Source organism: Schistocerca cancellata, chromosome 1 (assembly GCF_023864275.1).
Source record: "Schistocerca cancellata isolate TAMUIC-IGC-003103 chromosome 1, iqSchCanc2.1, whole genome shotgun sequence".
Taxonomy (NCBI): domain Eukaryota; kingdom Metazoa; phylum Arthropoda; class Insecta; order Orthoptera; family Acrididae; genus Schistocerca; species Schistocerca cancellata.
In genome coordinates this window covers 375801813-375873901 of record NC_064626.1, presented here as the reverse complement: position 1 = coordinate 375873901, position 72089 = coordinate 375801813, and the positions used below count along the sequence as shown (strand labels likewise).

At 44.3% G+C, this 72089-nt stretch overlaps 1 pseudogene; it reads right to left on the bottom strand.

Moving 5' to 3' along the window:
• Positions 1-44210: 44210 nt before the first annotated feature.
• LOC126095408 (5S ribosomal RNA) lies at positions 44211-44328 on the bottom strand (annotated as a pseudogene).
• Positions 44329-72089: the final 27761 nt, after the last annotated feature.

Here is a 72089-nt window from a genome sequence, read left to right as displayed (position 1 = left end):
TTAACCGTTTCTTCATGATAATATTTATTTTTTCATTTTCCCGTTTCTCTGAACCACCTTACGCGCACACCCTTTGACACTATCCCTCTGATATGTTATAAACAAAATATCTAGAGCTCTGGACTTGTAAGAAATTATTCTTGGTGTACTTTTTGGTATTGTTTAATTCCACACTTATTTTACATGACGCGGAGTTTTTCTTTGTATCAGATAGTAGAAATCGTGTGTAATAACGAGTGCTCATAATGAAGGAAATAAATAATCTGGAATTAGATGAATAGAATCCGAAATGTCGTCGAGCATCGTTGACAACAATATTGTTTGTGACCGGACACAAAAATTATGCTCATCTTTCATGGAATTACTCAAGTTTTTCGGTCAGTGTTAGATACCGATTTTATTTCCGACAATTCATTATTTCCTCAGTCATTTAACCACACATGAAGTTTCATTTCTCCATATCGTAAGTTTTGCGTTTGACATAATGTGACGAAATTTCTTGTGTAATTAATTTTATGAACCATGTCGTGCAACTAACTTCTTCTGATAACGGTTTAGTTCACAAATGCTAAACCACAATTATTTTAGTGAAGATCTCACCCAAAAAATCTGATGAAGGTTGTCAGAATACTGCCCGCGTGCACAGTCACGTTGAGCAGTTGCCATTTTGCTTAGCGTATCATCTTAAAAATTACCTTCCTAGTACCTTTACATCAGTTCAGATAATGTAAGTCAGAAAATGATCTTATTTTAAGGCCATTCGCATTAGCTTACGCTTTCACATTTAGCTCTGCACTCGCGCAAGGACCCTGGCCGCTTACGCCGACCGGCCGCACGACTTGGACCGAACGTCATATCTTCCACCTGTTGTGTTTGGCGCAGCCTCTGCGCATGCGCGGCGAAGCAACAGGTAATCTCGGCTGGTTTCAGTCTGTAGCTGTACGGCGGTATGCATGGTGCTAGTGAGTGCGAAAGTGAAACAAAAGTTGTCTGTGTTGTTTGAAGTTTCGCCGGTTATTAACACAAACCGCGTCTCGTCACCGACAATCGGAGCGTTCAGGTCATTAAATCTATGATCGGAATTTCTTCGAGTTCTCTTGCCTTCGAGGTGAGTAGGACCTTGGATTACCTGCTTAGCAGGCGGAGAGCAACTTATTCCCGCTAAAAAGAAACACGTTGTTCTGAAAGTACAAACCTGTTTGTAGTTACTATATTTTTTGAGGACATTGTACGGTTTAAGATACCAATAAAATTTTGTATTTAATTTATTCTGCTGTTATTTTCGGCATCTGACGAAAAATACCACCAAGGATCGTTGTCTTCGAGGCAAATCTCGGGAACGTTGTGCATTCTCTCTTTCTTTAGCGCACTGTATATTTCTTGTAAATCAAATTCTTGCGTTCTAAATGTGTAGTTGAGGCATACCGAAAGTTTCTGTAACACTCGTTTCGTGTGCGAAACCTTAGGCTTTGTTCTCACAACTTTGGTGCTGTTTTTCTTACCACTCGTTGAAGTCTCCACGTGAAGTTCCAGTATCAAACTTTTATATCACTGGGTAGTGACAGTGTTCTTCACTGTTGTTATAGGTGCGTCAAGTAGATGATTTGTCGCTGTAATCCCATACCGCCGAAAGATTCCCTCCCGTGCAGCAACGAAATATCACGAAGTTGAGTGTAGACGTAAGGAATGCCGTTCCGCTACAACTACCGAAGTGCATAAGGGCGCGTTACGCGCCGCTGGGCAAAAGGCAATTAAACTTTTTGTCGTGCTCCGTTTAATGACGAGTGGACATCAGCATCTGGAAGAGGATACATATACGACCCTGGGATATGACAACAGTAGCGTTCAGGAAATCTTCTGAGGAATGCCAAAGGTACAGATACAAGGAAAATCCGTCTGCATGTTGGTTATGTCAGTGTTTGTGTGGTATAACAACGGGGAAGGTATACTACTGTAGATTTCTCGGTGCAAGAGAAGAATTTGCATGAGGGTACACGTGGAACTGTAACACACTATGCAATGAAACTGCATGCTAAAATCATTTAATAGGGGGAGTTGTAATGTAATTGTTTTTGTGTGCATTGTTTGTAATTAGTACTGATCGTCTTATCTCTCAGTGTGATAAGAGTTTGACAGTCGAATTCACTGATAAATCATCTCTGTTTTGTTATGAATACGTTGCATGCGATTTAGCATCTGCTGAGAGTTAATTTAACACTCACCATAACACCGTTGTTTGTGATGTTTAGGTTATCAATTACAGCTGTCGTAGATTCACATGAGAGTTTCTACATTATAAATGCAATGGCGCATGAAGCATTCAGTAGTCAGTATTACATCCATCACTTTCAGAAGATATCTCCTGGAAATTAATCTTCGGAAATGCATGCTGAAGTTGTTGTTTGTTTGTGTTTTTTTTTCGCTTGTTAACCAGATGAAGAGTCGGTTACTTCCGTATTGGGATAATCCTCTGTGGCTTGTGCTCAACGTAAAGCGTGCGGTCGCATCTTAAGACCCTCTGACACGACAACCCGTGGAGATTGCTTCCCTCGGAGGCATAACGGTACTCATGGGTCAGCAAGTGCGTTGCATCGCGGAAGTAATCGCATCACTTGCGAGCTGCGAGATGATTGACTACGCGTCTGTCGATGTGTGTGACGTTTAACCATCTAGTGGTTGGATATTATGAGATCATTGATGGTATATTCAAGTGAACGAATCATTTAATTTCACAATCACAGTTCTATTATTAATTTTTTGATTGCCACATTGCCACGAATTTTTTCGAAGATACGCCATCAAGAGTCATTGCGTTGAGTTACGATGGCATGCTGATTCTTACATGCTGTTTTATGATGTTTCTCTTACCGTGTTTTGCATCCGGTCGGGTAATGTCGTTCTCAGTGCGAAACCGACCAGAAAAAAATAGCGAGAGAAATCTCTACAGTCGTAACTGTTACGACTGCAGAGGTTTCTCTCGCTATTTCTTTCTGGTCAGTTAAATCGTTATAAGCGCGACACCGACGACATCTGCTACATATAAACTGTGAAATCAAAACTATTCATCAACATGTTAAGAGATCAAATCTCTTTGCTTAAAAAAACGGTGATCGTACAGCGATACAAAAGGTACTCCATAAACTGTGCAAATACTTGTAGAAATTGTGACATCTTAAATCATTTCAACTTACCAGTAGAATGAAAAACCACTCCAGTTGCAAATTTTTATTTTTTATTCATTCTATGACTAGTTTAGTGCCGAGATCGATTTTCAAATTATGATATAGTCGAAAATAGCATTTCCGAAATGTCAAAAATGTGCAATACAGATGTGCCTTCAGTTTGTGATGTCAGCTATTAGAATATATTTTTACTCATGCAGTTTCAGTTCCTATCTTTTATTCATTTTATGAAGTGTCTTAGCATCCATGTTCGTCATGCCAAGACTACGGCCAGATTTGAAGAAAAGTACGACGATAACAAATGCGTCAGCTAAACCCAAAAGCATTTAGTTGTTCGTTACATCGTGTTACGATTAAATCGTCATCGTAAGTTGAGTAATCTAAATCTGCTATACTTGAATGTGTGATACAGCTCTTGTTTGTTTGTTTTATTGTTTGTGTGCCAGTGTGTGGAGGGGGGGGGGGGGAGGTGCTCTACAATTACAACCAGAAATTTTAATGGTTTTCGGTGCTGTGTACTTCAGAGTACTATAGCAGTGCCAATTAAAAAGAAGTTGCAATTGCAAATATTATTTTTATGGAGGATGCGCTTTGAGGTTTTTATCCACCAATTTCAGGAGGAAAGTCGTATGCGTCATAGAAGTGATAAGGGGGGGCGGATACCTTTGAAATGCCTTCATTTTTTGTCAATATTCGGTTTGCATTTTACAATGGTATAGGTATCTTAACCATATTACAATAATATCCTCCTCACAATACGGACATTGCTTACACTCTCTACGATTCAATTTTTGGTAAAAACTGCAGCAAAGTTTGACGCATGTGCCCAGTTAATAATATTCATTATGTGAAATCATACATTTTGTCCGTTAATATCATGTAATGCTGTTACAAGAGAGTAATAGGTTCAACGGAAGTAGTGATATTTTACCATAGGGACGCAAAATGTGGCAGAAAATCATTAATTTCCATAGCCCTACTCCACTTTAGTCAAGTAGAGGTAATACTTTCCCCACATTTAAAAAGAGAATAATATTGTAGTAAAGCGTACTGAGTAAAACAAGATTTATTTGTGACTTTTAAGATTTATTTATAACTGTTGAGATGTGAAAATGGAAATTGAAGAAGCACCTAGCGTTCAGAGCAGAATAGTAAATCTGGAGTTAGGCAGCATCATGCGGCCTTATACGTTCTAATAAAATGAGACACTTCTGGGAGAATAGTAGATTTACCACAAATACCTGCGTTCTTAGTCTTCTGATACCGATCCAACGCACTTCAAGCTCTATACTACAGTACAGAACCGCATCTTCAATATAAATAAGTCAAAGCATTGCAGTTTGCTTTACCTACAACTGAAACTGCACGATCGTTACAAGTAATATCACAATATACTCCTACTCTCACGTATTTTTATGACATAAATGATTCCGACTCCTATTCATTGATCATTTAGTTAAAAACTACGGCATCTTTTACATTTCATCCAGTTTGAATGAAAGATAAAGTAGAACTCAACCGAAAAAATTTATGGGATTGTTCAGGGATATGTTCTGAATACTTTGGCTTAAGGGATCCTTGGTCACAGGTGGTTCGTTATAGAGTGATAATGTAATGACAGTTTATTCGGTCTGTAGCACTGCTTACCTTTGTTTCTGTGGAAATACCTTCAAAAAAGTGAAGAAGCGTTTAACATGCAACTCTGCAGTCACCAAAACGCAGAACACAAAATACCGAGTGATGCAAGAACTCTTTAAGTACTGCGATGTGGTTGCCGTCGCTTCAGGGACAGCTCAGCATAGTGTCGTGCTCGTTCTACCATTGCATTCAGTCCACCCACAGACAATGTCCATTCCGATAAACTCTCCATCAGCAAGCCGTGTCCATACTGCTGTGTACCACTTCTAACGTACAGCTGACAATGCCCGAGAAAGAAACTAGACACAGGAACGAGCGGTAGTAAACGTAAACTTGACAGCGAAGAGTGAACTGTGCTTTACAATTGTCAACAGCGCCTACCGTGACAAGTTTGTTTCCAAACAAGACTCACAGCACATACTAAGTCAACCAGGACTTAACTACACCTGGGAGTGACGGCGCTTCGGCCGGTTTATCGCGAGGGTGTTTTTCTTTCTTTTTGTACAAGGACACTGTCAAACACTTAATAGTACACTGTTGTTGTTGTTGTTGTTGTGATCTTCAGTCCTGAGACTGGTTTGATGCAGCTCTCCATGCTACTCTATCCTGTGCAAGATTCTTCATCTCCCAGTACCTACTGCAACCTACATCCTTCTGAATCTGCTTAGTGTATTCATCTCTTTGTCTCCCCCTACGATTTTTACCCTCCACGCTGCCCTCCAATACTAAATTGGTGATCCCTTGATGCCTCAGAACATGTCCTACCAACCGATCCCTTCTTCTGGTCAAGTTGTGCCACAAACTTCTCTTCTCCCCAATCCTATTCAATACTTCCTCATTAGTTACGTGATCTACCCATCTAATCTTCAGCATTCTTCTGTAGCACCACATTTCGAAAGCTTCTATTTTCTTCTTGTCCAAACTATTTACCGTCCATGTTTCGCTTCCATACATGGCTACACTCCATACAAATACTTTCAGAAATGACTTCCTGACACTTAAATCTATACTCGATGTTAACAAATTTCTCTTCTTCAGAAACGCTTTCCTTGCCATTGCCAGTCTACATTTTACATCCTCTCTACTTCGACCATCATCAGTTATTTTGCTACCCAAATAGCAAAACTCCTTTACTACTTCAAGTGTCTCATTTCCTAATCTAATTCCCTCAGCATCACCCGACTTAATTCGACTAGATTCCATTATCCTCGTTTTGCTTTTGTTGATGTTCATCTTATATCATCCTTTCAAGACACTGTCAATTCCATTCAACTGCTCTTCCAAGTCCTTTGCTGTCTCTGACAGAATTACAATGTCATCGGCGAACCTCAAAGTTTTTATTTCTTCTCCATGGATTTTAATTCCTACTCCGAATTTTTCTTTTTATTTCCTTTACTGCTTGCTCAATGTACAGATTGAATAACATCGGGGAGAGCCTACAACCCTGTCTCACTCCCTTCCCAACCACTGCTTCCCTCTCATGTCCCTCGACTCTTATAACTGCCATCTGGTTTCTGTACAAATTGTAAATAGCCTTTCGCTCCCTGTATTTTACCCCTGCCACCTTCAGAATTTGAAAGAGAGTATTCCAGTCAACATTGTCAAAAGCTTTCTCTAAGTCTACAAATGCTAGAAACGTAGGTTTGCCTTTCCTTAATCTTTCTTCTAAGATAAGTCGTAAGGTCAGTATTGCCTCACGTGTTCCAGTATTTCTACGGAATCCAAACTGATCTTGCCCGAGGTCGGCTTCTACTAGTTTCTCTATTCGTCTGTAAAGAATTCGTGTTAGTATTTTGCAGCTGTGGCTTGTTAAACTGATAATTCGGTAATTTTCACATCTGTCAACACCTACTTTCTTTGGGATTGGAATTATTATATTCTTCTTGTACACTAATAGTACACTAACGTGACAAAAAATATGGGATAGCTCCTAGTATAATGTCGGAGCTGCTTTGGTCCGACGTGGCATGGACTCAACAAGTCGTTGGAAGCCCCAGCAGAAACAAGGGGCGGTGGTGCCTCTACAGCCTTCCACAATTGCCGGTGCAGGATTTAGTGCACGAACTAATATCTCGTTTATGTCCCATAACTCTTCGATGAGATTCATGTCGAGCTATCTGGGTGGTCAAATCTTCCGCTCGAACTGTCCGGAATGTTCTTCAAATCAATTGCGAACATGAAACTTCCTGGCAGATTAAAACTGTGTACCGGACCGAGACTCGAACTCGGGACCTTTGCCTTTCGCGTGAAAGTGCTCTCCTATCTCCTGCAGAGTGAAAATTCATTCTGAAGACAATCTCCCAGGCTGTGGCTAAACCGTATTTCCGCAATATCCTTTCGTCCAGAAGTGCTAGTCTTGCTAGGGTCGCAGGAGTTACTATGATGCAATGAAGTTTGGAAGGTAGAAGATGAGCTACTGGCGGACGTAAAGCTGTTGCTTGGGTTGCTCAGGTGGTAGACCACTTGCCCGCGAAAGGGAAAGGTTCCGAGTTCGACTCTCGTCCGGCACGCAGTTCTAATCTGCCAGGAAGTTTCATTGAAGTAGGCTTACTGGAAACAGTTGAACCGAAAGGGTAGCTCAGATGGTAGAGCGCTTGCCCTCGAAAGGCAAAGGTCCCGAGTTCGAGTCTCGGTCCGGCACACATTTTTAATCTGCCAGGAAGTTTCATATCAGCGCACACTCCGATGCAGAGTGAAAATCTCATTCTGCCAATCGCGAACAGTTGTGGACCGTTGTCATGGTGCATTATCATACATAAAAATTCCATCGTTGTTTGGGAACATGAAGTCGATGAATGGCTGCAGATGGTCTCAAAGTAGTTGAACATAACAATTACCAGTCAATGATCGATTTAGTTGTACGAGAGGACCCAGTCCGTTCCAAGCAAACACTAGAACCATTGTAGAGCCACCACCAGCTTGCCGCGCGGGATTAGCCGAGCGGTCTAAAGGCGCTGCAAAATGGTTCCAGTGGCTCTGAGCACTACGGGACTTAACTACTGTGGTCATCAGTCCCCTAGAACTTGGAACTACCTAAACCTAACTAACACACAAATGTGTGTGAAATCTTATTGGACTTAACTGCTAAGGTCATCAGTCCCTAAGCTTACACACTACTTAACCTAAATTATCCTATGCACAAACACACACACACACACACACACACACACACCCATGCCCGAGGCAGGATTCGAACCTGCGACCGTAGCTGTCGCGCGGCTCCAGACTGTAGCGCCTAGAACCGCTTTGTCACCCTGGCCGGCAAGGCGCTGCAGCCATGGACTGTGTGGCTGGTCCCGGCGTAGGTTCGAGTCCTCCCTCGGGCATCGGTGTGTGTGTGTGTGTGTTTGTCCATAGGATAATTTAGGTTAAGTAGTGTGTAAGCTTAGGGACTGATGACCTCAGCAGTTAAGTCCCATAAGATTTCACACACATTTGAACCACCAGCTTGTACAGTGTCCATTGCATAATGCGTTGCTTGTCATTTGATCTTCTACATCTCCTCTATAAATCATATCTGGTAAGAGTCCCACGCTGGCGACTAACACAGAAGCGGGATTTTATCAACTAACTCCTTCGTTGATGAATTATAAGATTCGTCCAATGAATCCCAGTCTGGTATTTGCATTGCTAACTGTTAGCTGAATGTGGTTGTTATACTTGAAACCGATCCGGACGTCTACTCAGGATGTGACTGTTTCCTGTTGCTGATCTACAGTTCTGCAATTCAACGACAATGGGTCTTTTCGTGCATTTGTGCCGAATACATTGTTTTTTTTTCTTTTTATGTTGCGGAATACATTGTTTCTTCTTTTTATAAATTTCCATTAATTTACGCCTATGGTCACAAACTTTTTGTTGGCAGATTACCAGTTTCGGTCTATAATGACCATCTTCTGATCTGTGTTTCATAAAAGCAGTGCCCTAATGTATTGCAACCATAGTGGCATCGTCAAATGTTAAATGCAAAATCATAACCAGCATCGTCGCATACATATAAAGAACAGCATATGCACGAGTAATGTTGCCAGTAGCACTACTGTGCTATGCTGTTATTTATATATATTTGGCGATGCTGGTGCTGACTTTGCATTTAACATTTGACGATGCCACTATGGCTGCAGTACAGTACAAACACAGACCTGAAGATCGTCATTATAGGCCGAAACCGGTAATCTGTGAACAAAAAGTTTGTGACCATAGACGTAAATTACAGCAAATTTGTTCTGTATACGGATCACTGTTTTATTCGCGACAATGTCGCAGCTTGATTTCTTTTTATGTTGCTTGTCAGATTTTAATTTCCGCACAAAGCTTCGATCCTCTGTGGCGGTCATACATTGTGTATTGAACCGGGGACATAGAAACGACGGAGAGGCTTCGTCTCGCCGTAGCCCTCAGTGGTTCACAACAACAGCCCACAGCAGTCCACCCACCCTATCGCCGCCCCACATAGAACCCAGGGCTATTGTACGGTTCGGCCCCCAGTGGAGACACCCCCCCCCCACCCCCCCTGGGAAAGTCTCATACGAGTGTAATCACCGGCCCGCATTAGCCGAGGCAGATGGAAAACCGCCTTAAAAACCATCCACAGGTTAGCCGGCACACCGGACCTCAATATTGTGTTCATACATAGTAAAACTTGTTGCATTCTCCCTGTCTGGATGGTCTGAATGCAGTTGCAAATACGGCCAGACCGTCTGCCGTTCACACCGTAGCGCACCGTTAGACAATGTGGTGTCACTGCGAGGAGCTTCCGCCTCGGGCGGTGAGTCGTGTTCACTGGAATAGCTTTCAGTCACGCGCGTTCCAGAGATCGTGATTCGGCAGCGTCCACTCAGTGGAGACCATTCATCAGATCGTGAGGTCTCTGTCCCCTTCGCTCTCCGCAAACTACGGTTCGGTGATTGGGCAAAGGTTTACGCCAGTCAGCAGAAGGCGAATCTATCTGTGAGAAGCTCAGATGCTGCAGTGATGAGATTGTTTTTAGGAACGCTGGAATATCTGCGTGGTTCTGGCATGGAGTTTGATTGGAAGCCCACATTAGTTTACTAGGTACGGTTACACTGCAGGTGGTATGCCCTCAGCTTCCTCTATTCTGACACTCTGCTTACACAAACGGATACGGGGGACCTGCTATTTAACGCAGAGACCAAGCCACGATGAAAACTATCAGTTTGCGCGAATAGTAAGTTTTTCCAAATATAAAAATCACGATAATGGACGGGAAAACTGTGGGGCAGAGCGCATATCGATTCGGGTTGTAGCCTGCCTCGTGCGCATTGTAATTATCAATTTTCTCAATGTTGTTCTTTGCATTCTTTTATCGCCTCTTCCGATGCGTCTTCGTTGGCAGATTTACGTGTCTCATTTTTGTACGCACTACTTACAAAAAACAGTGTTCCTGCGCTATTAAGGTTAAAGTTTACCAGAAATAGTATTTTTCGTTGCCTGAAGTTAAAGTGAAAAGATTTTCTGGTATTTTGTGTCTTCCTATTTCTTGTTTCTTTGTGAGATACTACGAGGATCACTCCAAAAGAAATGCACACTATTTTTGTAAAATTAGTTTTCATTCTGCATGCGTGAAAGTTTTACAATGTGTAGATACATCCTTCCCGCTTGTTTTCAAACTTAGTTCAATCTGTTCCCGTGAGTGGCGCCGTCAGAGAATGTCTTCAGGATGGTTGCTACACTTGACGTTCGTCAGAAGCAACGTGTTGTCATAGAATTCCTGTGCTGTGAAAACGAGACAGCAGGAAACATACACAAGAGGTTGAAAATGGTGTATGGAGATGCCGCTGTCGATCGCAGTACAGTTAGTAGGTAGGCAAGCAGGTTACGTGACGAAAGCGGGCACGGCAGTATTGAGGATTGTCCTCGCAGCTGCAGGCGTCGTACTGCACACACTCCAGACAATATGCAGAGAGTTTACGAATTGGTGACTGCTGACAGACGCATCACAGTGAACGAATTGTCACGCTACGTTGGGATAGGAGAAGGAAGTGTTTGCAGAATACTGAAAGTGTTGGCGTTAAAAAAGGTTTGTGCCAGGTGGGTTTCCAGGATGTTGACAGTGGCTCACAAAGAAACAAGAAAAACGGTATGCAGCGAACTTTTCTCAGTACGAGAATGGTGGAGATGATTTTCTTGGAAGAATTGTGACAGGTGATGAAACATGGCTTCATCATTTTTCAGCAGAGACAAAGAGGCAATCAATGGAGTGGCATCATGTAAATTCACCCAACAAAAAAAAATTCAAAACCACACCTTCTGCTGAAAAAGTTATGGCTACGGTGTTTTTCGATTTCGAAGGGCTCTTGCTTGTGGACATCATGCCAAGTGGAACCACCATAAATTCTGATGCATATGTGACGACACTGAAGAAACTTCAAGCTCGACTGTCTCGTGTTCGACCACATCGGCAAAAGCAGGATGTTTTACTGTTGCACGACAATGCACGGCCACGTGTCAGTCAAAAAACAATGGAATCTACCACAAAACTCGGATGGACAACACTGAAACACACGCTTTACAGTCCTGACCTGGCTCCATTTGACTATCATCTCTTTGGGAAACTGAAAGACTCTTCGTGGAACAAGGTTTGAAGAAGACGACTCCCTTGTGCACGCTGCCAAACAGTGGCTCCAACAAGTTGGTCCAGAATTTTATCGTGAATGTATACAGGCGCTGGTTCCAAGATGGCGTAAGGCAGTTGAGAGGGATGGAAATTATGTGGAGAAATGAAAATATTGTTCGTAAACGATGTAACTATACACTGTAAAACTTTCAAACATGTATAATAAAAGATGGATTTAAAAAAAGTAGTGTGCATTTCTTTTGGAGTGACCCTCGATAAATAATAAAAAAAACAACCGAAACGTGAAATGAAAGAAAGAGCTTCTATCATGATAATACGACAGTAGTTGATAAATGTTCTGGAATAAGATGATAACAACATTGTAAAGTTCTAAGACTATTTTCGTAAGATCATTGTCTCAATAATGTTTTTACCAATTTTCGTTTTTAGCACTTCTACAGTTCATACATCACCTGTATCAACATTCGCGAAAACGTTTCATATAATATAGCTGCTGTGAATATTTTAATGCCGATACATCTGCTAAAAATAAAAGAAACGATGTTAGACGTAAATTTGAAACAAATTTTATTGTCGCCCGTTTACAGATTTGTGAAAAGCTATGTACGTCGCGATGCCCTCGAAACTGAATTTAAAAGAAATAGCCTTTTGTGATAATGTTCTTATAAACAGTGATATCTGTGAGCTGCTACTGCTCTTAAAATGGGCGTCAAGTTTTTGATTCGAAGCTCGAATTCTGAAATCGTAAGTGACAGGGCGAATTTAAGAGAAGGAATTATTTACCTATGCGATAAGGCCGTAAACATAAGCGATATTTCAGTTTTACAACGCTAATATCGAGCGAGGTCTTGCAGTGGCCAATGAATTTTATTCGGTCGTTACGGAAGAGCCGATCAAAATAGGAATAAAGTCATCTAGATTTGATTTACGATTCTTCATCGTGAGTATCAAGGCTGTGAGGTCCGTGACGTACATTCAGCTGAATGAAAGTGCTTTACCGTATCAGTCACTATTTCAGTTTACTTTCCATGACAACTTTAGACATTTCTACAACGTGCATTCTTCTTTCTTTTCCTTTATATGGATCCATGTTTGTATGACGGCAGGTTCTTTAAAAGTACAATTTTGAGAAGAAGAACAATTTTTTTCAGTCCGAAGACTGGTTTTATGCAGTTCTTCAAACTGGTCCATCCTGTGCGAGTCACTTGTCAATGTGGACAGCACTCTAGGTGTCTCGACATCTTCTGGGAAGAGTAAAAAGAATGAAACTATAGGAGTTGGTAAAACTACTCAGTTTGTTCTTATTCATGGACCTACTTTATTTTGTGGTGCGAGGTTAAACTTTTCTTTAATGAAAGTTTTGCTTGCTTGCTGAATCCATCCTTTGGTCCCCTCCGCGATTTTTATCGACCGCATTTTCCTCCATTATCAAATGTTCGATTCCCTGATACTTCACAATGTTTCCTATCAACCGATTCCTTCTTTTAACCCAAGTTGGCCAAACTTCCTTTTTTCTCAAATTTGTTTTGGCACCTGTTCCTTAGTCACCCGACCCACCGAACCAATGTCACGCATTCTCACATAGCAACACATTTCAAAAGCTTCTACTATTTTTTGTATGAACTGCTTATTTCACATTTATAAAAGACTACACCCCAGATAATTTTCACAAAAGACTTCTCAGTAATTTAAATTATTTTTTGATGTTAACACATTTCGTTTTTTGAGAATGCTTCCCTTGTTAATGCGAGTCTGCATTTTATATCTTCTCTAATTCAGCCTTTATCAGGTATTTTCCTTCTCAAACAGTAAATTCATCTACTGCTTATAGTTTGCCATTTGCTAATTTAATTCCCTCAGCATCGTTTGGTTTAATTCGAGTACATTCCATTACACTTGTTTCACTTTTGTTAATGTTCGTTAGTAACATGTTTCGTAGATCGGTTGAACGATTATTTTTTGAAAATGACGTGGAACCAGTCAGTTTACAGGATATGAGAACTACGTGATTAGTTTTAATGTTAAAGAACGCACGCAACTACACGAAAACTAGCATTTTAAGGCTACCAGTTTTTGAATAAAACTCTTCCATGGAATAAGAGTTGCCCAGAAGAAATGATTTTGGTTAAACTTGAAACTTTCTTTGCTATCTGCCAGGCACTTTATGATATTACGCAAATGATCGCAAATTCATGTTGTTGCATATTCACCTACTTTCTGAGAAAATGACAGCTTTTATAACGGGTAATAACTGCGATAACTTCTTTAATAGCCACTGACAAGATGTTTCCGAGTGAAAACCACATATTATTCGTACTACTCACTTTTGTGCAATCAATTCATTGTTTCTGTGTGATGGGTTACTCCAGAACAGGCATCATTGAGTGGAAATATGCGAAATATGTTAGTAGTTCGATTTGTTTGTTTCCAAGACTAGCAATTAAAAGAACAACAAAAGTAGCCGAATGCAGTCGTTTGGGTAGCTCAGTAATACGATTATTCCATTTCAGATTTTCATCAGTATGTACACTCAAAATTTTGGTGCATTCTCTCTTACCTGGGCGAGAGTATTTACTGCTTTCTGTCTTTCATGGAAGAACAGAGGGAGCTAGGTTTCACAAGGTCGTTGTTTTCCGAACCCATGTTGACGCCAATCGACAAGATTTTCCATCTCCAGAAATGGCATAATACGCTTGCAGAAAACATTTTTTAGTCTTCAAAATATCCACGGGTATGCTGCCGGTCTATAGTGTCCAACGGGCACAATATTTCGGCGATCAAACATGTCGCCATCATCAGGTGAACTGACGGACTGAGCTCCTGTGAACGTGCCGGCACGGAGATCCGTACGCTATGGCTGCTCAGAGGGAACTGGGTTTGGTCGCGGCGGTGGCCGATTTAAATACCCTCCGCCCGCGGCGCGCTCCCTCCGCCGTCCGCGCCCAGCGCCACGGTCGCGCGGTGGAACAGATTGCGACGGCGTCTGAGATGACGTCGGTGTGATGGCTCTGTCCGCCGTGGTCGTCACAACTATACGTCTGCTCGATTTACTCTTGATTAACCCGATCGCTGGTTCCCAAGCCTTGCTAAGATTATAGCCACAGTCCCGGTTTATGAGGTCGTCATTGGTGCGAATTTCGATGGCCTCTCTAACAACGCTGTCCCAGTATCTCGACGTCTGTACCAGAATCCTCGTGCGGTCATACTCCATGGCGTGATTTTCCGACAAACAATGTTCAGCGACCGCCGACTTGCTCGGATACATCAGTCGAGTGTGCCTCTGGTGTTCACGGCATCGATCCTCGACGGTACGCATCGTCTGACCAATATACGACTTGCCACATTGACACGGAATCTGGTACACGCCGGCCTTCCTCAAACCGAGGTCATCTTTGGCGCTCCCCACCAGTGCACGAGTTTTATTTGGAGAACAAAACACAGTTCCGACCCGGTGTTTCTTCAGAATGCGGGCGATTTTCCCCGAGAGTGCGCCTGTGTATGGAATAAATGCAATGCCTACCTCCTCCCTCGTGACTTCATCCATCTCAACAGGTTGTGCTGCAGTGGGTGGGCGGAGAGCACGTTGAATCTGCCACTCTGAGTACCCATTTTTTCGAAATACAGTTCTCAAATGTTCCAATTCCTGGGGTAGACTCTCTGCGTCAGAGATAGTGCGCGCCCTATGTACTAGGGTTTTAAGTACCCCATTCCTCTGTGAAGGGTGGTGGCAGCTGTCTGCATGCAAATACAGATCAGTGTGCGTAGCCTTCCGATACACCCCATGACCTAGGGTGCCGTCAGCCCTTCTCTTGACCAAGACGTCAAGCAAAGGTAATTTACCCTCCGTTTCAGTCTCCATAGTGAATTTGATGTTGGGGTGTATGGAGTTTAGATGTGTAAGGAAGTCAAGGAGTTTATCCATACCATGTGGCCAGATGACGAACGTGTCGTCCACGTAACGGAAAAAGCAAGTAGGTTTCCATACGGATGACGACAGGGCTTCCTCCTCGAAGTTCTCCATGTACAAATTCGCTACCACCGGTGAGAGTGGGCTACCCATGGCGACTCCCTCCGTTTGTTCGTAGTATTCTCCATTAAAAAGAAAATACGTGGAAGTCAAGACATGCCTAAAAAGTTCAGTGGTCTTCTCATCAAACTTCTGACTAATCAATTCTAGTGACTCTCGCAGGGGTACCCTCGTAAACAAGGAAACGACATCAAAACTCACCATGATATCTGACTCATCCAACCTGAAGCTATCAAGGCGTTTAACAAAATCCACGGAATTACGGATGTGATGAGGGCATTTACCCACATAAGGACTTAATATTCCCGTCAGGTATTTGGCCAACAAATATGTAGGTGCCCTGATGTTGCTGACAATGGGGCGTAATGGTACCCCCTCTTTGTGAACCTTCGGGAGTCCATATAGTCTAGGCGGTACCGGACCTTGGGGTAACAATTTCTTAGCGTCACCCTCCGGTAAATCTGCGTCTTTGAGAAGCGCCCTCGTCTTGTTCTCCACCTTCTTTGTAGGGTCAACGCTGATCTTCCGGTAGGAATCGTCATTTAGCAGGCTCTGCATCTTATCAGTGTAGTCCTTATGGGAGACAACAACTGTAGCATTGCCTTTGTCAGCTGGTAAGACAACAATTTCAGAGCGCTCCCTCAGATCACGAATGGCCGCCCTCTCTTTACTGCTGATATTTGACTTCATCGGCTTGGATTTCGTCAACGCACGACAAGTTTCACGACGTATTTCCTCGGCTGATTCTGGCGGAAGTCGAGCTGCAACCTGTTCAACAGCACTAACAATTTCTGCGACCGGAGTGAACTTGGGGGTGGGAGCGAAGTTGAGACCTCTCTGCAAAACCGAGACCGCATCATCACTCAACACCATGCCACTCAAATTGATGACAGTCTTGCACGGAACTTGCAGGGATGGTTTGTCAAGGAGACGTGAGAACTTAGCTGTTTGACGTCCTGTAGCCTTCTTATGGGCGGAATCAGCTGACACCCAGGTGACACCATCAATCCAATCCCAGGAACAAGAAGTGAACTTACTAGCTAGTTGCAAATGTAGTTTGACTAATTCCTGTGAGATAAACTCAAGGCTCCGGCGGGTGAATTGCACTCTCTCACGTACCAATGCGAGGCTGGCTCGTTTCTTGATTCTTTTAGCTGCTGCAGAATCGATGTGATGCATAACCTTAGCAAAATTTGGAACAACATTCTCGGAACGACATCTCTTTAGAAAGGCAAGAGTACTTAGCAAACGACATCTACGGTGGCGCAACTTTTCAAATTTCTTCATGCTGCGATACATCTCCTCCCCGTAAAGGTGTATGATGTGATTCTTGAGTTTCTCCCGGCGTATTTGATAATCAAAATATCCACGGGTATGCTGCCGGTCTATAGTGTCCAACGGGCACAATATTTCGGCGATCAAACATGTCGCCATCATCAGGTGAACTGACGGACTGAGCTCCTGTGAACGTGCCGGCACGGAGATCCGTACGTTATGGCTGCTCAGAGGGAACTGGGTTTGGTCGCGGCGGTATCCGAGCAAGTCGGCGGTCGCTGAACATTGTTTGTCGGAAAATCACGCCATGGAGTATGACCGCACGAGGATTCTGGTACAGACGTCGAGATACTGGGACAGCGTTGTTAGAGAGGCCATCGAAATTCGCACCAATGACGACCTCATAAACCGGGACTGTGGCTATAATCTTAGCAAGGCTTGGGAACCAGCGATCGGGTTAATCAAGAGTAAATCGAGCAGACGTATAGTTGTGACGACCACGGCGGACAGAGCCATCACACCGACGTCATCTCAGACGCCGTCGCAATCTGTTCCACCGCGCGACCGTGGCGCTGGGCGCGGACGGCGGAGGGAGCGCGCCGCGGGCGGAGGGTATTTAAATCGGCCACCGCCGCGACCAAACCCAGTTCCCTCTGAGCAGCCATAGCGTACGGATCTCCGTGCCGGCACGTTCACAGGAGCTCAGTCCGTCAGTTCACCTGATGATGGCGACATGTTTGATCGCCGAAATATTTTGCCCGTTGGACACTATAGACCGGCAGCATACCCGTGGATATTTTGATTATCAAATACGCCGGGAGAAACTCAAGAATCACATTTTTTAGTCTAATTTAATCGAATGGCTAAGGCCCCACGTTGGGCAGGCCGTTCGCCGGGTGCCGATCTTTCAATTTGACGCCACTTCGGCGACCTGCAGTCGATGAGGATGATAGGATGATGATGACAACACAACACCCGGTCCCTGGGTGGAGAAAATTCCCCGACCCAGACGGGAATCGAACCCGGACCTAGAGGATTGACAATCCGTCACGCTGACCATTCAGCTACCGGGGGTGGACAGGAAAATTAATATAAATGTGACATAAACTTTTGCATGGGGCGGACGACCATTGTTGTTACAATCAGCAGTTCTGCATTCAGGCTGACTGGGTCGCAAATGTGAAAGACGGACGATAGCCGAGGAATGACTTCATCGCTCATATGACGCGACTGAAAACTTATCCACCATTACATAGCTACAGAAAATCAAATACAAAAATTGTTTATAAAACACAGTAATGGACACCTATAGAACACTTGATTGAAGTCACTTGGCACACATTGTACTACACCTACCCAGGAACGATTGCTGCACGCAGATACGGCGTTTCAAGTTGTATGGAAAACGAACATTCACTGACTACACACACATTTCTGCAGAGAGCAAACCAAGATGATGTTTTTGCCACCAGCCGGCATTACAAAATGTATAGTCGCGCTAAGGCCCATCAACAGACGTACATTTATTGTATCATTTGTCTGATGGCTGCGAACCATCGTATTGTAACAGTCATAAAAGAATTATTTTCTTTATTCGAATGGAAATGAAATTAGTGACAAAAGGTTGCACAAAACATTTGGACAGATTCGGGAGTATTAGGTGGTGCCACTCGTCACCAAAAGTAACAATCGCACCAACTGTGTGATATGCAAAGAGATACAAAGCATGCAAAGAGAAAAAATAGCAGTGCAAACACATACCTAAAAGTTACATACAGGCAGTACAACGGGGAAAGGAAATACAATATTTTCGTTGAAACTAGGACAGAACGTCCGTCAGACCAAATCCGGTGCCAGAAAGTATCCAATATGCACCTCTGTGCTTACGTAAAGTAGAAAAACCATATTTTGCAAATGAGTACAAACATAGTAAATATTTTAGTACAAACGAAGATCAGTCGTGGGAATTACATGTCATTACATATAAAACTAATACACAAAGCTTGCTGCCATGCTCCATCAAACGTTAAAATCGTAAAGCCTTGTATCGTATTACAAAAGTTATAAATTCAAAGTATCAAAGTATAAAATATATAGTGTAATTGTATATCTCAAAGTTTCTAGGGAAGGGGCTGCGGGGGGGGGGGGGGGGGAGGGGGAGAGGAACATGTTCTATTGTTTTAGAGCATTGAGGGCTGTGAGCACGTGGACATGAGAACGAGACAGAGCAGTATCCTCTCTGGGGGGGGGGGGGGAGGGGGGCGGGCGGCAGGTGTGTGTTGGTGGCTGCCCGGCGCTCTGGCATGCTGTCCCTTCCGTTCCCGGAGATGATGCGCGGGCCTTGGCACGCGGCCACGGGATTCCTCGCGTCCACTCGCCTCAGACGGCCCAACTGCCGCAGCTCCTACTCCACCTGCTACAATGGTGCCTTCTCTCTAGCCACGTGTCGTATTAACCTGAGCGGGCACCCCTGGAAATAAGAATGTTGAAGACCTCTGGGGCAAGTTCAGGCGTATTATAGGCCTAGTGTGCGTATCATATACACACATCAAAAAAAGTCTTGCATCACCCCAGGTCACTCAAGATAGACGTTGGCTGTGGATACTGTGTCACAGACACAGTCCCTTTGACTGTTCAGAGATGTCACTAAACCCGCCCAAAGATGTAAACAACCATGCATGAGCAGCGCGTATTACACGGAGGGGGTCCGACAGCCGATCAGTTCCAGACATTCCACCAGGAAGGAGATATACGGCTCGTGTTTGTAGTTCAACCATGCGTAGACGGTCAATACTGCAGTTCGATCGCGTCCACATTGTTACTTTGTGCCAGAAAGGGTTCTCAACAAGGGAAGTATCCAGGCGTTTCGGAGTGAACCAAAACGATGTTGTTCGGACATGGAAACGCAGAAAGTATCGATGACATGTCTCGCTCAGGCCGCCCAAGGGCTACTACTGCAGTGGATGACCGCTACCTACAGATTATGGCTCGGAGGAACCCTGACAGCAACGCCACCATGTTGAATAATGCTTTTCGTGCAGTCACAGGACGTCGTGTTACGACTCAAACTGTCCGCAATAGGCTGCATGTTGCGCAACTTCACTCCTGAGGCCCGTGGAGAGGTTCATCTTTGCAACCACGATACCATGCAGCGCGGTACAGATGGGCCCAACAACATGCCGAATGGACCGCTCAGGTTTGGCATTACGTTCTCTTGACCGATGAGTGTCACATACGCCCTCAACCAGACAATCGTCGGAGGCGTGTTTGGAGGCAAATCGGACAGGCTGAACGCCTTAGACACACTGTCCAGCGAGTGCAGCAGGGTGGCATTATGTGGGGCCGACGTACGCCGCTGGTGGTCATGGTAGGCGCCGTAGCGGCTGTACGATACGTGAATGCCATGTACGACCGATAGCACAACCATATCGGCAGCATACTGCCGGGGCATTCGTCTTCATGGACGACGATTCGCGCCCCCATCGTGCACGTCTTGTGAATGACTTCCTTCAGGATAACGACATCGCTCTACTAGAATGGCCTACATCTTCTCCAGATATGAACCCTATCGAACTTGCATGGGCTAGACTGAAAAGGGCTGTTTATGGACTACGTGACCCACCTATCAGTCTGAGGGATCTACGCCGACTCGCTATTGAGGAGTGGGACAATCTGGACCACCAGTGCTTTGATGAACTTGTGGATAGTGTACCACGACGAATACAGGCATGCATAAATGCAAGAGGACGTGCTACTGGGTATTAGAGGTATTTTTGTGTACAGCTGTCTGGACCACCACCTCTGAAGGTCTCGCTGTATGGTTGTACAACATGCAATGTGTGTTTTTCATGAGCAATAAAAAGGGCGGAAATGATGTTTATGTTGATCTCTCTTCCAGTCTTCTGTACAGGTTTCGGAGCTCTCGGAACCGAGGCGGTGCAAAACTTTTATGTGTTTATAGAAAAGGGCGCAGGACAGGCGTGCAGAACTACAGACAAATCGCACTTACGACAATATCGTTTAAAATTAGTAAACATATTTTGTGTTCATATATGATCATTTTTACTGTAGACCTAACAACTCTTTTTTTAGGAATCAATGAGGCCAGATAGTGTGAAAGAAAGCTTGCTTTCAGACGTTAAGGGAACAGTATGTAACGCAGCTCAGGTTGATGCTTTCTTTCTTGACTTAAAGAAACCTTTCGACACTGTTCCGCAGCGTCACCTAGTGAAAAAGATTGATGTATACGAAATATCCGAACCGATGTGCAATTGTATTGAAGGGTAAGAAGGGAACAGAAAAAACTCGTCAGACTTAACGTATTGTCAGAAACTATAGTAGCGTCCAGCTTTCTTGAAAGTTGTGTGATAATACCGCTTCTGGATGATGATGATGATGTTTGGTTTGTGGGGCGCTCAACTGCGTGGTTATCAGCGCCCGTACAATTACCCAATCTTTGCTCAGTCCAATTTCGCCACTGTCCTGGATGATGATGAAATGATGAAGACAACACAAACACCCAGTCATCTCGAGGCAGTGAAAATCCCTGACCCCGCCGGGAATCGAACCCGGGACCCCGTGCTCGGGAAGCGAGAACGCTACCGCGAGACCACGAGCGGCGGACTATACCGCTTCTATTCAGGGTACAGTGGTGGGCAAAAGTACAGAAACACCGAAAACACAACACATCACCATGCCTAATATGGTGTAGGAAAACCATTGGCACTCAAAACAGTTTCTACTCGTCTCGGAATCGTTAAATACAGCTCCTGTAAGGCTTTCAGAGGAATTTTATACCATTTTTCCTCCCAAGTAGTAGGAAGTTCCGGTAACGCTTATAGAAGTGGATAAAGATCTCCAAAGTAGATCACAAAGTCTTAATTATATTGAGATCTGGTGACTGTGGCGGCAAGGGGAGACGCGTCAGTTCACTCTCACTCACAAAACCACCCCGCGAACATGAGAGCTGCGAGAACAGGGGACATGTCGTCTCGCAACAGAGCGTCGCCGCTGGGGAACAAACACTGCACCGTGGGACGGACCGGATCACCCAAAATGTTTACGTAATCCTTGGCGGAGGAGGAGGAGACAAGTGTTTAACGTCCCGTCGACAACGAGGTCATTAGAGACGGAGCGAAAGCTCGGGTGAGGGAAGGATGGGGAAGGAAATCGGCCGTGCCCTTTCAAAGGAACCATCCCGGCATTTGCCTGAAGCGATTTAGGGAAATCACGGAAAACCTAAATCAGGATGGCCGGAGACGGGATTGAACCGTCGTCCTCCCGAATGCGAGTCCAGTGTGCTAACCACTGCGCCACCTCGCTCGGTTAATCCTTGGTAGTAATGTGACCTTGCACAGTAACCAAGGGGCCCGTCAAACACCACAATTTGGCTGCGCAAACCATCATCGAACGTCCGGCATGTTTCACTCTTGGGACGTAAACTCGGCTACATCGTGCAACAAGATTCATCCGACCGAATGACTTTTTTCCATTGCTCAATATTCCATGTTTTATGGCTTCGACACCACGTTATCCTGTTACAAGGGACCGCGTGGTCTCAGGCGCCTATCACGGTTCGCGCGGCTCCTCTCGTCGAAGGTTCGAGTTCTCTCTCGGGCATGGGTGTGTGTATTGTCCTCAACGTAACTTAGCTTAAGTAGTGTGTAAGCCTAGGGACCGATGACCTTAGCAGTTTGATCCCATAAGTGCGCACCTGATGAGGGCAACGTGGGCCTTTCCCGAAATATTGTGTCCTATGCACACTCATACCAGGCTGTTCCCCCGAGAGTTTTTCATCATAAAATACGCCTGGAGAAATTGAAGAATCACAGGACTGTAGTGTCCATGCATCATTCCACTGTGTATGTATTTCTCCCTATGTAGTCTATAGACTATTTTCGCATTCGGACGACAAAGTTGATGATCGAAATTTCACGAGAAGATTTTGTCACAACGAAAAACGCGATTGTTTTAATGGTTCCCACCCCAACTCGCGTATCATATCCTTGACACTATAGCCTCTATTTCGCGATAGTACGAAACGAGCTGCCCTTCTTTGAACTTTTTCGAGGTCATCCGTTAGGCCCGTATTACACTGTAAAATATTTTGTCAAAGATCTTTTGTGAAAGACATTTTTATAAAATATTCGACTGTGTTGTGGGTAATTTCGATATATTTTTATATTTTTTTTCTAAAATTTAAAACATAATATGGCCCATTCTTGTACTCCGTGTGGATTGAGGCTCTAACGATGTATAAGCCCAGTTTTTCTTTTTTTGTTTTTTTTTTCTTTTTTTGACGCTGCATGTGAGGATAGAACGGGAAAGGAAATGTCCTCTATTTTGCACTATGCAGTGACGTCCAAAGTTTTTGTCTAGAGATTACGTTTTCAAGGGTTCAAATGGTTCAGATGGCTCTGAGCACTATGGGACTTAACATCTGAGGCCATCAGTCCCCTAGAACATAGAACTACTTAAACCTAACTAACCTAAGGGTATCACACACATCCATGCCCGAGGCTGGATTCGAACCCGCGACCGTAGCGGTAGTGCGGTTCCAGACTGAAGCGCCTAGAACCGCTCGGCGACATCGGCCGGCGTTTTCAAGGGCACCTACTAGTCATTCAGTAGCACACTAACTTAAACGCCAGTTTCTTCGAGATGTTACCCGTCAATAGATGACATCATCCACAATTTGAGAGACTTACTGACTTCCGCAGTTAGCCTGAGCACCACTTGGTCTGGCCGCAATGATGCGATGTTATGGCGTAAGCCGGCAGGCGCCCGGCCACACTGAAAGTCTTCTACGCAGCCGGCGGTGGTTGCCTAATTTTCGGAGCGCGGCGCGGCCGGAGGCTATAAAGGGAAGAAGCTAAGTTACTGCTGATGGGGGAGCCGTCCCAAGGACGGGGAAAGCGGTCGTCCGCAGCCGCCGTGGCCGCTGCGGAGCCTCCGTTCTGCACTCTGGCGCCCGCTTCTCTCTGGAGTGGGCTCCACCAGCGTCCTGCATGCAGCATACTGTCAGCTGACATCAGCTGTGGGCAACTTTCTGCACAGATAGAATACTATAGAGAGCCAACAACGCGAGGACAGTGAAGCAAAGTGAATAACACTCTGCCTTATTTATACTGTCAGAACAAATGGGCGTGATACAGTATAGCGGTACATAATGTGTAAAGTAAATTCGAAATAACACCCAACTGTTAATTTTCAGCAGTAGCAGCCAGAACAGAAATTACACTGTATTATGACGGACGCACTCTTGACATACATAGACTTCCACCACTGTCTGTAAAACGTACATACAAATACTCTAATGCCAGACGATGTGTTTAGTGTGAAATCAGGATAGGAAGACATGTACCCAACAGAGAGAAATTCCGATACCAGTTGGAGGCGGATGTAATGCGCAAGTTGCGGAGAACGGAGTTAAGAGAGAAACGTTTTAGAAAAAGTTTGCTTTTATGTAAATATTTATAGCGTATGATTAAATCTGAATTTAAAATAAATCATACAGTGTTTCGTCGCAAATAGGGAAACTCCGATCAGACACAGCTTAGTCGCTTCAAATTGTATCGAGCGGACGTGTACGGGTATGGATGTCAGAAGGGGATCGTTCAAGCTGGTAGAGGTTCTATAATGGTGTGGGACGTATGCAGCTGGAGTGGTATGGGACCCCTGATACCTCTAGATAGGACTCTGACGGGTGACACGTACATAAGCATCCTGTCTGATCACCTGCATCCGTTCATGTCCATTGTGCATTCCAACAGGACAATGCGACATCCGACACTTTCAGAATTGCTACAAAGTGGCTCCAGGAACATTCATGTAAGTTTAAGCACTTCAGCTAGCCACCAGACTCCCCAGACTTGGACATTATTGAGCATATCTGGGATTCCTTGCAACGTGCTGTTCAGAAGAGATCTCCTTCCTTTCGTACTCTCACGGATTTATGGACATCCGTGCAGGATTCGTGGAGTCAGTTCCCTCCAGCACTACTTCAGACATTAGTCGAGTCGAGGCCCCGTCGTGTTGCGGCACTTCCGCGTGCTCGCGGGGGCCCTACAAGATATTTGGCAGGTGTACCAGTTTCTTTGGCTCTTCAGTTTAGATGCACAGTTCGTATCTGACGAGCACTCGGTCCTTCCAAGTGACGCTGCTGTCACCTGTGCGGGTTTATATCGATAGTAGGCCTGTCGTCATGATGTTCTGGCTAATCAGGGTATGTACCCGGCATTTTAACAGCACTAAACGCGAACAAAACTAATGCACTCTGGTGGCCGATCAGTCTGCCACATAGAGTTCCAACTTTAATCTTTTACATATGCATCGACGGAGTGTTAAAAGTTACATTGCCATCTTGACATGTTTTCTGGATTATTTTGAAAAGTATCATTCTTTGTAAATGTTGTAGATAAATCAAAAGAAAAGAAAACTGTAAAACGATGAAAATCGAAAATTGTAACATGTACGACCTGTTTTAAAACATCAGGTAACAGGTCTATAATTTGGCAATAAATAAAATAAATAAATAAATAAATGTCTTCTGGATGCCCCACTCTTTTCTCATAGAGCGTAATTTGAAGTTAGAGTTTAAAGGACGCAACACTCAGCTCTCGGAAAATTGCTGGTCTTTCTGTCTGTAATCCATATTTTATAGCTTAAAAGCATACTTCATTTAAAATTTCCAGAAGGGAACAAAAAGAATTTGTGGAGCAATGATTATTGCAACCGTCAAAACTGAATAACTAACTTCTCCATGACAACGCTCGCCCACTCATCGCTCGGCAAACCATTGCTCTTCTGCAACAGTTTCAGTGGAACATAATCATCCACCCACCCTATAGTCCTGACTTGGCGCCCAGTGACTATCACCTGTTCTCTAGGTTAAAAGAACATTTGGCCTGAAAGCGATTCAGCTCCATCGACGAGGTGGAAGAGGAGGTTCATAACTTTCTGAACAGCATGGCGGCGAGTTGGTATGACATGGTCATACAAAAATTGCCACAGCGTCTACAAAAATGCATCGACAGAAATGGTGATTATGTCGAAAAATAGCTAAATGTTCAAGCTGTAAACTGATGTAAACCATTGTAGAAATAAACAGGTCTGTGTACTTATAAGAAAAATAGGAGACCTTACTTTTGGGATTACCCTCGTAGAAACTTGTCGCGTGGTCGGATAAATTATGTTTCTTTTGCGTCCGTCTATGCACGGTGTCGACGGCGATAGCGTCTTGGAGCAGGACGACTATCCGTGATACAAGGCCAAAATGTGCTATTGTGGATTGAGGATACTAAACTCAGGCTGATGTTTTGGTCACCAAATTCGGATGATCTGAATCGGATGGAACGCATCTGGGACCCTACTGGACGCCTGATGGGAGCTCACCATTCACCAGCCCGTAATTACTGGAATTACTTGACCTGACATCTGGTGCCCAATGCGGAAACCTAAGAATGACTTTCCGTATACATGTAACGCAGAATCGAAACTGTATTGCGTCCCGAAGGTGGACTAACATGCAATTTAGCAGATAATCATAATGTTTTGGCTTGTTAGCGTATATTTTTCAGTATACTATCGTAAATTTAATCAGTACCTTGTTTCCGCCACAGTAATGACTAGAGACCGGATTATACGCATTTGCGTGTTGCATATGCATTTGCACATTTGGCTCCTTTTGACTGTTTATTGCATATTTTAAAACTAAGAACTAGTGACGATGCATGTTTTCGCTTTATGTTTACAATGTTTTAAAAATTTAGACGGGCGGTCTTCAGCTCCATCTAGTTTTGATGTCTCACAGATTGACCGCGACCTGGAACTGCGTGCAGTCGCTAGCAGAGGGGCCACTACCTAGCGAAATCATTACAGAAGAGGAACAGGATCAGGCAGACAGAGTTAACGCTCCTTTGCCCACGTCCCCGGTTAATCCCCTCCGCTGTCATACCGTACGTGTCGGCAACAGTTAAATTAAATTACGCAAGCTTTTAGTCGCACGTCCAATTGTTTCAGTTTAGCTTTCTATTTACCTGTACACAGTTGAAGTGTTTACGATGTGTAGTGTGTAACGTGTTGTATACCATGCAGCCCGAAAAAAGAATAGTCTTTTCGTGGGTAGCTGACCATCCTGGAACGTTTACATATGGCGGAATTATTTTATATTTTTGAGTTTGTGAGAAAAACATTTCGTGCAAAAGAAAGTTTCAAACAGACCAGCATGTCATATCGCAGGAATGCAGAAGAAAGGACCACGACGACACCTTCTGACAACATCAAGTTGCAGTAGCAGGGATTTGTCCAAAGGTAACCAAAAAAGTCGGTTTAACATGGATCTGTGTGAAGCATTTATTACAAGCGATATTCCTCTTCACAAACTTACAAACCCTATCCACAAAGGCTTCTTGCGCAAATATTGCTTAAATCAAAATATACCACATGAATCAACATTGCGTAAAAGTTACATACCGACTATTTACGTAAATGTTCTGGAAGAAATACGCAAAGAACTTAAAAAAGTAAATCATTCTACGATCGCCAGATTTGTAAATGAGGGTATTAGAAAAACATTTTCAGAATCTTCTGCAGATGAAAGGGTGTTTGTGTTTAGTTCAGATAAACGTGCCCTCCAACTATTTTATCCCAATTTGATTCACGTGACGTGCTTTGCTCATGGAGTACATCGCATTGTTGAAGAAGTACGTTCCACGTTTGTGAAGGTAAATAAAGTGATTTCATCCACAAAGAAACTGTTTCTGAAGGCTCCTGCTCACATCGAGACCTACAAAGAAAAACTACCAAATGGGCATTTACTCCCGAACCAGTAGTAACTCGTTGGGGTAGTGGGTCGAAGCTGTGTTGTTTTACAATGAACATTTCGAAGCCATTAGAGGGGTAGTAAACGACTTCGATAGTGCAGAGGCTTTAGCAATTTCCCAGTGCAAGGAAGCTCTTAATGATTAGGGTCTTAAAAAGACATTGCTGTGATTAGCACTCATGTATCCCATATACCTGCAAGTATTGAAAAACTTGAAACTCAAGGTTTGACGTTGAATGAATCTTTTCAGCTAAAGAATAAAATTATTCTAATGAACTCCTCATTGCTGGAGGTATTTCCAAGAAAACTCAAAGAAAAGTTTGAAAACAGTTTAAACAATAACCTGCGCTTTGTACCCTGGTGCCAAATTGATAGTTTTATTAATGGGACGGTGAACTACCAGAAACAATAAGCGCCAACATAGCACCCAAATTCAAATACTGCCCAGTTACCTCAGTTGATGTAGAATGGTCCTTATAAAAATGTTTGGAGTGATAGAAGACAATCGCAATACCGAACATTTGGAACAGTACTTGGTCGTTTATGTTTACAATAGTAGAAAAAGTAAAATCAGTTGTAAATAATGCTTTGGTCCAGTAGTAATAATCAAAAGTTAATGCTGTTCAAAGAAATTCATGATTGTATGTTTTTTAAGTAAAATATTACTGCGTTTCTGAGCGGGCCCCTGCGTGCGATATATCTCGAAGTTGGCCCTGTACGTATAGATTGTTTCGCTGCGACTCACTCGCATCGCATCCGCTTGTTAGTGACAACAGTAGCAGAGCAGAAACAATTCGTGAAACACGGTATGTGTCCCCATTTTGCAAATTTTTAGAAAATAATCCCAGAAAGACCCCATTCCTAACCTCTACCAGAAAGTATTCACAAAATATCAGCGTTCTAAATGCACCGATTTTTCGCGTGGCCGGCGCTCTTCCTCGTAATTGATACGCACAGGTTCGACTTTGAGATACAGTAAGTACTATGTTTTTTTATTAACTGATCTTGCATATTTCGACACTTCTCATGCATTTCAAAGCATTTTTCATGCATATTTTAAGGTTCTTATGATGCATATAATCCGGTCTCTACTGATGACAGTCCATCCTTCTCAAGTTGGCAGAATTCTGGTTCATGACATCGATAACGAAGGAAAAAATTGATGGACGTCAAGTTAGGTGTACGTACAGCCTGTAAAGCAAACTGTCCTCGACGTATCGAATGATTGCAAAAGTCAACAGTTCCTGCACTCGCATTTTCTTCTCCCTTGGGCCATTTGAAGGGTGTGGTAGACATTATTGCATTCAGTAGATTGAGCTGATTCCCGAGTCGATTATGGATTTCACAACGTGAAACGAAGTCCTACTGTGCGGGACGCAATTGGTCGGCCACTACCATGAAGGTATCAGTCAAGTAACGAGGCTTTCTGTTGACATCTGTCGTAAATTTATTTCTTCGTATCTTTAACCAAATGCATTTTGTATGCAGTTGTTAGTTATTCTCAGAAGGTTGCTGTGGTCTCATATGCATAACTCATAAACGATGAGTCACAAAGAATATGTTCCTTGACGAAACATGGTCATGGTGAATCACTGTTCCCCAAAATTTTTTGTTCATATCTCTTAAGAACATTCTGTTAGTGATGTAAATCTGTGTATGGATGATTCCTCCCACGCTTGCTGAAACGAAATACAGAATATCTAACGAAAAAATACCAAAATCCATGTATCGAAAATGATTGTTCCGGAGCATACTTAATTACAGTCTGCACGCAAACGAAACGTCAGTGCTTCCCTCTTTGCGGCGATAACGCTTATCCGAGCATTCCTGTTTGTTTGTTTCTGTTACGAAGTGCTTCTTTTGTCGGTCAGTGTAGTATGATCGGCCGGAAGCCATTAGGAGGCGCCGTTACTCGGAAATCTGGTAAAGTGCAGAGTTACACGAATCTGCACTTCAGCGCCCATCCACAGTTCGACGAACTGACAGCGCCGCGCTTGTGCTAGCGACAAGACGGTGACGTGACGTGTTGAAGCACGACGTGACCACTCGGTGCAGCTTTCTGGCAGCCCTACTACACGAACGCTGACCTATTATTACTGGAATGACTGCAGGTATAATCAGTGACGCCAAGTACAGGCCATCAATTTAACAATGATTTGCGGTTACTCAGTCTACCACGTGTCCGAAGTGATGTTGAAGAGGTGAGGTGCATTCCGAAGAAAAGTAATTGTATGTGTGGATCACCCTGCGAAAGTCAGAAGTGTAATGGAAACTTATCGTAATCGAATGTCTCCTAATCATTTCGTCAGTACAGCGGGGAAAATTCGGCCCCCTCCCCCCTTCCCCTCTCTGCCGACATCTCACCATTTCGTTGCTTAATCGTTATTACTGTTTAGCCTGTTTATTCGTTTGTTGTGATCGACATGACATGAAAATTCAGAAAGACCTTCACATGTCAGCAATTTTTTTAATGATATAATTCAAAGGACGAAACTGCACCCATTCCAAAGTGATGATGCGTGCAACAATATCACATATCCGACCGCTGCGCTGAACATCAACGGTACACATCTGGAAACTGAAAAAATCAGCCTCACAATAAACACGAAGGATTTGTCCCTGACATATATACGAGAATAACATCATCCGGGACAGCGGATATTATCTTAGTGATGCGTGGAAGCGAACTCAGAAGAAATAGAGAAATTCGCCGAATTGTTTATGCTCCTACGGAAGCGGCAGCGCCACCAGAGCAGACGTTGTGTCAGGTGTTCGTTGAGCTGTTCAGCGTTCTCCTGAGATGCTACAGATTCTATCCCCGGAGACCTACAGAGATGGAAAAACTCCCCATAAGAACATACGAATTAAAAGGAAACAAGATCGCACGAAAGAAAGGCTTATTAAACGAAACCTACCAGGGATGGCCCAGTTAAGCATGAAAGTATGGGTACGGCATCTCGTCTGGACATATTGATAATGGGAGCCATCAAACTACAAAAATAAACTAATGGTTGCCATGACAAACGGGTTTATTACCAAAAGACATCGAAAATGTCTTATCCACTGAATCAAGAACACAAACAATTAACAGATGGACAAGGGATTGCAAATAAGTGTTGTAATCGTGGCACATGTGGTATATATATATATATAACAGAAAGGTATAAAACTTGTCGTGAATACAACCAATGATTGCGGAAAAGGGTTAATGACATACAGAAAGGTCCCGGAAAAACATGAGCAAACACCAGTACTCTAGCCAAACACGCATGGTGGATGCGACAAGCTGGCTGTGAAAGCTACATCAGGGAAACGGTACCCTGACGCAAATTAACTGACTTCGTCTCACTTCAATTCGTTGGATGCAAAAATGACTCACACTCACCGCTCTTGTATGGGGGGGAAGAAGACGGCTGCAGTAGTGGGTTATGACTCCAGCTTCTGAGAGAGATCTCACTCTAAGACCCAGTGTACTGCCTCAAGCCCTGGGACAAGTATCTTCTCTTACCCTCCTGTACAAAAATCAGGTGGTTCTGCCAGCATTGGAATCTCCCCAGCCAACTGCAGCAGACCTTGAAATTCTGACCAATAATAAATTTCGTCAAAAAGATGAAAAATGTTCTGCCCTCATGGCTTTCGTCGTGGTTAACCAATGAGGTATATTTCTCCCTTGGCGTGGGGAAGAAGGCAGAAGGTCTCTCCCACTATGTAACACACTCTCTCACTATTAAAATAATTTCTATGAACCAACCACAGAACCCGTTATTAAATTTTCAACAAACATTTCAACTGGCCTTGTTGGACTCAGCGGCTGCTCCCAGATTTTGTAGGCTCGTCTTCTCTCCTGCCTTACAGATTTTTATGGCTGCTAAAAGGGATCACAGTTCCGATATTTGCCTTACTACAAAGGCAAGCCTTCCAAATACCAGGGGGTGGCAACCGTTTTTCATTTAGCACCAGCTTGAACAGTCCCCTGTTGACATGCACGGTCCATGGATTCATGAGGTTGTGTCCATACTCGTAAACGTCCATCCGCTCGATACAATTTGAAACGAGACTCTTGCGACCAGGCAACATGTTTCCAGTCATAACCATCCAGTGTCTTGCAGGATCTTTCTGCGGCCACAGCGATATCAGAGATTTGATGTTTTACCGGATTCCTGATATGGTCGTACGGGAAAATCCCCACTTCATCGCCACCTCGGGGATGATGTGTTCCATCGCTCGTGCACCGGCTATAACACCACTTTCAAACCCACTTAAATCTTGGTAACCTGCCATTGTAGCAGCAGTAACCGATCTAACAACTGCGCCAGACACTTGTCTTATATAGGCGTTGCCTACCGCAGCGCCGTATTCTGGCTGTTTACATCTCTCTCTGTTTTTGAATACGCATGCCTATACGAGTTTCTTTGGCGCTTCAATGTACTTTGTGTAGTCGCTCGCGTTCAAGGAATCCGCAGCTGAGGGAGTAAGCGGTTAGATAAGAGCGAGGTCCAGGATCGAATCTGGCTGCTAGTACTTTTTTCTTTCTTCCCAACGCTCTTCTGCCAATTTGGAGTATTAATCCCTACCAGTTGTACTCCGCTGGTGCAGCTTTCCAACGTTTATTTTTACAAGCAGCTAAAGAACCTTATAAAACGACTACAAAATTGAGCGAGCGTCATCGAACAGAACAGTGAGATAGCTTCTACATAAAAATTCAGTCAATCGTACATAGTCATCTGTACCGATATTCGGTGATATGCTTCGATATGGGTAGTACGGCTCTAAATTTGATCATGACAGGACCGTTTATGAATTCGAACTAGGTTTGTTTTGCAATACAAACCTGCACATACAAACATTCGGCGTTCATCACATATGCTGTATGTCACAATTATTATTGTTTTACACGTTTCTACGATCAGTATCGCCCTGATTCGTGCAGTGCACCATAGATTATACATTATACTTGCCACACATGTGGCTACAATTATGTAAATGAAATTACTGCACTGATTTGTTCGAAAGTTCCCAGATATGCTCTTTTGTTTTTAGTCTCCCTAGGCGAAAGCTCTTTCTTCTTTACAGGATATTTATCATATAAATAATAAATGAATCGTTAAAGGTTGATGATTTATACAGTCATAACAAATCTTGATAGAGTTACGTGGGAATGAACAAAAAGTCGTAACAGTAAGATTCGATCAAGAAACGTCGCGCTTATGAAACTGTGCGCTTACTAGCTCGGCAGTGGACTGCTGAAATGCCCGCATCTCGTGGTCGTGCGGTAGCGTTCTCGCTTCCCACGCCCGGGTTCCCGGGTTCGATTCCCGGCAGGGTCAGGGATTTTCTCTGCCTCGTGATGGCTGGGTGTTGTGTGCTGTCCTTAGGTTAGTTAGGTTTAAGTAGTTCTAAGTTCTAGGGGACTGATGACCGTAGATGTTAAGTCCCATAGTGCTCAGAGCCATTTGAGCCATTTGACTGCTGAAATGTTTGTGACCGTACACAATATAGATGCACGTCTAAAATTTTCAAATTCGATCTTCTAGAAAATTCTGCAATTTGCGTGAAAATGAAAATGCTATGAGACGACGCTGCATTGGTTGGTTGGTTTGGGGGATGAAAGGGACCAGACTGCTACGGTCATCGGTCCCTTTTTCCAAAGACAAAGAACATCCACAGAGAATAAAAACGAGGAACAGAATAGACACAGACGATACAGAACAAAAGAAACGGAGACAAGGACAAGACAAAACGAACTAAAACCACACAGAGTGTGACAGTGGTTGGCCGACCATAGAAATAAAAAAGGAAAAGCCAACCACTTAGAAACACATTAAAAGATCAGTGTAAAATCATAGGCCAAAGGCCAGAATCAAAACAAAAAATAAAATAAAACAGAAACACTCAGAGGAAAGAATAAAAACTCCCTGCCCGAATAAAACGTAAAACTAAGGCAGCCATAACAGGGTCATCGGATAAAACGGCAGGGAGCGTATCAGGCAGCGCAAATGTCTGCCTGACCACAGCTAAAAGGGGGCAGGCCAACAGAATGTGGGCCACCGTCAAAGCCGCCCCGCAGCGACATACAGGAGGGTCCTCCTGGCGCAGTAAATAACTGTGTGTTAGCCGGGAGTGGCCAATGCGGAGCCGACAAAGGACGACTGAGTCCCTGCGGTTGGCTTGCATGGAGGACCGCCACACAGTCGTCGTCTCCTTAATGGCACGGAGTTTATTGGGTGTAATCCGATCGCGCCATTCAGCATCCCAAAGCGCAAAAACTTTTCGGCGGAGGACTGCCCGCAAATCAGCCTCTGGGAGGCCAACATCCAGAGATGGTTTATTCGTGGCCTCTTTCGCCAGGCGGTCAACATGTTCATTGCCCGGGATACCGACATGACCGGGGGTCCACACAAAGACCACAGAGCGGCCGCAACGCGCAAGAGTATGCAGGGACTCATGGATAGCCATCACCAGACGAGAACGAGGAAAACACTGGTCGAGAGCTCGTAAACCGCTCAGGGAATCGCTACAGATAACGAAGGACTCACCTGAGCAGGAGCGGATATACTCTAGGGCTCTAAAGATACGACGCTGCATTAGGATGAAATCTTTCCCTACGGCTTCACCACACTTTTATTTTTCCAACAACACGTTACCCGTTTCGACTTCCCGTCGCTTCCAAAGGCAATGTTATGTCAGTCATGTAAAATTGTTCATTAGTTGCATTGTATCACGTGATATGGTCTATCTGATAAACAGTTTTATGTGACTGACATAAAACTGACTTTGAAAATGACGGAAAGTCGAAACGCGTGAGATGATGTTGGAAAAATAAAAGTGTGGCGAAGACATACAAAGTTTTCGAAAACGGTTGAGAGTTGTGTCTTCCTGTTCTCTTATGTTGAAGTTCTAATCGTGCCCTACACACCTTGTCAATATGAGTCATATCGGTGGGGGGGGGGGGGGGGGAGAGTTTGTACGGTCCTCTTGTAACCAGTGTTTGCCGATGGACTAAGCGGCAATTGGGAGGTTACGATTTCGAGCCTATTCAGGTGTACTAGCCTAAAGTTTTAATCTATGTGTTGTTCTTCGTCTCTGTGATGTTTTGCCGTTGGACGATGCGTAGTCGCCTTACCAAGAGAGGTGAAAGAGCCAGGAACCGCAACCGGGAGGGTGGCGGTTCAGATCCCCGTCCAGCCATTTACATTTAGGTTTTCCGTAGTTGTGTAAACCGCTTATGGCTGGGTGGTTCATTTGAATAGAACTTTTCCAAACTCATTGTGTGCGCTGTCTTCTAGTGATCTCGTCGTCGATGAGGCGTTCTTAAACCCTAATTTTCATTTTCCATTACTTTCGCCTTACAGGCAAGGACGTGTGTTAATCGTCTTTCAGGTCTTAAAAGAATCATCCATACTGTAAGAAAATAAACATACAATAGAAAAAAATCAACAGCTAATGTATCTTGTAGAAAACGAAGGGACTGGCAATGTTTTTGCATCCCCATCATAAACGTACTGTTGGACTCTAGCTTTATTATTTTCCCTTCCGTTACTCACGTAAAGAATATTGCTAATGCGACTGATTTCGTTGGCTGTCATAATAAAACCTATTCTTTGGTTGGTTGGTCGATTTAGGGGAGGGGACCAAACAGCGAGGTCATCGGTCCCATCGGATTAGGGGAGGATGGGGAAGGAAGTCGGCCGTGCCCTTTCAAACGAGGCACCCTGGTATTTGTCTGAAGCGATTTAGGGAAATAACGGAAAACCTACTGGGGCTAGAACTTTGCTTCCGCCGTTTTTTCTCAAAGTTCGAGACTTTATTGTGAACATCTTACAAAAAATTTACTTTTCAAAATATTGGCCATCGCTGGCCACTAATTTCTCTCATCTTTCGGGCAGCATATGAATCCTGCGGCGGAAGAACTGGGCGTCTTTCGAGAAGATCCATGCATCGATCCAATTTTGCAATTGTTCATATGCCAGGAAGCGCTGGGCAGCCAGGTCGTGTGCCATTGAACTAAAAAGTTGGTAATCAAAGGGAACTATGTCTGGAGAATACGGCGGGTGGGGTGGGACTTCCCATTTCAGCGTTTCCAGGTATGTTTTGGCGGGTTTTGCGACATGGGGTAGAGCACTGTCATGCTGAAAAAATGTCATTTTCATGTCTATCGCTGTAGTGTGGCCGCTTGTCTTCAAGTGATCGGATCAAACACATCATTTGCTTTCGATAACGATCTCCTGTGATTGCTCCCGACGGTTACAGTAGCGTCGAAAGGGTCTTCAACGTCAAAATCACCGTTCTTGAAACATGGAAACCATTTTCTGCAAACTTCTGTCCCTAACAGGAGTTTCATCATTGGTCTTACCCACCTTTTTTTGAGCCTCAACCGCAGATTTCTTCATATCAAAGCAGAAAATTAAAACCTCCCGCAGATGACGAGAATTGGGCTCGTAAGTTGACATATTCAGCCGAGAATAACTTTAAGATGCAAACAAAAATCGACTAATATTTTGATGGCGTTGTGTTCAAATAGCTCTGAGCACTATGGGACTTAACTTCTGAGGTCATGAGTCCCCTAGAATTTAGATCTACTTAAACCTAACTAACCTAAGAATATCGCACACATCCATGCCCGAAGCAGGATTTGAACCTGCGACCGTTGCGGTCGCGCGGTTCCAGACTGTAGCGCCTAGAACCGCTCGGCCACCCCGGCCGGCGCGCTATGTTCTCAAATGCCTAAGCTTACTGTATAACACTTACGACCCACGACTTGCGCCGTTACTTCCCACTAATGCCGTCTACTGCAAAACGGCGGAAGCAAAATTGTAGAGCTAATAAATCAGCGTGGCCGGACGCGGACTTGAACCGTCGTCCTCTCGAATGCGAGTCCAGTGCACTGCGGCAACCCACTCATCTTAGTGAGAACCGGCATTGAGTAATAGCGTCGTGCAGTTCCTTTGTCATCGTTGGTATGACATCTAAAAATAAACCGCCAGGGTCAACGTATATACGCAGTGGTCATTATTCGCGCAGTTTCTTCGTTTACAACAATTACTGTTTCCTGGCGAAGGCATGACTCGAGGGTGGCGTGTGAGAGTTACGTCAGCTTTTGTGTTTATCGCACAGCATAAAGTAGCCCATAGCGTTGGTTGTAAACTTGAGACAGGTACCGCCTGTACGAAGCACTCTCTCTTCTCTCTTGGAGATTGCACGTTACTGAGGGTAACATCTGCTGTGTTGTCATCATGTTCCCATCCAAACTTATTCTCCGTTATACGATGTTTCGACCGCTCTTCTGCAGTTTTCTCGAGCTATCGACGATTGCCTGTACGTTTACTGACAGCCAAATTGGTCGCACGCTCCAACAACTGCGAAAGGTCAGGAAATTCTTGAATTAACCACACTGATATCATTGTGTATGTAAGGCTGTATAAAGCGTAGTAGGATAAAACATACGTATTTGTTATTGAGAAGTGGACATCGTCGCAAGTGGTTAATGATCGACTTCTGCTTCACGGAGATATTCGTTATCACGAGGTAATGGAATTATGGTGGGGATACTGAAACTCCGTTCGTTTAAATACGCACACACACACACACACACACACACACACACACACACACACACTTTCTCTTTAACGTAAGTATAGATAACTAGGTCGAGTCTTCCGGAATTCCCACTACTTATGCATATTGAACTGTATATCACTAATGGCGATTCCGCAGGACTAATGACCTAAATTTTGACTCTTTTTTACTTCAGGAAGAAATGTGTTAAAACATTTTGAAATCGTATGTAGGCAACAAAGAAATTTTCTGCATGTGACGTCATTTTCTTCCTGTCAGTGTCAACGGTATTTCAGGAATGTGCCTAGAGTTCCTGCACAGAGGATGGTCAAGAGTTGTTAAGCGTTGTTCGCAGTGTGAGATCGTGTTTTTCATGAATAAAAGCAATACCGTCTCTGAGCTTCCCGCGGCGCTTATTCTGTATTGCGCGACACGGTTACATAAGCGTCTCACAGTAAACACCTGCACTGACTGTTTCACTTCGCTGTAAAAAATGTACCACTAGAATGCCGTGTCCATCTCAAAAGACGGTGCGCGTGAATTTCTTGGTGTTAAGATTTGCTTCGCTATAGTGTGTATTAATGACGCAGTGCGTATGCATTCCATTAATTGTCATTTGGGTGTATTGAGAGGTTAGATAAGCGACCCAAGTCTGATCCCTGGTCGCTATCTTGTTTAGAAAATCACGACCATCTTTGATGATGTAACGTGTCAAAGTCAAGAGCGCTGCCCAGGCGCTGTTATTTACGTTGCTCTATAAGAGTTTCTGACACAATCGAGCATAATATTTTCGAAAATTCAGTTTCCAAAAATCATTTCATGCAGAAGTGACCTTTAAATTTGCGAAAACTTACGTTTTCCCTTCGTGGATTACTCAGCTGTACGAACCAGTTCTTCATTAACTGGACGCCCACTTCGTTCGTCATCGTGCACTTCATCAATTCCGTCACTGAACTTTGCGACTCATCTCCATATCACTGAATCACTCGCCGCATTTTCTCCGTGAACCTCGCCAGTCGTGAATGTCGTTTGGTTTAGCGCTCTTCGCATTCCGATAATCATTTCAGATCTAATCTCGCAAGCAGAACGGTTTTATACCAACTTAGGCATTCTAAGAGCACGCAGAAAATTGAAAATGGTGCAAGCTCCTCGTTCAGTGGTGCGCGGGGACACAAAAAGTGATTAAAAAAATAACAAAAGTCTGCCTGCAAGGCTCTATAAGCTGTACTTGCTTCTGGAACGTAACTATTGGAAATAAGCGTTTGGCGTCATTGGCCGGGAGGCCCTTGCGAGACAGATCCGGCCGCCATGGTGCAGGTCTTATTACATTCGACGCCACATTGGGCGACCTGCGCGCCGGATGAGGATGAAATGATGATGAAGACAACACAACACCTAGTCCCTGAGCGGAGAAAATCCCCGACCTAGCCGGGAATCGAACCCGGGCGCTTAGGACGGCAATCCATCACGCTGACCACTCAGCTATCGGGGCGGACACGTTACTAATGAACCGCTCTTGTTTCGCGTCAGAGAGGAGAACACTGCAGATAGGATTGTGTTGCACGCAGACGATATCCTGGCAGGGGTACCTGTAGACTCGAGGGCGAAGCCGGAGGAAACGGCTTATGGCGTTCTTTTGCAGATTCGGCGATGATGATCAAATAAAAAAAATTGCCAAATAGCCATAGCAGCACGTCCAACTACCTCGGACTAGGAATCCTACGATCAGAAATACTATCATTCCAATATCATGCAAAGTCTGTAGATATTTTGGAGTCCGATTGCATGAAAGGAGGAATTTTACGACACATACTACGCTGTGCACAGAAAAAGCAGTGAAAATCACGGACAATTTTGTGTGAGCCGATACCACGAATTCCAGGGACTGCATGCCGTTAGGCCGTATCACAACGCTATCTTCAGTGCAATAGTTGGCTTCACAGCCGTATGTGGGTGTATTAGCTGCGATTCGAGAACGACAAATGCATCCTTAGGCGAGCGCTGAGGAACGCACTCCTGAGGCTTTTTGGAGCATTCGGTACCACACACGTCGATGCTGTTCAGATAATACTGTGGATCTGCTCCAATGACGTGACACTACGACGCAAAGCAGCGTGCTGAAGTCGTGGCAGATTCGACTGAGTGCAATAACAGAACTCAACTCTGGGCCTGGAAAACAGACGAATGCTAGCGTGACTGGAACGATAGAACCATTGCTTGGGGTGCGCATAACCTTTTTCCATGTCTTAAAACACAGGAGTGGAGCACTTAGATTACCAACTAAGGGAATGATGCTCTTTATTACTGCACATGGACCTTAGAGCGTCCTTTTAAACAGAACAGAGAGTCAGACAACGGATCTCTGCTATTGTAGAGAAGAAAAAGTCGTGACCGTGTTGTGATTTTTTAAATATTTTACATCGTCTATAAATAGGGAACCCACTGGATGATTTGAACTTCGATGGAATACCTCAAGATAGCGAAAGATGGAAGGTATTCAATCCTGCTGCCAATAGGACATTAGGATCACTACAGTATGCGTTACACATTAGGGAACACAGGTATATTGATGATGAATTAAGGGCAAATATACGTGATAGCCAGTGCCATGACGCAACAAACGTAGTATATTTTCAGTACAGAAAACATCCTAGGTTGCAAAGACAGCAGAAGCTTTATTGGCACGTTTCGCTTTTCTGAGGCATCTTCAGAATTTGTTTCGGAACTGTGGTAACGTATTAGCAATAAGTAGCCAAAGGTTTCGGTGTACAACTTCGCCGAAGATGATCACGAATAATTCTGGCTGCTTATAACCAATGCCTTACCCGCAGTTCCTGAACAAATTCTGAAGATGCCTCAAAAAGGCGAAACGCGCCAATAGAGCTTTTACTGTCTTTGCAACCTAGTCTGTTTTTCTTTTTTTTTTTTCTTATTTTCGTACTGAAGAGTGGGTCGAAGTTTGGAGCGTATGCTCACAGGAATAGCAGCAGCAGCAGCAGAACAACCTCGAGAAGAATTCGACAATGGAGCAGAGCAGTGAGAACGAAAGCTCATCGGAGACTTCTAACCTTCAGGGGGAGGGGGGGGGGGGGAGAGGAATGTTACATCACTACTAAGCCACCGTAAAGCGTTCAGCTCCACACATTATTCAAAGGAAGTCATGATTTATAGGTTATGCTTTAGTTAAACACAGTTACTAGATCTCCATTCATATGTTACATACCAAATTAAGTACAAAATATCCTGTTTTATACCCATTGCAATCTTAAATTTTACGATGGTTTAGTAATCTAGGATTTAACGTCATAAGCAGAGTATGATGGATCGGAATGGGATGCGGATGAGTACCCTAATAAATATGTAATGTCTTCGTTTAGAGTGCGCAGTTGTTTAAATATTAGTCACAGGAACCGACATCGTAATGCGAGGGCTTGAATGGCGCCCAGCCACGAAGACAACAGTTTAATTTAAGGCTATGTTTGGATATAGAGAGTTGCATGGCGAGCACTCCTAAGCAATTCCAAGACTGTCTATTACTATTGTAACGGAGTAGGGACAGTGTGTCCTATGGTCGCCCGTTTTTCTTTCGCTTTTACTTTACTCTTTTTGCATTCTTTCATGTACACATCGTTCTTTTAATCGACTGTCAAATTCCGCTGTAGATGTCGAATATTATTTATTCAATAGCGTACTGAAAGATAAAACGTACTTTCCTCCGCTGTTCATATGGTAGTCAGGTTGCTTTGTCTGTAGTATACATAAATAAAAACTTCAACATCCGTGAAAATGTTATAGGCAAAAAGGAAAGTACCGTGTCAGCTCAATGAGGACATAGGCTTATATAAGTTCCGTTATAAATCGTGCGATACCAGTTTACAATAGTTCTCCACGTAAGATAAACATTACTTCATCATTCTCACTTTTTAGTAAAACCGTAAGGTCATTCTTACTTGATCACTGTTCCTACTTAGTAGCAGAATATCTACATGTGAATTACAGAACTTAATAAAAGAGCCGGCCGGAGTGGCTGAGCGGTTCTTGGCACTACAGTCTGGAACAGCACGACCGCTACGGTCGCAGGTTCGAATCCTGCCTCGGGAGTGGATGTGTGTGATGTCCTTAGGTTAGTTAGGTTTAAGTAGTTCGTAGTTCGAGGGGACTGATGACCTCAGAAGTTAAGTCCCATAGTGCCCAGAGCCATTTGAACCATTTAATAAAAGGGCAAGGCTTACTGCTAATAGTGCAAGTTGTCCTGTCGATTAAGCCAATCGAACAAACTCACCCCTCAACAATAGCCCCCTTATATTTACATAACATCGAATATTATAGTATATATTTATATTAAACTAATAAGAAAGGATCAGAAATCATCAAAAAAGCGAAGGTTTGAAAAAAAAGTTTTTAGTTGTAGGCGGACGCTCCTGTATTTCTCTATGAAAGTGTGACGCTACTCATTGCGCTGCTGTGACAACGGGAATTGTAAAGTGATATCAAATTTCTTACTATGTTCTGAAATCTTTAATTGTAGCTATATTACTAATGGAAATTTAATTGTAACAAATTGTACTAAGAGCAATGTAGTTTTATTGGATCCTTAACATGGTGCTGATTCAAATGGCCGCCTATCATAATACGCAAGTTACAATAATTCCTTGCAACGAATATGACGTTTCTTGTCATTTTATTACAAAGAAATATGCAATTAACGGAGGCTTTTCGAGACCTCCCCAGTGCTCAGAAACGGCATATATACATATAGGCTTCAACTGGAAGCCAATATGGCGCCTCACAATTCTGCGCCGAAGGGAGATGTCGTGCATGTGACGTAGATGGCGTTCTGCCATCTCATTAGTCAACATTCAACCGCACGTTCAGAATATCTGACATGCTAGATATTGCTCTGCACGTTCGGAAAGACTTCCCAATGTGCTATTCCTCGCTATGACGTCAGAAACTCGGTTCGCACAACGTTCGACAGCACGGTCCGTGTGCCGACGGCTTATCTCAGCGGACCGTGGCATTGTAAGGCTCGTTCTCTTGCGGTTCTGTTCCTCGTCGTGTCGCCAGTGACATGGGCGGGCGGCGAGACGGATTGCAACACCTCCCGCGTCGGATACCTCATAACAACAACAAAGACTTGTTTCAGTTCAAAGTGAATAAACAGGTCAGTACGTGGTAACGTTTCCTGTAACGGTTCTTGAGTTCCAGGTTTCTGCTACGCCCACGGACTCACTTTTGTGTTTCACATCTCGAGTGTTGCCTAAGCTTATCAGCTAATTGTGTCCTTCTGCGTTATCTCCTGCGCCGGCTCTTTTTATGTGTAACCGCACTCTGCGTATTCATAGCCTGTAGCAAGGTCGGAGGAATTGTAAACGCCATTTGTTAAAACACAAGTTGCCACAGAAACTACAGATATCCAGGATAACGCTTTCAAGTGTGAAGAATTGAACAATTGCAGCGAACATGCTGTGAGAAGCCGTTTAGAGTTCGCTTACTGACATGTCCAAGCACATAATATGACATATCAGTCGGTATTTTTTAAGCTCACTATGTGATCAAAAGTTTCCGGACACCCCCAAAACATACGTTTTTCATATTAGGTGCATTGTGCTGCCAGGTACTCCTAATCAGCGACTTCATTAGTCATTAGACTAAGTGGGAGAGCACAAGCGGGCGCTCCGCGAAACTCACGGACTTCGAACGTGGTCAGGTGATTGGGCGTTACTTGTGCCATACGTCTGTACGCGAGAGTTCCACTCCCCTAAACATCCCTATGCCCACTGTTTCCGATGTGATAGTGAAGTGGAAACGTGAAGGGACACGTAGAGTACAAAGTGTACAGGCCGACCTCGTCTGTTGACTGACAGAGAAAAATTTGGAAATTGGTGGTAAGGACTATGAGACCAAGCTGCTGAGGTCATCGGTCCCTAGGCTTACGCACTACTTAATCTAACTTAAAGTAAACTATGCTAAGGACCACACACACACACACACACACACACACACACACACACACACACACACACGGGGCAGGACTCGAATCCCCAACGGGGAGAGCCACGCAAACTGTAACAATACGCGCGGCACTGACACAGACCGCCGACAGCTGAAGAGGGTCGTAATGTGTAATAGACAGACATCTATCCAGACCATCACACAGGAATTCCAAACTGCATCAGGTTCCACTGCAGGTACTATGGTCCAGCGACTGCTCATAAGCCACACATCACTCTGGTAAATGTCAAATCACGCCTTGGTGTAAGGAGCGTAAACATTGGACGATTGAACAGTGGAGTGACGAATCACGGTACACAATGTGGCGATCCGATGGCAGGGTGTGGGTATGACGAATGCCCGATTAACGTAATCTGCCAGCGTGTGTAGTGCCAACAGTAAAATTCGGAGGCGGTGGTGTTATGGTGTGGTCTGTTTTTCATGTAGGGGGCTTGCACCGCTTGTTTTGCGTGGCACTATCACAGCACAGGCCTATATTGATGTTTGAGGCACTTTCTTGCTTCCCACCGTTGAAGAGCAATTTGGGATGGCGATTGCATCTTTGAACACGATCTAGCACCTGTTCATAATGCACGGTCTGTGGCGGAGTGGTATGTACTGGCCTGCACAGAGTCCTGACCTTTGGGATGTTTTGGAACGCCGACTTCGTGCCAGGCCTCACCGGCTGACATCGATACCTCCCCTCAGAGCAGCATTCCGTGAAGAATGGGCTGCCAGTCCCTAAGACACCTTCGAACACCTGATTGAACGTATGCCTGCGAGAGTGGAAGCTGTGATCAAGGCTAAGGCTGGGCCAATACCGTACTAGATTCTAGCATTACCGATGGAGGGCGACACGAACTTTTAATTCATTTTCAGCCAGGTGAACGGATACTTTTCATCACATAGTGTATATAGCACTCCGTCTTCAGGCCACAAGTGGCCCATCGGGACCATCCGACCGCCGTATCATCCTCTGATGAGGATGTGGATAGGAGGGGCGTGTGGTCAGCACACCGCTCTCCCGGTCTTTATGATGGTTTTCTTTGACCAGAGCCGCTACTATTCGGTCGAGTAGCTCCTCAATTGGCATCACGAGGCTGACTGCACCCCGAAAATTGGCAACAGCTCATGGCGGCCCGGATGGTCACCCATCCAAGTGCCGGCCACGCCCGACAGCGGTTAACTTCGGTGATCTGACGGGAACCGGTGTATCTACTGCGGCAAGGCCGTTGCCACATAGTGTATATAATGCATCGAAACTGCAAGAATAAAATTCTCCTAGCAGATAAAGGGACGAAACAGTTCTTATCAGATTGCGACCGGAAATAATACAAGTTTTATGATAGGTAGAGATCCTGTTGCTCTCTCATTAAATACAGATTTTTTAAAATAAATGCTGATTGTTTCCAGCAACGTTTTATTGTGGCTGTCCGGTTAAATGGAAAAGAAAGAAATTCGAAAGCACACGTTTATAATATGCGTGGGAACTCGATACAGCTCCTAATCTCCTTGTCCCCCTGTCTCATTCCACCCCCCACCCCACACCCTATATCTGTCCATCTTCCCCTCCCCCTCTCTCCGCCCCCTCGTGCCCACTCTGTCTATCTCCTGCTTTCCGCATTGTGTGTCGATTTCCTACCCCCCTCCCCCCTCTCTGTCCATCTCCCCTTTCCCCCTTTCTCTGACCTTGACCCTTGTTTATTGTTATTCCAAATTCAGATTCTGTAATATTATTCTAATCACTAACCTATAAGCCATAAATAAAACTTTTCTTTTTGCTAACACCGTTACACCGTTAGGATATATACCTCCTACGTCCATCGGACGTTTAATTACAATATTGTGTGAAAATATGAAGCTTCATCCGCGAAAAGCCGCATGGAACTTCCGACACTATTTACTAGGTCATTTATATATATTGTGAAAAGCAATGGTCCCATAACACTCCCCTGTGGCACGCCAGAGGTTACTTTAACGTCTGTAGACGTCTCTCCATTGAGAACAACATGCTGTGTTCTGTTTGCTAAAAACTCTTCAATCCAGCCACACAGCTGGTCTGATATTCCGTAGGCTCTTAATTTATCGGGCGACAGTGCGGAACTGTATCGAACGCCTTCCGGAAGTCAAACAAAATGGCATCTACCTGGGAGCCTGTAGCTAATATTTTCTGGGTCTCATGAACAAATAAAGCGAGTTGGGTCTCACAGGATCGCTGTTTCCGGAATCCATGTTGATTCTTACAGAGTAGATTCTGGGTTTCCAGAAATGATATGATACGCGAGGGAAAAATTCTACAACAGATCGATGTCAGAGATATAGGCCTATAGTTTTGCGCATCTGCTCGACGACTCTTCTTGAAAACGGGAACTACCTGTGCTCTTTTCCAATCATTTGCAACCTCTCTTAAAGACAGAGTGTAACTGGGCTAGACCGCCTCAAACCAGTCAGAAAATTGATTCTTTTGTGCCCTTCTGCTGTGATAACAACTCATTCAACTTACTTCTCAATTGCTTAATATTTTCTCGAGGCATTCACTCTTTATGTGACGACCCAAAATTTGTGAGATGTCCCTCGTTCCGGTCACCACGCACTGCCTCTCACAGTCGACGCGTTTCACCTCAATTCTGAAAGAGTCGTGAAGCTGGTGCTGAGTTGGTAATCACTGCAGTAGCCACTCCACAGCGCCGCACGAGTGCAGTGCAGTTAATGTTTGGGCCGCCTCCAGTAATAACAGCCGCGAGGCAGAGGCAACGCCGGCGGAGCGGCGCCGTCGTACAGGAATTTACGGCAGTGCGCAACAGGCAGGGTGTTTACTACGGCCGCGATACGCGGCTGCGTGCTGCCGCCAAGGACAGCGTTCTCTGCGGCCGCGTTTTCGCAAGGAACGGGCCATAACGTCACTGTAAGCGAACTCTAAGAATGCCTTTACATGGTTATACTTCACAGCGGCTGAAGTGTTGCCGCAAATATTGCTGCATTGTTGCTACAATACACGTTAGATGCGGCTGGACAGTACTGCTGGTGTTGCAGGCTGTTGCCGGTAGTTGCCGAGGTTTACCAGTGTTGCCCATCAAGTGTGGAGAATATTTCGTATTGCAGGGCAATATCTCTCTCTGTTCTTGTCCGGAAATGCTTCCCTCTCGCTCTCACAAATGTTTCCTAGTTCTCTCACTGGCAGCGCTGCTGTCACGTGTCTGACGTGAGCGAAATAGTATCGTTTCGCTGTTGTTCGAGAGTTGACGCGCCCCTGTCCGCAGCTCGTGGTCGTGCGGTAGCGTTCTCGCTTCCCGCGCCCGGGTTCCCGGGTTCGATTCCCGGCGGGGTCAGGGATTTTCTCTGCCTCGTGATGACTGGGTGTTGTGTGATGTCCTTAGGTTAGTTAGGTTTAAGTAGTTCTACGTTCTAGGGGACTGATGACCATAGATGTTAAGTCCCATAGTGCTCAGAGCTATTTGAATCATTTTTTTTTTACGCGTCCACATACAGCCACCTCTTTTGTTGGTCGTTTGTTTTAAGTTTATTGTGTTCAGCAACGGAGAAGTGGATACAATGAGCGAGCAAGAATTTCATAAATGCGACTCGTCTATGACCAGATTTACGTGATGGCGAAAGTATACAGGGTGGTCGGAAATTCCCGTTACAAACTTCTATGACTTGTAGAGGAGAGTGAGTAGATAATATTTTGAATAGGAACCCATGTCCAGAAACGTCATCCGACGAAGCCACAGAGCGTTGAAGCTAGAGACGGCGGTGCCTTTCAATGTACCGGATGATCAAAAAGTCAGTATAAATTTGAAAACTGAATAAACCACGGAATAATGTAGATAGAGGGGTAAAAATTGACACACATGCTTGGAATGACATGGAGTTTTATTAGAACAAAAAAAAAGTATTGCTAGACGCATAAAAGATCTCTTGCGCGCGTCGTTTGGTGACGATCGTGTGCTCAGCCACCACTTACGTCATGCTTGGCCTCCTAGGTCCCCAGACCTCATTCCGTGCGATTATTGGCTTTGGGGTTACCTGAAGCCGCAAGTGTATCGTGATCGACCGACATCTCTAGGGATGCTGAAAGACAACATCCGACGCCAATGCCTCACCATAACTCTGGACATGCTGTACAGTGCTGTTCACAACATTACTCGTCGACTACAGCTATTGTTGAGGAATGATGGTGGACATATTGAGCATTTCCTGTAAAGAACATCATCTTTGCTGTGTCTTACTTTGTTATGCTAATTATTGCTATTCTGATCAGATGAAGCGCCATCTGTCGGACATTTTTTCAACTTTTCTATTTTTTATTTTTTTTTGTTCTAATAAAACCCCATGTCATTCCAAGCATGTGTGTCAATTTGTACCTCTCTATCTACATTATTTCGTGACTTATTCAGATTTCAAATATATACTGACTTTTTGATCACCCGGTATATCTAGATCTGCGTAGGCGATGAATAATACAGGGTGTAAATTGTAAGTTGACAAACCAGAATAACTCGAAAAAATAAGCTTCACAAGAAAATATGTGTAGAATACAAAGTTCTCGACTTTCGAGGGGGACATCTGCCGGTGCTAAAATTAGCCCGCCACCCCAGCCCCCTGGGGGTGGGGCGAGAGGCAACTTTAAAATTTCAAATGGGAACCCCCATTTTTTATTGCAGAATCAGATTCTATATAAAAAAAACTACGTACATTTTGCATTAAAAATTTGTTTTAATTCTTGGTAGCTGGCGCTGTAATTCAAGAAATTCCATGTTCTCATTTTTGTGTGGAAAATGGTTACGGATAAATAAAAAAAACTTATTTACTTCATAAATTATGATTCGCTAAAACTAAAACTCTCCCTCTCTCCCCATAGGCTGGGGTTTGAGAGAGGAGGGGTCTTAGAGGTTTACAAATGTTGACCGGAATATTAATTTGTTCCTCAGATTCGGATAAGTTTCGTTTCGTAGTCATGAGGTCACACAACTTTTAATTATCAAACAATTCATCTGACTAGCTAACTAACCAAACATCCTACTTACTAACAAATGACCTCATTAACTAAAAAACTAAATGATTCTGCAATAAAAAAAATGGGGATTCCCATGTGAAATTTTAAAGTTGCCTCCTGCCCCACCCCCAGGGGGCTGGGGTGGCGGGCTAATTTTAGTACCAGCAGATGTCCCCCTCGAAAATAATAAACTTTGGATTCTACACATTTTTTCGTGGAAGCTTATTTTTCGAGTTATTCTAGTTTTTCCACTTAAAATTTACACCCTGCATATAGCTTAGAGTATAACCTACGATTACTGTAATTAATAATAGTACAACTATGGTATGGCCATGGAAGAATACCGAGCGAGGTGATGCAGTGGTTAGTACAATGGACTCGCATTTGGCAGGATGACGTTTCAAACTCGCGTCCGGCGATCCTGATTTAGGTTTCCCGTGATTTCCCTAAATCGCTTCAGGCAAATACCAGGATGGTTCCTTTAAAAGGGCACGGCCGACTTTTTTCCCCATCCTTCCCTAATCCGACGGACCGATGACCTCACTGTCTGGTCCCCTCCCCCGAATCAACCAACCAATCACGGAAGAATGATAATCGCTCCATTAATCATGGAGCTCCATCTTCAAGGGACAAGTCTGATCATGTTGCCATCAAAAACTTTTTTTAGAAAAAGTCAAAGCTTTATTTGTAGAGCTTAAGGGAAGGTTTACTATCTTTGGCCCGAAAAAAGCATGTTCTCTGAGAATCTTTTTCTCGGGATGTGTTATAGATATCAATGTCAAATTTGGTCAAAATGTTTATTGATATTTCCTCTACAAACTGGAATTTTTTCGACTGGAAATGTCGAAGAGCAAAGGCGGAAGTGCCGTCGGAACGAAACAAAATTTCAATTTAGACCTCCACGCGCGGTATGTCACAGGTCAGCCGGCTCGTCTGAAATAAAAATTGAGTTGACGTTAGCGAAGCATATAACATTCTTTAGGAGTAGAACCTCGCTTAAGTTATTTAGACCACAGGAAAGAAAATGGCGGCCATTTGAAAAAATAGGGTTATTTTCATCTATTTGTCGACTTTATCGGCCAAGTAAAAATATTTATAGTTGATGGCTCGGAATAAAAGTGGTACAACTCCTAGACAGTTTAGTTAGCTTCGTTGGAAACAAAGAATCATGCCAATAGGTTCAGTAGATTTGAAGTTACCATACCGCGCGATAAAAAAAATCGTCATTTCGAGAAAAACTTATTTGAAGTTTTGACTACATATAAATGCAATTTATGCAACGTATGTTCAGTTTGCTATTCCGGGTCCATAAACTACTCCTTCCTCATAGTGGGCCATCCTGCGCTGCTCCAGAGCCGCTCGTAAGGCAGGTGACAAGCGGTTTTCGGCGGCTTGAATCCGGTGATCGTCCGAATGCTCGGCGAACTGTGTCGAATAGAGTCCCAGGGTGATGTCCATCGTTGTCATGGTCTTCAGAATTGCTGATACCCATCGTTGGAGCTGCTCACTGCCAGGAAAGTCGCAATCTCCACAGTCTCGTATCAGAATGCAAATGATTGGGGGCTAACTTCCAAACACACGCTTTCAAATTTTCCTTTTAATTTTGTGTGTTTCCTCCCAAGCACCGGAACAATAACTCGTCCTCCGAAAGAAAAAAAAACTGGTGCGTGAAAAAGACCGATTTCAGGCAGGTGTATTTTTTGTTCAACTGCGAATAACAAACATTTCCGTTCCGTATTCGGAAAAACCGTTTTATAGGTGGATTCTAAACACTTTTATGCATCCAAAAATGCAATTATTAAAAAATCGATTTTTTGAACCAAAAGATAGTAAACCTCCCTTTAATTCTACAGCACTAATGTGCTACATTAGAATCTAAGAATTAGTGGTAGTTCTGAATAACTGTGCTCTGTAGTTATTCGGTTGATCTACTTATGCGTTAGCTCTGAATATAATTGCTCGATTTGTAACCATTCTCTCTCATATAATTATATATATATATATATATATATATATAGGGTGATTCAAAAAGAATACCACAACTTTAGGAATTTAAAACTCTGCAACGACAAAAGGCAGAGCTAAGCGCTATCTGTCGGCGAATTAAGGGAGCTATAAAGTTTCATTTAGTTGTACATTTGTTCGCTTGAGGCGCTGTTGACTAGGCGTCAGCGTCAGTTGATGCTAAGATGGCGACCGCTCAACAGAAAGCTTTTTGTGTTATTGAGTACGGCAGAAGTGAATCGATTTTTTCTTATGGGGGTATGTTAAGGATATGGTGTTTCGGCCACCTCTCCCAGCCACCATTGATGATATGAAACGAGAAATAACAGCAGCTATCCAAACTCTTACGCCTGATATGCTACAGAGAGTGTGGAACGAATTGGAGTATCGGGTTGATATTGCTCGAGTGTCTGGAGGGGGCCATACTGAACATCTCTGAACTTGTTTTTGAGTGAAAAAAACCTTTTTAAATACTCTTTGTAATGATGTATAACAGAAGGTTATATTATGTTTCTTTCATTGAATACACATTTTTAAAGTTGTGGTATTCTTTTTGAATCACCCTGTATAATGATACCGACGATTGAAATTGTTGACGCAATTCTTGATACTACATTGCATGATGTTTATGCGTCAGGGTAGTCAGAATATCGTCCTGGACCTAGGAAGTGTTGAAGGAAGGTGGTTATATTTATTCCGACAGTGTGAGTTGGATTGTTACTCATGTATTATTTATAGTTAGACATGTAACTAGTGGGTATTATTGAATGACATTTCGAAATTTAAAAAAGGACACACGATAACATTAACATTTTCAAAATGTATAAAAAACAAATTTTACAAATTGAAGCCAGTTAACTGACGGTAAACACACACGCTTGCCAGGTAGGACTTGCGAACTTTTACAACATTCTCCTTTCAAGGCAACAATTTCTACCCGTAATGAAATGGCAAACTTTTGCATGGCAAGAAAACACACTAATAACCAACTACCTGTATAAAACACACAAGCACGTTGAGTAAAAGCCTTAAAAGGTATTGAATTAGAAAAAACACACAACAGTTTTTGCTGACTAGAAACAATATAAAAAACCCACTATGGCGTACATTAACAACCTTGCTTACTATAGCCAAATATACATAAACACAAATTGACGTAAGTTATAGCTTCCAGATGAGCAGGAATTCGTTATGCAATTAACTGATTCTTACCACAAGGCAAAAGGAATTTTTCTTCATTCTTAGAGTACCTTTTACACGTGAATCTAGTAGTACTAGTTATGGCAGGCGAGAGAATGGATCAGGTCTTAGTGCCTTGCATTTTAAACAGTACAGCCATTGGTGCCTTAGACTTTCACAGACATGGCAGAGACTAACAGTCTAATAAACCGGTATTTAAACTAGGAGGGGAAAGAAGCAATCCGAACCGCAGATTTCCTCTGACTCCCCCCTCCCCCCACCCTTCGTCCTCAAAAAGGGACAAACGGACCACCCTTTCTAATATTACCACCTTCCCGCGGGTGGGCAGACGAGAATGAATGGCGGGAAACCCCCAAAATATACGGCTGGTATAATTAACAAGAATAAGTAAATTGATTTCAATTAAACTTCATAAAATCTGTTAACAATCGATACTCAGCTTCTGGTGCATTACGACTCCCAGGACAGAACCAACGCAGCACCTCCAAATGCTCTGCCGAGCCGCCCGCTGCCAGCCGTTTCAACGGACGCAGGACGGCACGCCGATTTTCAGAACCTCCTTCCCGGTTGACAGCATACGGCCGAACTGCAGATTAGGCCCCTTGCCGATCCACGCTCAGGAAGATTCCTTTCGCGACGAGCAGTTAACGCCCCATACCACAGACCCGCTGCTCGCGTCGCTTACGCTGATGCCGCGGCCTGCGTGCTGTCCCTCTAGCACCGGCAGAGGAGTCGCTTCTTGATGCCCCCACTGCCCACTCTCCACGAGAGCCCATACAGCCACTTTTCCCCTTTCCCGCTAGAGGGAGACACCGAAGCCTTCAATTGCGACAACGGCGCCACCGCCAGAAAACGGAGGGCCACTGCTTCACGCTACGCGGTGCGGCGCGCTTTTCAAAGCTAACTTTACCACGGCTCAGCGGTGTACTCCAAGGCGGCTGTAGACACTTCGTTGTATTCACCAGGGCATCCTGCAACTAGCAGAGGTAACCTTCCAACGGCAAAGTGATGGCAGATGGAGTGTGCTAACTTTGAGAGAGTGAGTGGAAGGCAGGCGAGAGTTTTAAGGGGAGCCGGAGGTGCCTATGCTGCCCATGTTAAAATCACTAAGTTTGAGGAACATTTATGAATAAACTACCAAATAGAAAAATTTGAATTTTTTTTACATATAGAGTGGTTTAGTATTGCAGTTATGACAGAGGGATTTTGGAGTATCTTTTCTAGTTTCCTTTCAATTATTTTTTTATTAATGATCCAATTTTTTTTACAAATAATTGCTTTATAATTAAACTGAAATGAAACTACTGAACATATTGCCAAATGGCTGTGTTACACTGTAAGTTTGACCACTAGGAGTGCTGTATAAAAATTTCATCTCTCTAGCTTGAGTGGATTTTGAGAAAATGTTCCTTATATTCGAAAAATTCTAATTTACGGGAAATGGCTATCAAAGTTTCTCAATACATTCCTGCACTATAGGATGGATTATCAGGGTCTTCTTCTTCATCCTCCAAAAGCTTCCTCTTCTGTCTTATTTTCTGGCCTGTTGTTCCATCATACTTCATATGCCTTTCTCTTCTTTCTGCTCCTCTTATCCTTTCTCCGTCAATATTTCTTAGTGCTCGTACAGTGTTCACCCCAGCTGTAAATCCTAATACCTTCAGAACTTCACACTGTTCTCTTGGTTGTAGGTTGCTATTGCATCATAAATGCCAAAGTGCAGTGTTTTTATGCTTACAAACACCCTTTTAGGAATCACTTTCCAAATCAAATTGTTTACGCTCTCATTAGGATTCTGCGTCTTTCCATGTAGACATTTGTGTAACAATTCTGGCTGTGCTAAGTCATGAAAAATTGGTTTTATTGCATATATCACAGCTGCTGGCAAACCATGTTTGTGATCATAGTCCTTTTTTGCATTATATTTGCACCAGGAATCTTTTGGGCACAGGCTGTGTTGAGGGTATTCATTGGAAGAGGCAGTATGAAGGAACAATGCCCACACTGCTTTTCGCATGTCACTAACATTACTAGTATTTTGCCTTATAGCGTACCCATAGTATCTCTGTAGACGTTCAATCACCTCATCAGTAAGCCTGCCTCTCCCTCCTATTGTCTTTCCATCACTGAGTTTACTTGAACCCAAAGTTTGTTTGAGCCTTCGAAGCCGTGCACCCATACGCTTTTGCACATGCCCAATGCATTCCAACTTTTCAACTACAAATTCATTTCCCTATGGTTTCAGTTCCTCTATAGTCTTGAAACCTTTGGAGTCACCATCCCCAAGATAGTATTTGCTAGAAGATGTCACAGGGCTATGGTTGGCCATGTGTTGCTTAGCAGAAGAACGCACTGTTTCAGTAATTGTAGTATCGCAACTTGGTATTAGTGTTAATTTTCTTTTCTCTACGTTCTTCCTCTTCTTATATACACGGTTATTAAAACGTGGCATCGTAACCAGAACAACGCTTTACACAAGAAGTATAATACTACCAACAACAGGCGCAACACTGAACTAATTCGAAACGGTAAACAGCAAAGAGACGATGTTCCGCGCTCTTAGCGCTTCATTTGTCACAGAAAACAATGTAGCCAACCCTTGCACACTACCTGTATGCGTAACATAAGGCGCTGTATGCGTAACAGGCCGAGAAAATCCCAAGCAGTTCGCCGGGAAGTCACGAGAGGGTGTTAGATGCATTCAGCGGCCGCCCATTTCCTCTGCAGGCGTGGGGGAAAATGGTAATAACTCCACTTCTAGGGCGAGTAGAACAATAATTCAAAGTTTACATTAAAGAGGAATGTTCCAATTAATTTTCGGTAGCAAAAAAAATCGTAATTTTTTGGATTTGACCACCTCCGGCTCACCTTAAAACAGTCGATGACATGTCCCCCCCCCCCCCCCCCCCAGTACTGGTGAACGAATGTGCTCCCGTTTTCTGAGCCTCTCAGAGCTTTTGGCTGATGCAAAGTTTTAAGTTCAGGGCTTCAAAGCGTTCGTTCATGCGAAGCTTGCAGCCTGAATCTTGTGTCAATCGTAGGTGAAGTTTCCACATGTAGCCGCGTTATAGATGAACGTTGTTTCTGCTTTGCGCAGTTGTATTAGTCCTAAGTCAGGTGTACCTGACGTTTTCTCTCGCACAGTATGAGACTATAAGCTCCCCGTATGTTGGTACTTCACTTGTTCTAAGTGTTGACATTGGTTACACCACTGCTGTGCACCCAGCAGACGTGTTCCACTTAGTGTCTTCTCGGGCAGTTCTAATAAAACTTTATTCCTACACTAAATGACTGTTCTGCTGTGCAACATAATGAAGACAGAGTTCACAGAATATTTTGATAGCTAAGATATTCTTCTGCTTAGTCGCCGTTGAAATTTAGCCATTGTCGAAGCGCTCCAAAAGCTTTCCTACGCCGTTTGCATACTTAATTGCTACCAGATTGTGGCGCCTGTCAGTAATGCCCTCTTTTCAGTTCGTTGCAATTCCCATAGCGCTTTCCGCCCAAAAAACTTCAGTTTAGGAAAAAGATGGTAATCCCTTACGACTAAGATTGAGCTATAACTCGGATGATCGAAAACTTCTCACTTACACTGCCGAAGTAAATCTGACAATTCAGCAAAATGCGGGCGAGCGTTTATCTCGAAGTAGTACAGTGCCACCGGACAGTAATTCACGCCGTTTATTTTGAATGGCGCAATGTCTTCCGTGAATACCTGACAATAAGACGCCATTTTGATTCCAAAACGCTGTGGCCGTCACCTTTATGGTATTCAGTAGTCGTTTCAGCTTTTTTTGGGAAGGAGGGAGGGGAGGGGGGGGGGAGAGGAATCATGAATGATGCCATTCCGTTGACTGGCGCTTTGTTTCTTGATTCACGCAAAACCCAGGTCTCGTCACTAGTAGCATCCTTGTCGTATCTAGTGAGAAAAGTCAGGTGTTTCAGAGCCTCTATGATCGGTACTGCGGGTGTGTGGGAAAGTAAGGCTGTATACTGAAAAGTAATATGAAAATAATTTTTAACTTAATTTTGTATTTTATTTCCTGATGGAACCTACTGTGTGTTATACTCACTTGGCCGTCACCTTCAAGGAGTGGAAGACAATATCAACCGGACTTGATGTAAATTCCTTGCACATTTTCATCTACATTTCTGCTGTGCAAATCTGAGCATAGTGTGTGGCGGGTGCTTGATGCCTCTATTACTCACTCCTTTCACAAGTAGGCAGTTTCACTGCAGACTTTGGTTCCCGTAGTCCCGGTCATATCTACGCGCGTATAAGTTACATAAAATCTTCTGTTTCTAGCCAGTTTATATTGCTCAACAGACTGTGTTTCTCTGCGGTTTACTTCCCATGCCTCCACATTACAGTCACAGACACTTTGGGATTTATACTAGCACACAGATAATTGAGGTGTAAGAGTCAAGAGTTTACGTGCCACTTATTTTGACTTGGCCACGAAGTGAGTATCATAAAGTGCCGCACACTTAATTGCGGTAGGCGGCCCGCATATTTAATGACCTGCTGAAGAAATTACTTCCAGGTAGATCTCATCTTTGGGGATGATTGAAGGCCAGCCGAGTATTAACTGTTCCATCCTTTCACCTTGACGCCTGAGGCCAAAAGTAGTCTCGAAAAGGTCAAGCCTGCCGCTGTGGACGAGCGGTTCTAGGCGCTTCAGTTCGGAACCGCGCTGCTGCTAAGGCCGCAGGTTCGAATCCTGGCTCGGGCATGGATGTGTGTGATGTCTTTATGTTAGTTAGGTTTAACTAGTTCTCAGTCTAGGGGACTGATGACCTCAAATGTTAAGACTTGTGTAAACTTGTATATCACTATTTCATATACAGCCCTGCCTTTCAATAAATGTTGGCAGTGTTTGGAGTGTACACCGAACTTAAAACTAGATATGTATATGATATGCACATATAAACAAACACGCTAGTAAATGTAATGTGTGTCTGGTATCAAAAGAATCGGAATATTAAGAGCATGTTGTCACTACTAAATTATGTGCATTCAAAACGTAACTGAAATATTATATAAAGACAAGTTTTGAGTCAAAGACTTTCCATGCTGCGGAGTCAGTCGGTTATCGACTTTGTGCACACGATCGATCTGTTAAACCTGGATGAAGCAAATAGCGACAACTATGTCACACTCCACATAGTCTGAATGAAAAATTAAGAAAACTGTCGCTGAGAATTTAGCATTGCCGTTTCCTTACCTGCTCTGAAAAAATGGCTCTGAGCACTATGCGACTTAACTTCTGAGGTCATCAGTCGCCTAGAACTTAGAACTACTTAAACCTAACTAACCTAAGGACATCACACACATCCATGCCCGAGGCAGGATTCGAACCTGCGATCGTAGCAGTCGCGCGGTTCCGGACTGAGCGCCTGAACCGCTAGACCACCGCGGCCGGCTCATCTGTATCACTCGTGAAGGTGCATTCTCCTCGATTTGAGAGTACATGGACGGTTGTCGATGTATAAATGGTCTTCAAGAGTATTTAGTGGCGAATTCCATGAAATCACCTGTTTAGCAAATTCAGTGTACTTATTTATGCAGTAGGGAAATAAGTTAACAGCTATTTGTGTGCAAAGGCCCTTCTTAACAATCTGAACGCGTGGCCTCTCGTGACTTGCGCTGTGTTCGAATGGAGGAATTCTTCCGAGGCAACGCTAGGCGGCGAATTGCCAGGAGTCGCATGCTACTTGTTGTGTTGTCTGCTGTTGCCAAGTTTCAGTGTGAAACATGAAATCGTGCCACAAAGTTGCTGTTGCCTAGAAAAATGTGATGCCAGATACCGAAAGTTTCCTGTGTTTGTATCAGTGCCTTGTGCCTCTGCAAACGGTAGAGGAGGCAACTTTCTTGGTAAGAAAAAGAAGCCAACCAAAATGGTGGTGAAGAATATTATTTGTTGGAGCTGAAGAACCTCTTAATGAATTTTGTAGGAAACTGGTGAGTAATAACGAAGCCTTGTTAAAAAATTTGCACCAATTAGTTTCGAGAGAGTTTAGGTTGTAACTGAATAAGATGATGCGAATTACTAGAAAATCAGGTGCCAAAACGTCCCGGCAGATTAAAACTGTGGGTTGGACCGAGACTCGAAGTCGGGACCATTGCCTTTGGCTGGCAAGTGCTCTACCATTTGCTACAGAGTGAAAATTCATTCTGGAAACAATCCCCCAGGCTGTGGCTAAACCATATCTACGCAATATCTTTTCTTCCAGGAGTGCTAGACTTGCTAGGTTCGCAGAGGAACTTCTGTGAAGTTTGGAAGGCAGGAGATAAGGTACTGGCGGATGCCAAGCTGTGAGGACGGGTCGCGTGAGTCGTGCTTGGGTAGCTCATTTGTTAGAGCACTTGCCCGCGAGAGACAACGGTCCCGAGTTCGAGTCTCGGTCCGGCACACCGTATTAATCTGTCAGGAAGTTTCTTATTAGCGCACACTCCGCTGCAGAGTGGAAGTCTCATTATGAAATCAGATGCCAACTATGGTGAGGCAATTCTGACTGACAGATTGTTGATGTCTCTTGAGATACTTACCTACAGGTGACCGTTACCTATCAGTAATGTACGTTTCTAGATCTCTGAACCAAGTTTTTCAAGAATTATTCCACAGATATGTAGAGCTGTAAGAAGTATCCCCTATGATTTTGTATAGTTTATTATGAAAACGGTAGCACTTCGAAATTTTACGTATGGGAATGAACCAGAACTCCATCGATAAACTTTCAAAGGCAGTTCAGGGATCATTCTGACTATTTTGGTATAGGGGATCCACGGTCTCAGAAGGCAAATAACAATAATAAAGCAATTCTGTTTTATTCGGTTTGTTACTGCAGTCATTCTTGTTTCTGTGAAAATACCTTGAAAGTTGTGTGTATAGTTTGGAGTTGCATCCTGAGACTGTGTATATCTGAATTTATCGTTAACAGTCTGTAAACTTTCGACTTATAAATTCTGATTAAAGGTTCAGGTCCAGAATCGGCGTAGTTACCCTACTTTTGAACATGAACTTATCCGACTGTCTGTAAATTAAATTGCATAAACTAAAAATTCACAAGAATACTCAGAACGACCAGATGCTGCTGCTGTTGTTGTTGTTGTTGTTGTTGTTGTTGTTACATTCAGTCCGAAGAGTAGTCTGATGCAGCTCTCCATGCTACTCTATCCTGTGCAAGCCTCTTCATCTCCGAGTAACTACTGTAATCCACAGCCTTCTGAATTTGTTTACTGTATTCATCTCTTGGTCTCTCTCTACGATTTTTACGCCTCATACTTCCCTGCAAGACCAAATTAGTGATCGTTTGATGTCTTAGAATGTGTTCTATCAACTGATCCCTCCTGTTAGTCAAGTTTTGCCACGAATTTCTTGTCTCCCCAATTCTGTTCATTATCTCCTCATTAGTTACGTGACCTACCCATCTAATCGTCACGTAATTTACATTTTCACCGTTACAAAAAAGCATCTATTGAATTTACATGAAATTTCACTTATTGAAAACTGTTCCTAATATTCTGTCACAGATGTTCATTTAGGCTCTACAGCAAATTCTTACCTTGCAGCGAATAACTTGACTCTGCTCTGGCTGCACAGCAGATGGTGATCTGAAATAAATCACTGCATGTTTTAAATTGATGTTTTGTCAAATTAGTTTTTTATTCTCTTTTCAATATTTTTAGGTAATGTTCACGCAAAAGTGCAAGGCGTGATACTAAAAATTTTATCGACCGTATTTATTTGAACACTAGGGATATGCTTCGTCAAATATTTACGAAAAATCCAGAGTGTGTGTATCGCTCAGGTGTTCAAGATGCAAAGACATTTCAAATGACAGTATTCTGTATAAACAGATAATTTCCATTACATTTGCATTCAAAGATGAGCCAAGTGGCAATATATGAAACTAACTGTGATTTACTTTCTACCTTCACTTTCTACCTTCACAACAGTGGTAAAGCCTGTAATATGCAGTAACCAGAATGTACAACGCGAAAAGTGGAAGGATGCGTCGATGTACAGAAGCGAAAGTCCCGTGATACTGCTGCCATCGCTACGCTAAAAGCTCTCCACGGCGGTATAGTGCCGCTCTTCCATTTGCATCCAGTGAACTCTTACAAGAGATGCCTATTGGACAATTATCCAGCACTAAACCTACCTATTCTGCTGTGATTCACTGCTAACGTACAACTAACACCGCAGAAAAAACGAAGTCGAGACTGAAGTAACTGGGACAAGGAACCAAACGAAATGCAGTAACGTGTTTGTTTCCGGGGCCATCCTCTGCAGCATGCACCAAAATATTTGTTTTGTAAATAAAAAAGAACGCCGTCTCTTGCTGCACTGTGTTTTATTCTCCCAGACGAGTTTCGCCTTCACTTTAAGGCATTCCAGTAGGATAGTTCTTCGCGTTTTGAGTTGGCATCTGCGTTTTCTCTCATCTAGTCACATGCTGGAGGTCATACTCTCTATTTACGGAACATAAGCATGCTTTTGTGTTTCGAACATTTTTGTTCCCATTTTTAATTGTTTGTCCTGCTGTATATAGTAGGTCATATGCAAAACATATTCCTCCATCCTTATTGAAGTTTTCGACGTTCACTATGGTTTGCTGTCGTATATGATTTATATAATTGATTTTCTTCTGTACTTCCAAAACAAGTTCGTTGGCGAGACGTCGCAGCTAACTGTTTATTAATTTATTGTTGTTTGTTGGCGGTGCTTTCAATATCCCACAACTTAGGTGAATTATGATAACTTCCATAAATGAAGTCGTTTTATCAGTAGTCCAACCCATGTCGTTCAAGACAGTTACGAGGGCTATTCGGAAAGTAAGGAACGATAGGTCGCGAAATGAAAACCACAGTGAAAATCAAAACTGTTTTATTTGCAACAGTTAGCTACAACTTCCAGCTACTTACCTCTATAGTCGCCGATCCGACTGAAGACATTTGTCGTAGCGTTGTACCAACTTTCCAATACCCTCATTATAGAAGGCAGCCGCCAGTGCTTTCCGCCAATTCCCTACGCTGGCCTACAGCTCGTTGTCTGTGCCAAAACATTGTCTTCATAGTCAGCGGTTCATGTCAGCAGAGATGAAACTCAGAGGGAGACAATTACGGGCTGTATTGTGCGTAATCAAACATTTCCAACTGAAAACGATGCAGGAACATCCTCATTGCCGCTGCAGAATGCGGCTGAGAATTGTCTTGAGGAAGAAAACGCACGACGGTCATGTAATGTTGGCTGCATAGCTTCAGGCGAAATTTCTCACCAGGCCCTCATACTTGGCGGGAGACACTATTGTTTTAGGTGTCGTTGTGCTCCTGTGTGCTCAGAACTAAAAAGAACGACGTAAAGCGATCGACGGGCATACTAGAGACACTGCCCAACACACCTGTGCAAAACTTCGTTGGATTTTCACTATGATTTCCATTTCGCGATCGATCGTTTCTTACTTTCTGAATAACCCTCGTACATGTAGTCTGATCACACGAAATGAACGAGGATCGGTAGCAGCCAGTCTTTCCTACGTAATCTCCAAGGTAGCAACAACGCTGAATTTTTGATCCCTGTACGTAAATACACTGAAGAGCCAAAGAAACTGGTACACCTGCCTAGTATCATTAGGGCCCTCGCATGCATGCAGAAGTGCCGCAAAACGACGTAGCATGGAGTCGACTAATGTCTGAAGTAGTGTTGGAGGGAACTGACACCATGAACCTTGCAGGGCTGTCCATACACCCGTAAGAGTACGAGAGGGTGGAGATCTCTTCTGAACACCACTTCGGAACACATCGCAGATATGCTCAGTAATGTTCATGTCTGGGGAGTTGGGTGGCCAGCGGAACAGAAGAGTATTCCTGTAGCCACTCTGTAGCAATTCTGGACGTGTGGGGTGTCGCATTTTTCTGCTGGAATACACAGTGGACATGAATGGATGCAGCTGATCGGACAGGATGCTTACGTACGTGTCACCTGTCATAGACGTATCAAGGGTCACATATCACTCCAACTGCCACGCCTCACACCATTACAGAGCCTCCACCAGCTTGAACAGTACCCTGCTGACATGCAGGGTCCATGGATTCGTGAGGTTGTCTCCATACCTGTACACGTCCATCCCCTCGATACAATTTGATAAGAGACTCGTCCGACCAGGCAACATCTTTCCAGTCATCAACAGTCCATTGTCGGTGTTGACGGGCCCAGGCGAGGCGTAAAGCTTTATGTTGTGCAGTCATCAAGGGCAAACAAGTGGGCCTTCTGCTCCAAAAGCCCGTATCGATAATGTTTCGTTGAATGGTTCCCACGCTGACACTTGTTGATGGCCCCGCATTTAAATATGCAGCAATCTGCGGAAACGTTGCACTTCTGTTACGCTGAATTAGTGCCTTAAGTCGTCGTTGATTCAGTTCTTGCAGGATCTTTTTCCAGCCGTAGGGATGTGGGATATTTGATGTTTTACACGATTCCTGATATTCACGGCACTATCGTGAAATGGTCATAAGGGACAATCTCCACTCCATCGCTACCTCGGAGATGCTGTATCCCATCGCTCGTGCGCAGACTACCACGTTCAAACTCGCTTAAATCTTGATAACCTGCAATTGTAGCAGCTGTAACCGATCTAACAACTGCGCCAGACACTTTTTGTCTTATGTAGGCGTTGCTGACAGTAGCGCCGTATTCTGCGTGGTTACGTACATCTGTATTTGAATACGCACACCTATATCAGTTTCTTTGGTGCTTCAGTGTATAAGAAACGCTCCACTGATATTGTTATGCTGGACACGTGACGGGTAGTTTCAAACTGCATTCCGATTTCGCGTGAGCCAACGCGATTTCAGATGACGTTGTCAGTTATTTTGAAAACACTTTACGGAATGCAGGGGTAATTGAGTGTACACACTAGTTGCTGTACCTAGTGCGCAGGCTGAGCAATTACCTTGCAGGTTGTTATGAGCTGACTTGCTTATTGGCAAGTTCACGCTATGTCACGCAGTTTGGAATGCCGCCCGCTCGTTCCCCCATTCCTGCGCCGTGTAACACGGATTTTGCATCGTTGGTCTCTACTGAGCAAGCAGTAGTCGTGACTCGCAAATACGCCCTTCACACAGCATCTTGGTGGGTGGCGTTCAGCATTCCATTTACACACTCGTCTTTGTGGATCAGGAATTGTCTTCACGAGTTGTTACGTGAAATGTGGAAGCTACCAAGCAGTGTCGCGTGACTTGAAAGTGAACACAGTGTTACACTTAAGAGTACGTATTGCTTTCGGATTATGGTGCAGACAGAGATCTTTAAAACCTCATTACTTCTTCGAGACTTCCTCGCAGATTAAAACTGTCTGTCGTACCGGGACTCGAACCCAACACATTCACCTTTCGCGGGCAAGTGCTCTACCGACTGAGCACGACCGGCGACCCACCCTCACAGCTTTACTTCCTCCAGTGCCTCGTCTCCTGTTTCTTTATCATGACATAGTGTCTTTATTTGGCTTTGCAGTATTACAGGAAAATGTGTGAAGTGTAGTTGGTGGACAGAAATGTGGCAACACCGAAAACGCAACACGTTACCTCGCCCAATGCCGGATAGGAACCAGTTGGCATTCAAAACAGCTTCCATTCGGCTTGGAATAGATAGATACAGATCCTGTACAGTTTGCAAAAGAATAATTTACAAGAGAATGGAAAAGAAAATGGAGGATATGTTAGATGACGATCAGTTTGGCTTGAGGAAAGGTAAACGCACCAGCGAGGCAATTTTGATATTGCGGTTGATAATGGAAGCAAGACTAAAGAATAATCAAGACACGTTTATAGGATTTGTCGACATGGGAAAAGCGTTCGATAATGTGAAGTGGCTCAAGATGTTAGAAAGTCTGAAAAAAATAGGGGTAAACTATAGGGAGAAACGGGTAACATACAATATGTACAGGAACAAATAGGGAATAATAAGAGCTGACTACCAAGAACGAAATGTCCGGATTAAAAAGGATGTAAAGCAGGGGTGTTATCTTTCGCCCCTACTGTTCAATCTGTGCATCGAAGAAGCAATCATGGAAATAAAAGGAAGGTTCAGGAGTGGAATAAAAATTCAAGGTGAAATGGTATCAATGATAGGTGAAAGGGTGTCGATACGATTCGCTGATGACAATGCTATCCTGAATGAAAGTGAAGAAGAATTACGTGATCTGCTGGATCGAATGGACAGTCTAATGAGTACAGCATATGGATTGAGAGTAAATCGAAGAAAGACGAAAGTAATCAGAAGTAGCGGAAATGAGGACAGCGAGAAACTTAACATCAGGACTGATGGTCACGAAATAGATGCAGTTAAAGAATTGTATTACCTAGGCAGCAAAATAACGAATGACGGACGGAAGAATGACGATATCAAAAGTAGATTAGCACTGGCACCAAAACGGCATTTCTGGCTAAGAGAACTCTACTAGTATCAAACGTAGACCTTAATTTGAGGAAGAAATTTTCTGAGAATATTCCTTTGGAGCACAGCATTGTATGGCAGTGAAACACACGGGCTGTGGGAAAACCGGAGCAGAAAAGAATTAAAGCATTTGAGACGTGTTGCTAAAGATGGATATTAAAATTAGGCGAACTGATACGGTAAGGAATGAGGAAGTTCTGCCCAGAATCGGAGAGGAAAGGAATACGTGTAAAACATTGCCAAGGAAAAGCGACAGAATGATGGGACATCTGTTAAGTCATCAGTGAACAACTTCCACGGTACTAGAGGAAGTTGTAGAAGGCAGGAACTGTAGAGGAAGACAGCAATTGGAATACATCCAGAAAATAATTGAGGACGTAGGTTGCAGGTGCTACTCTGAAAATGGTTCAAATGGCTCTAAGCACTATGGGACTTAATATCTGAGGTCATCAATCCCCTAGAACTTAGAACTAGTTGCACCTAACTAACGTAAGGGCATCACACACATCCACGCCCAAGGCAGAATTCGAACCTGCGACGGTAGCGGTCGCTCGGTTCCAGACTGAAGCACCTATAACCGCTCGGCCACAGCGGCCGTCCTGCTGCACTGAGATGAAGATGTTGCACAAGAGAGGAATTCGTGGTGGGGCGCATCAAACTACTCGGAAGATTGACTTACATGGTTTTCAATGGAATCTTCTACCACTCCTCCTGCAAAACAGTGGCATGCTCAGCTGACGAAGATGAAGTTGGAGTAGACCTCAGAGGTTCAATAAGACAGAGATCTGGTAACTGTGACGACCAGAGGAGATCCGCCACGTCATCCTCTTGCTCTCAAAACCAGTCTCGAATTATGCAAGCTGTGGAATACCATGATACGGTTGTCCAAATCATATCTGAAACGTGGTCATGTTTCACTCTTGGGACGTAACCTCAGCCAGAAGTTGGAAACAAGGATCACACGAGCGAATGACTTTCTTCCATTGCTCCACAGCCCAGAGTGTTTGACGTCGGCACCACGTTTTCCTATTACTGACATTTGAATCGCTGATTAGTGGTTCTGGAATGCCAGCTCGTCCTGTAATTCGCTGCCAATGGAACTCAATTCGTGTTTTGATACTGAGTTGTTTCAAAAATGGCTCTGAGCACTATGGGACTAAACTTCTGAGGTCATCAGTCCCCTAGAGCTTACAACTACTTAAATCTAACTAACCTAAGGACACCACACACATCCAAGCCCGAGGCAGGATTTGAACCTGTGACCGTAGCGGTCGCGCGGTTCCAGACTGAAGCGCCTAGAACCGCTCAGCCACACCGGTTGAGTTGGTTTGAGAGTGCGATGTTCAATTTTGCAATAGCTCTAGCAACTGTTGTTCTGCTATTTTTCGTCACAGACCTGTATAAAGACATATATGACGTTCCCTCTACACACACTTTCGTCCAAGTTGTGACTTAGCGGACGACGTTTCAATGCTGTCCCTGTATGCGGTACAAACCTTCCATATGGTGCCTCTTGAAAACACTTCAGCTCCCTTGGTTACGAAAGCACGCATCCTACGAGCACGAACTATTATCCCACGTTCATTTGGCTCTGACAAAGGCAGTCACAACAACACAGAACTCTATTCAGACCACGGTTGGCACTTGCAACGTGTTGAGGATATTGCACACTTGCTGTTCGTGTTTAAATACTACAGCGCCACCTGCAGGCTTGTTCAGCGTTTGCGTTTGTGTTCAAGCATGTGCATTTCTCCTGAAGTTTCCATTTTTTGTCCAACCCCTGTGTTGTGATTCAGACCTGAGATACTTTTTCTGGTGGTTAACGTCGGTTTCTCACACACCCGCAACCGTGGTTCCGAAGCCAGGCTAGTACGCTGGCAGTCAACTTACCGGCAGGTGCTTAGAATCATTTAATCCACGTCATCTGTATTCTTACTATGCAAATCATTTAGCATTTCACCACACCTAGGGTCTCTTCACCCAGTGGAGTATGGATCGAGGGATGAATGACTGTTTAAATGCATCTATAACAGCAAAAATTAGCTTAATCGTATCCTTACGGAAGCGATATGTAGGAGGCAGAAAAAAATCTCTAGATTCTTCACTTAATACTCGGTCTTGAAACTTTTCTAACACAGCGTCACTGGTCTCTTTGCCAATTCCAGTTCCTGGACATCTCCGTGGCGCTCCTCCATGGCCAACCAAATTTGTTCATAATGATACTACACACTTCTACAATATTTTGAAATGGGAATAAGTGTATTTTTCTAGTACCATGTCAATGAACAAAGTCCGTTACCTCTCTTACCTACAACTGAAACTATGCAAAAAATTTATTTCATAGCACAAAAAATTCTTACATCCAGGTGTTTCTGTGACATAACCGATTCCACGTGTGGATTCACAGTAGATGTAGTCATAGCACGAGGGTTGGGACTTTAATAGTGGCAACTATTTATTTACCGTTCGCACAAAATAGATACGTGTTTCAAAGTTTTACTGACCAAAATAGTCACCATCATTGTGTACAGCCCGTTGCCAGCGATGTAGAAGTCGTAGGATACTCTTAGCAGTGCCAGTTGTGTTGACAGTTCGAGACGCGCGGTCTATTGCCCGACGAATTTGTAGCAGTTCTGAAGCGAATGCTGTGAAGTATTTCCATCAGTTTAGAAATCGATCTGAACTCAGGAGGGCTTAAGTAAGGGGAGTGCAGTAGGTGGTATAGTACTTCGCAGCACCATCAGTCAAACAAATCAGTAACAGCTTGCACTGTACGTGCTTGAGCATTATCCTGCAAAATGTTGGTCAGGTACTGCAGAAAGTGTCGTCACTTCTGTCTCTAAGCTGGTCGTAGGTTGTGTCCCAAAAATGAATAGCATAGCGATAGAAGTCACTTTCTGCAGGACCTACCTCACCCCACTCTTTGTCATTTCAGGTCAAGTATTTGTACTGGAATATGGCCATTGAAGACTTGCTCGGCGCTCTAATTTTACAGATAACCATATTGAAGAAAGCTTGGTCCCTATCTCTATATTAAACTGTGGAGATAATCTAAACCCTTCATAGCGATTCACTACAGTGTATAATTTTTCCTCCTTATCTACGTAATTCTGTAGCTCTCAATTCGTTCGAGCAATCAATCATTCATGATAGGAAACACAGTCATAGCTCAGTCACTCCAAAATGATTCTGAAATTTTACTTGTTAGAATGAAATCAGGCGATGATTCTTCTTCTCTGCAGGCTCGTGCTTTGCGGCAGTCTGCTAATCTGTACAAATAAAATGCCTCGTAATTTTGGGAGCGTTGTATAATCAGTCGGGAAACCTCAGATCAAGCGGATATTTGGCTTTGATGAAGTTTAACCTTCCGAAGAAGTAATGGAGTTCTTGGATTATTAAATGCAGGTTCGTATCCAGTCTTTCGGAAGTCCCTTCTGATTAACAACTACGCAATATATCGATAAATATCATTAATTCCAAATGTCACATACACACCTTTTTTTTGAAGGAGCAATATATATATATATATATTTCCTTTTTAATCGTACAGTTCGTATCAGTTATCTTCTGTGATAAATCTCAATACTCAAATTACAGTTCTTCCAAACCAAGCTCATGCTAATCGGCACGAAGACAATCCCGGAAGCCCCCTTTCTTTTTTTTTCTAACAACCACCAGAGAGAGTACTACAAAGAATACTTATGCGCTCATGGCATAGCTATTGTATGAACTACTTTTCGCATGGATTCTGCGAGTATGAAGATAGAAAAATAGTAAACGTCATTCAAGGTTAGAATTGTATCAGAATAATTCATCGAATATAAAGAGATATTACAAGTGTATAAGATGCAGCGGGTTTCGGCTGTGTAACTATTCCTGAGGTAAAAATTTTGACTTTTAGCTCGTCATAAATTATTTTGTCTGATTGCGGAGTAGCCAACAGGTGTTTCACAAATATGATTTATATGTTGCACCATGTCCATTATAGCGTTCAAAGGAGCCGTCGGACAGACCATGTTTCACTCAGAATATGGTTGGATATGGTTCATTCAAGGTGTTACGGTATCAGGGGCGCTGCATGGGTGGTCGAGGTCCGAAACTGTATTGCGGCATTCCTTGAAGGCAATGCCCTTATGACCGGGGTGGTCCTGCTGGAGCGATCAAGGGCCGGTTGAGAGGGGGTCGGGGGGGGGGGAGGGGAGGGAGGGAATGCTATAAAGGCAGGAGAGGAAGGAATTCCTCTGCGAGTGTTCGCACTGAAACGAGCCGTTGGAGTGGAATTAATGAAGTAGCGGTAGTAATAGCGGAGGGTTTACTACGCATTGTGCTAGGAGCGAGCGTCCGTTGTGCCGGCGAGAGGCAGCACTTGCTGGCTGTCGTGGGGTCTGGTGACCAACGATACAACACCGGCAGCGTTGCAAGCTGCTCTCTGTGCACCTGCTTTGTGGAAGACGCCGTTCTATGTTTGTGGGTTGTTCAGGGTAACTCGTTCTGGAAGCGGGCAATAAGTATCTCACTGCAATGAGCAGCGCTTCGACGTGGAAGGTGTTATCTACACGCACGGCCATAACACGATTTTCTGATTCACGTTGTGCATAAGGTGGACTTTTTCTACGACGCAGGTCATGCATTCGTTTGCTGCATCATTGCGTTGTCCAAAACGAAAGACGTGCTTCAAAGCGCCCTTTTTGAGAATGTGGTAAGCGCATCGGCTAACAACGTCCAAGCGTGATCAGATTGTTCAGAATGTGCTCGTATATTTCGCTAAATGTTTTGTTCTTTCTACCTTTACAAGTTGTTGAACTGTCTCCTTACGACGGAAGGAAATCAGAAGACTAACAGGCATAGTGAAGTCATGTAGAACTACACTCCTGGAAATTGAAATAAGAACACCGTGAATTCATTGTCCCAGGAAGGGGAAACTTTATTGACACATTCCTGGGGTCAGATACATCACATGATCACACTGACAGAACCACAGGCACATAGACACAGGCAACAGAGCATGCACAATGTCGGCTCTAGTACAGTGTATATCCACCTTTCGCAGCAATGCAGGCTGCTATTCTCCCATGGAGACGATCGTAGAGATGCTGGATGTAGTCCTGTGGAACGGCTTGCCATGCCATTTCCACCTGGCGCCTCAGTTGGACCAGCGTTCGTGCTGGACGTGCAGACCGCGTGAGACGACGCTTCATCCAGTCCCAAACATGCTCAATGGGGGACAGATCCGGAGATCTTGCTGGCCAGGGTAGTTGACTTACACCTTCTAGAGCACGTTGGGTGGCACGGGATACATGCGGACGTGCATTGTCCTGTTGGAACAGCAAGTTCCCTTGCCGGTCTAGGAATGGTAGAACGGTGGGTTCGATGACGGTTTGGATGTACCGTGCACTATTCAGTGTCCCCTCGACGATCACCAGTGGTGTACGGCCAGTGTAGGAGATCGCTCCCCACACCATGATGCCGGGTGTTGGCCCTGTGTGCCTCGGTCGTATGCAGTCCTGACTGTGGCGCTCACCTGCACGGCGCGAAACACGCATACGACCATCATTGGCACCAAGGCAGAAGCGACTCTCATCGCTGAAGACGACACGTCTCCATTCGTCCCTCCATTCACGCCTGTCGCGACACCACTGGAGGCGGGCTGCACGATGTTGGGGCGTGAGCGGAAGACGGCCTAACGGTGTGCGGGACCGTAGCCCAGCTTCATGGAGACGGTTGCGAATGGTCCTCGCCGATACCCCAGGAGCAACAGTGTCCCTAATTTGCTGGGAAGTGGCGGTGCGGTCCCCTACGGCACTGCGTAGGATCCTACGGTCTTGGCGTGCATCCGTGCGTCGCTGCGGTCCGGTCCCAGGTCGACGGGCACGTGCACCTTCCGCCGACCACTGGCGACAACATCGATGTACTGTGGAGACCTCACGCCCCACGTGTTGAGCAATTCGGCGGTACGTCCACCCGGCCTCCCGCATGCCCACTATACGCCCTCGCTCAAAGTCCGTCAACTGCACATACGGTTCACGTCCACGCTGTCGCGGCATGCTACCAGTGGACGGAGCTCCGTATGCCACGGCAAACTGGCTGACACTGACGGCGGCGGTGCACAAATGCTGCGCAGCTAGCGCCATTCGACGGCCAACACCGCGGTTCCTGGTGTGTCCGCTGTGCCGTGTGTGTGGTCATTGCTTGTACAGCCCTCTCGCAGTGTCCGGAGCAAGTATGGTGGGTCTGACACACCGGTGTCAATGTGTTCTTTTTTCCATTTCCAGGAGTGTAGAAATCTGAGTAAAGCCAGAAGCCTACGAAACTGATTTTTTTTATAATTTGAAAACAGTTATTTATTTATTTTAAGCAGGATAGACCGGAATTTGTGACAGATCTGTTAATAGAGTACAACGTTCAACGCACGTCGTTGAATATGAGCCGCCCTACGTGTTCTCAAGTTCACCCTACGCCACTGTGAATTAATATCACTTCCATGGGTCACAGCGCCACCGTCCAGGTCCAACTATGGCCACCAGCTGCTGTGACCAGTCATCGTGACTCGTAGTCTCCCACACCTGACCAGTCGCAGTGCACTTGTTGACGTGTCAACGTGAGCTTGGACAGAAGGAGCAGGGCATTATTGTTGAGGCTCGATTATCAAAACAACAGTAATGTTGCAGCTGCACTTCGAGAATATCGCCGGCTGAAAGGATAACGGAAGAGTCCTCTCTCTCCACCTGAGGTGCGTTGCATGATGTAGTAGTTCGAATCAATTGGAGAACCGGGCGTCGCTCCGGGAAGAGGCCGACGACCGGTTTCACCACAGTCGGTTGATGAAATCGCTGTTGCTATGGCAGACAACGGTGCGCGAAATTCCCGATCGTCAGGCACCGCGCGTGCCGTGTCACGACGGTTGAACATCCCGTGGTCCACTGCACGGAAGGTGCATCGAGCCGTTCTCAAGACAGTTGAACATCCCGTGGTCCACTGCACGGAAGGTGCATCGAGCCGTTCTCAAGACAGTTGAACATCCCGTGGTCCACTGCACGGAAGGTGCATCGAGCCGTTCTCAAGACAGTTGAACACCCCGTGGTCCACTGCACGGAAGGTGCATCGAGCCGTTCTCAAGACAGTTGAACATCCCGTGGTCCACTACGCGGAAGGTGCATCGAGCCGTTCTCAAGACAGTTGAACATCCCGTGGTCCACTGCACGGAAGGTGCATCGAGCCGTTCTCAAGACAGTTGAACATCCCGTGGTCCACTGCACGGAAGGTGCATCGAGCCGTTCTCAAGACAGTTGAACATCCCGTGGTCCACTGCACGGAAGGTGCATCGAGCCGTTCTCAAGACAGTTGAACATCCCGTGGTCCACTGCACGGAAGGTGCATCGAGCCGTTCTCAAGACAGTTGAACATCCCGTGGTCCACTGCACGGAAGGTGCATTGAGCCGTTCTCAAGACAGTTGAACATCCCGTGGTCCACTGCACGGAAGGTGCATCGAGCCGTTCTCAAGACAGTTGAACATCCCGTGGTCCACTACACGGAAGGTGCATCGAGCCGTTCTCAAGACAGTTGAACATCCCGTGGTCCACTGCACGGAAGGTGCATCGAGCCGTTCTCAAATGGTATCCGTACAAGATGCATATCGTACAGCAGCTAGCATCACACGACGCACAACGACGTGTTGACTTCGGTCTCCACTTTCTCGCAAGGATTGAAGTTAACGAGAGTTGGCCATGGACCATGCTAAGGACAGACGAAGCTATTTTTTCTCTGACGGGTGAGGTGAACGCACAGAATTCCCGAGTGTGAGGATCTTGACCTCCAGCCACTCTGCATGAAGTTCCTCTGTGTGGTGAACGTGTCGCCGTATGGTGTGGCTTCACGACTACGTTCGACACTGGCCCATTCTTTCTTGAACAGGTTGGCGCTCAAGGACCAAAGACGTGCAGCGTGACTGGCCAGCGCTACTGCGACATGCTTCAGCAGATTGTCGTATCAGCCCTACAGGGGAGAGACGCATTGAACTCAACAGTTTCCGTGCAAGTGGGGCCCCGCACATTGCTCGTGAAGTTTACCTGTTTCTACGAAACACATTTGGAGACAATCGAATTACCAGCCGATCGTTTCCAAATGCTTAGCCGGCACGAGCACCTGATCTCACTCCCTGTGATTTCTGGTTGTGGGGCTACCTGAAGGACAGGGTTTACCAGGGTACTGATATGAAACGCAGCAAATCAAGAGAGCTAGCCAGCATACCTACGGAATGCTTCGTTCTACTGTGCAGAATGCAGTTCTGCGCTTTCATACTCTACTCTTCTGGACACTAATGGGTGCCATATTGAGCCCCT